At 43.4% G+C, this 58,807-nt stretch overlaps 1 protein-coding gene and 2 pseudogenes across 1 annotated transcript; 2 read left to right on the forward strand and 1 right to left on the reverse strand.

Annotated features, from left to right (window-relative positions):
* Window positions 1–12,010: 12,010 nt before the first annotated feature.
* Window positions 12,011–13,852, forward strand: LOC123064421 (E3 ubiquitin-protein ligase SINA-like 3). Its single transcript, XM_044487910.1, has 5 exons — window positions 12,011–12,671; window positions 12,957–12,961; window positions 13,111–13,183; window positions 13,641–13,671; window positions 13,740–13,852. Exons 1-5 carry the CDS (start codon window positions 12,084–12,086, stop codon window positions 13,850–13,852), a joined length of 810 nt encoding a protein of 269 aa, XP_044343845.1. The 5' UTR covers window positions 12,011–12,083.
* Window positions 13,853–24,425: 10,573 nt separating this feature from the next.
* On the reverse strand, window positions 24,426–46,711 carry LOC123067179 (disease resistance protein RGA5-like; annotated as a pseudogene).
* LOC123068308 (probable LRR receptor-like serine/threonine-protein kinase At3g47570) lies at window positions 30,350–34,772 on the forward strand (annotated as a pseudogene).
* Window positions 46,712–58,807: the final 12,096 nt, after the last annotated feature.

The raw sequence follows: 58,807 nt of genomic DNA on the forward strand, positions 1-58,807 counted from the left end.
TTTTGGGAGAACTTTTAACATGAGGCATGGTAAAACAATAGGTGGTTTCAAAACAAAGGAATAGCCCCAAAACCCATAGTGTTTCTTTTTAATAGAAGATAAATTCCAAAAATTTATTTGAGATGGGTAAAAATCAGAAGGAAGGTTTTTTTAATAACCAAACACCAAGGTTGAGGAAGATACTAGAATAAAAAACCTTGTCATGGAAAGAAAAAAAATTTAGAGAAGGAGGGGTTTTTGGAAAAAATTTAAATGGCCTCCTTCAAATCAAACAAAGGATTTGCTAAAAACAAAATTTAAAAATTTGGAGTGTCACATTAAAACGGGCTGAATCATATTGGACGGCCCAGATGACGCTACTGGGCCTGACTCGGATAGGACGTAACGGGCCCTGGGTTAGCGGGCTGTAAATGGGCTATATGCGAACAGGCCGTTAACAGGCTTTCTGTGGGCCGGCCCGCCACCTTTTGACCAAGTCAAACGGGCCGGCCTTTTCACAGGAATGGGCCTTTGTTGGGTCGTGCCACGTGTCGTCGTATCATAGGCGCCTTCGGTCCAATGAGCGGATGACATCTGTCCCAACGGTGAGCCGACACGTGTTTCCTCCAGCCAATGATGATTTTACACGTGGAAAATCCCCATTGGTCGGGGCTGTTAACGGGTTATCGGATCCAAAACCCGACCCGATAGCTTAACGGCGTTCCGTTACGGTGGATGCCACGTGTCGGTCACCCTTGACGAAAGCAGTTCTGTGACGCGCGATTTATCGTCATGGAAGTGGACACTTCCGTGATGATAATTTTGGTAATGTCATGGAACACTTCTACGACAGCATAGGTATGACTATCTTGATTCTTTCATAAATTTGTCATGGATGTACATGCATGACAAAAAACGTGACCTACTGTGACAAACACGTATCATCACGGAAGTGTATTTTTTTGTAGTGCTTCTTCAGCTTCTTCCCGCATTGCCGGCGCAGCTTCTTTGCCCATTGTTGTATCATCGTATTCAGGGAACCCATGGCCAGGATAGCTATCGTCGTCCTCTTCTTGTTCATTGTCTTCCATCATTACCCCTCTTTCTCCGTGCTTGGTCCAAACATTATAGTGGGGCATGAAACCGGACTCAAATAGGTGGACGTGAATGGTTCTTGACGTAGAGTAATTGTGACCATTCTTACAGCCAGCATTGGTCATCATACATCCATTGTCGGATCATCTTCATTACACAACACCGAATAGATCGAATTAATACAATTTCATACATAAAGTTCATATACAACACTTAATTAAATGCAACATACAAATAACTCTCTAGCTAAAAAATTTAAATGCAACAACAAATGTGATCAAGATCGCAACTAAGGTAACAATTAATCCAACAGCATAATGATACCTAGCCACACTATCAATGGCATATTTTCTAATCTTTCTAATCTTCAAGCGCATTTTCTCCATCTTGATCTTGTGACCATCGACGACATCGGCAACATGCAACTCCAATTCCATCTTCCCCCATCAATTCTTTTCAATTTTTCTTTCAAATACTCGTTTTCTCTTTCAACTAAATTTAACCTCTCAACAATAGGGTCGGTTGGAATTTCCGGTTCACATAGCTCCTAGATAAAAATATCTATGTCAACTTGATGGGCATAATTTGTCATAAACATGAAATGCAACAACTAGTTTTAAAAAAGAATATACCACATCCGAATCATAACAAGGACGAGGGCCGCCGGGGATGGATATCAAAACCATGGCACTATGTATATAACAAACAACGTACGAATAAGATAATTATACAAGTAACTATATGTCCAAATCACACAAACATTAATTTGGTAATGTAAAACATTCATGAACAAGAGCCTCACCTCATGGTGGTGCCGGCGACGGGACGGTGCCGGCGACGGGACGGTTACGACGGAGATTTAGAAGGCACTAAGTAAACCACACCTACATATGCAAACTAAGTGTTATTTTTGACCTCAAATTGCATATAAATCAAATACTAGCACATACAATTCCTCCCAAATTACTGAAATCACAAATTAATCACTATACAAAGCATTGCAAGAGCTAATATAGCAATGAGAGATGAAAGGACAAAGTTGCTAACCTTTGTGATCATTTGAATGGATGGGGGCCTTCAAATCTTGACAAATTTTGGGCAAAATGTGTGATGAGCTCGAGGAAGAGAAGGGAAGAACACAGGAGGAGAGGGGAAATGGGAAGAATAGAGCGAGCTCGGGTGGACGAAGGGTTTATGTACGACGACCTTTAGTACCGGTTCGTGCCACGAACCAGTACTAAAGGTGCTGGAGGGGCCCCAGACTGACAACATCCTACCACCACTCTCTTTAGTACCAGTTCGTGGCACGAACCGGTGCTAAAGGTTCGCCACGAACCGGTACTAATGAGAGCGGCCAGCTAGCCGTTGGAACCGGCACTAATGGACACATTAGTGCCGACTCAAAATCAAACCGGCACTAATGTGCTTCACATTTTACCCTTTTTCTACTAGTGGGGGTTCTGATTTTTTTTTCAATTTGTTTTTTGTTTTTAGTTTCTATTTTGAATTACTTATATCTTTTAGGATATTTGATGTTTTTGAGTGATTCTTTTTGCATTAGATTAAAAAATTTGTCTAGTTTCTGTTTGTGCCATTAGTTTTCAAATTTGAGTGATTTAAATATGAATTTTCTCAAATTTGCTTCAAAACCTAGATTGTGAATAATTTTAGTTTAAAAATAGTTTTAAATTTAATTCTTTTTGCTCCTAGTCACATGTTACATTGTTATCACATTAAGATTTATTTAGTTATTTTTAGAATAATTTAAATTAGGATTTTAATTGAAACATTACTGTTTTTCTTATATAGCTGTTTTAGTCCTTTAATTGTTGTTTTCAATTATTTTTAGTTAGTTCATTCTGTAGATATTAACATGTTGTACTATGCTTCTGTTACACAATAGTAGATACATTTTTATAATTAATTAATATTAATTTTGCTACTGTTTTCTATTAATATTTGTTTAACCTTTAATAATAATTGATAGAATTAGTTTTGCTATATTAAAAAGTAATTCTTTTTGCAACTTTAATAGAACGTGACTCTGGCTTGGTTAATCTTAGTTGTGACTCTGGTTTGGATGGTGCTAGCAGATGTAGTCGATGGTAGGATTGGATGGACACCATCCCGGACTAAAGGGGTTGTGTAATTTTCAAACTCTACACCCCCCCCCCCTCGTATCGGCATTTCAGTTTTGAAATAAAAACAAAAGAAAATGATAAAAACTGCAAAAATTTAAATCTTTTGAGATGTAGTTATGTTACTACATCTACTAGTTAGGAAAATTAAAAAACATAAATTTTGACATGTTTTGCAAAAAAAGTGTTATGAAAAAGTAAAACGGCTATAACTTTTGCATACGATGTCGAAAGAAAACGTATAATATATCAAAATGTTCAGCACAAAAACCTGGTTCCGATTTCGATGGCCATAGGCCGTTTTACAAATTTTTAGAATTCTCAAATTCTGAAAGGAAAAAAGTTATCCTCAAATTTAAGTTTTTTTGAGTTTTTGGTCAAACTCTAGTCAAACTATGGTCAAACTATGTATTCAAGAAATATTAGTGTTAATAAATAATTATTGTTTTTTAGAATAATAGTTTCAAACTCAAACAGTGATTCATGCTCAAGTTCAACTCCTAAGAGTTAATAGGATTGACAGCTTACTATTGTCAGGAAAACAATAAGTGCAGACTTGGAAACTAGGGGGAATAAAACTCGGAAGTTAAGCGTGCTTAGGCTGGGGTAGTCAGAGGATGGGTGACCAGCTGGGAAGTTAGACTTGAAATGAGTGGATGAGTGGTCCATACTTGAGCAGTTATGAGGGGTGATTAGAGATTAAATTGTCAAATAATTCAGAAATAAAAAATCAAAAAAATCAATTTTTTTCAAAAAAAATCAGAAAAAACAAATTTCAAAAAAAAATCCTTTAGTCCCGTTGGTGTTACCAACCGGGACCAAAGGTGGAGCTCCAGACAACGGCCACGTGGAGCTCCTTTAGTCCCAGTTCATAAGCAAACCAGGACTAAAGGTTTTGCGCTTTAGTTCCGAGTCCCGACCCTTCAGTCCCGGTTCCATAACCGGGACTAAAGGCCCGTTTTCTACTAGTGTTCCTTCGTTCAAGTTTATTGTTCTCCTCATATTTTGGGTCAAACTAGGACGACAATTCAGTTTTTTTTGGCATATAATTGATGTTTTGGTAGTCAAAACTATAGCTAAAGTTTGATCCAAAATATGAGTGAAATTACTAAACCCAAGCAAAGGAATCAACTAGCAAGGTGAAAAGTAATTTCAGAGTCACCAGTTGGTACGTCTACAACAAACCTTTATGCCTATCTAGTTGAGCAATTAGCGTCAGCTTCCTAAGATACGTGAACCTCTGTGCCTATCAAGTTGTGTGTGAACCATGAACCATCGATCAACCACATGATCCTGTGCCGAAAACAGTGAGAACGCTAATTTCTACAATTATTTTCCATGGTACCCGGTACATTGACTTGACACCCTTTTCACGAGAGGAAAACATCAAGCTTTGTGGCATCGACCATTAGCTCTCCTTGTAGAGTGAGAATGGACAAAGCTGAGCCAAAGCTAGATCGGAATGGTGGCGACAACGTGAGATGATTCCTTTCCTATGCTCTCATTGGAGGCTAGAAAAGGTGTGTACGGTTAAAAGCTAAAGTTTCACGTGATACTAGCACCTAGTGCTCTGTACTCCATACTGTCGAAAACCCTAAGAAATTGCATTTGCGTGTGAGATCTGAATCTGAACTCAATTGAAGTACTAGTGTGAGTCATTAACAAGTATATATATTGTTTCTCTCACTTCCACACCTGGGTTTTTTCCATTATTCATTTCACTACTGTTTCGGTACACCCCCCACCCCACCCCTAAACACATCAATGGTCGAGAACTCTGTCCGTATACCTTCATATTAAAGAACATAATGGATATTAATAAATAATTTAGTCAAGTCTAACCATATTGAAACCCACATGATCCATTTGAATCCTTACGCGTCGTACACTTAATACATATGTATTCGTATGTATCTGTATGTGCGTCATAACCCACTACTCCTGCTCGCCACATCCTTCTCGGCTAATCCATCGGCACGGCACGCGCTTGGACAATATATCCTTATCCACTCTGCCTACAACTCATCCATGCAAGAATTGCCTTATACAGGAAGAGATCTTCCCTAGTACAATTAGGGTATGATTTCAATATATGTGCTTCTGATTTCTCCTATGCGGAACCTTGAGCAGCTAGCTAGATTGAATGTCCCACCGATGTGCATGGGATTTTCACCATGAAAAGATGAAAAGAACTTGGGCCAGATTGCTTGCAGTTTGTAAACTGAAAGCACAAAGTTGAGCAAGAGCTCTATTGGGGTGGTCGTGGTGACAACGTTGGATGATTCCTTTCCTCTCCTCTCTTCTCCTTGGAGGCTGGAAAAGGTGAAAAGCTGAAGTTCACATGATACCTTGTACTATCTAACGATAGATCGGTGCATCCAAGAAACTGCTTAGATCCATTGATGACTTGACGCGCATCCCAGTCATTAACAAGTGTATGTTTGTTTTCACACACGCATGAGAAGGCCCAATTTAAAGTTGTCTTTTTTCACCTTAAAAATTCCATCTAGTACCATGCTGGAAAAGGTATGTATGGTGAAAAGCCAAAGTTGCATGTGGTATATATTATATAGGTCTTGTTTGTTTGGGTTGTAGCTTCAGGAGTAAAATGCATCAGTGCACCCTAAACTTGCTGGTTAGGACCAAAACACCCCTCAACCTCTGAAACAGGACTAATAGAGTCCTAATACTTGTTCATACGGTGCTCCGTACCGGAACCTTTCTTCCGAGCATCGACGATGTTATAGCTGTTCACGCCAGTCCTAGGCGACGGAGATGCAAAAGATTAGTAAGTAGGTGCCCTTGACTTCTCCTACAACTAACTGTAAATCTATTGGTGGTTATATGAGCGGGTGAATATCTCCTGTGCGACACATTTGACGCGAATTGGAAATCATGCAATGGCGTTCATGAAAATAGCTCACATGCAACACTTTAGATGGCAACAATAGCTCCTATGCGACAAGGCCCTCTTTGACTCTAAACCGCAAGAGAGAAGGGGTTAGCTCAGGTGTGTTGGGACCACCACTTTTCCACCTCAGCGTTGGAGCCGGAACTAATCCACATGCGTGCGGGTCCCACAACTTATCCACTTCAGCGTAAGCCATTACAAGGGCACCCGATCCAGCCCACAGCCCGTGTTCGTGCATGTGCCATTGCATTGCCTGACCCCCTCCTCTTTCCTTCCCCCACCCTGTTCTTCTTCTTCTCCGGCGACGAAGCGCGGCAACACCGGTCGGCGAGAGATGTCTAGCTTCAGTTTGGCCTCCCGCCCATCATGGCCGTAGTATGGTCCAGTGCCGCTGATAAGATGCCCCAACTGCCCGCGCAAGGGGCCTCTGAAGCAGCTGACATGTGTGAAGGAAGACCATGGAAACCGTGCAGTTCCCGACGACTCTGGAAGAGATGCATGTGTTGAGCCGCGTCAAACCTGATCTTTAGATGGAGGGGACGTCTCATACCGCCACCAGTCCCGGAAGACATGTTGCAGCAGCGATAGCTCATCCTTGATGAACGAAGACATGTGGTATGTGGACACATAATTAGATAAAAAAATATTAGTGCCTAGATTTATTGGAGGTCTAAGCCAAGTTGGAGCCTAGGTAGATGTGAGAGAAAACGTATGATAAATTACTCTTCTTCTCTATCAGTTTAGACGTAATTTGAAATGAAATGGTTCATGCATGAAATTCAATACATTTAGAACGGTGCCTAATGAAATGGTTCATGCATGAAATTCAATACGCAGAAAGGTGGTGGTGACAACGTACGACAGATTATTCCTTTCCTTGGAGGCTGGAAAAAGGTATGTGGTAAAACAAACCGAAGTTCGCATGAGAAGGTACTATCCAATCTACTATGGATAGATCTATAGATGCAACCAAGAAACTGCTCCAATATTTCACACAACATGGGCTACGCAGTGTCACGCGCACCAAGCATGTAGGTGCCTGCTTTTTCGACAAAGGTGCCTGCTACCTTCCATTATCTATTGTGTTAGCTTTTGAGTCGTCGCTCCGCTGTGTCTACTAATTTAGACTTTAGAGAGATAGAGAGAGCTACATGCAACAAGGCAACACCCAAAAGGCTCACGGGGTGCCATATATGCAGTTGGCAATTGGATCAAACACACAACACAAACACATACGAGGATATAAACTCATGCATACATAATACAGGTGGTTGAAGGAGACACATGCCAATTGGCGCTGCATAAAACTTGCAGCATTTTCTTTATTTTTTTTCCTTTAAATTTTCGACAGGACTCATATAGCGAGCCGTCGGATCTGATACAAACGGAAAGAGAAAAACAAATTCAAATTTGGACGTTGGACCGAGCGCGAGCTGGTTACCGGCGGTGCCATCCACAGCCACTCGGTCCTCCTCCATAGTAATGCCGCCATGCATAATCACTTTGAGCTCGTGCCATCCCACGAAGTGATCAACCCGGACGCATGCTTGCACACCACATGGAAAGAAATGAAGCAGCCAAATCGTGTACACGCACACGCTGCATGGTGCTTACTCTCTGCGTCCATAAATATTTATCAAAGAAATGGATGTAAATAGATGTATCTAGAACTAAAATACGTCTAAATGCATCTACTTCTTCGATAAGTATTTTCGGACTGAGGAGTAGAAAATAAAAAACCGATAATCAAGAAAGTCGTATGCAAGAAATACTTTGCCCATCACGTGCCTTCCTGTGTGTCACCGACCGGTAAACCTATGGAGGTCTCTTTGAATCCATCCGGAGACACAGACGTTGTTGGTGCTGGTGGTGCTGCTTCAGAAGTTGCCCTCTTTTCTTCTTGTTCTTCTTCTTTTTGTTTTGCAAGGCGTAGGTAGCGCTCGGCGACGAGAAGCTTGGCGAAGCGGTCAAGTTCTTCATCATTTGTGGGGCCGTTCTTGCTTGTCTGGTAAGTCCCAAGGTACAAGTCCACCTTACCCGAGTTGCTCTCCAGCAGCTTCTGAGCGATGTCCACCAGGCTATCAGTGTTCTCCGTAGTCGCATTGTCCATTGGCAACATGTCGGGCTCCTTGAATAACAAACACTGCAATTAATTAATTGAGTTTTTTGTGGAACAATTATTTGAGTTTTTTTACCCCCAAAATGATAGGAAAAGATCCTACTGTGCTTAATAAATTTTTGTGCACAAGGAAGATCAAAGTATGTATGGACTCAAACGCGTACCTGAGCCTGGATGCGGAGGTACTTAGCGGCTTGGTTATGGTTCAAGAGCATGCGGACCTGCAAGTCCACCGACTCGGAGCTGGCGTGGGAGTACATGTCGATGAGTGGACTGTGTTTGTTGCTCAGGTTGAAGAGCCAATCAAAAGCGCCCCACTTGGCACAGTCCGCGGCGGTGTACGCCCCCTTTTCCTTGACAGATGACCCGGTTCCGATGGAGATGACGAGGAAGTTGTTGTAATTCACATCGGAGTGGTGGAAGTGCGGATTCCGGAGTAGCACCTCCCTGGTGACCCTCATTATGGCAGCCATGGTGGGGTTGTTGGCGGCCACGGCGCCATCGGCGAGGTGGAAGTTCGACCGACGTATCCCACTGGGACGGTCGTTGTCGAAGTAGTGCGTGGGGAAGTAGGTCGGCGCGGCCGAGGTGCCGATGCAGACGTCAGACAAGAGCGGTTTGGTCTCTTTCTTCCTTTTCTGCGGGTCCGTCAAGTGATCCTCGAAGGAGGAGAAGATGACAGGTGCCAGCCTGTAGACGTCGAACGTAGGCACCACGAGCCAGCTGAGGGTGTTGGCGAGGGTGTGCTTCTCCGTGAATTCCTCGATCTTTTGGTGCAGGAACACGCCGTCATACCTGGGCCCCTTCAAGGCGTGTATAATTTCGCCGGCCAAGCCCATTTTCCTTAGAAAGTAACTGTAATTAAATAGCACACCACATCACGATATAGAAAGTAACTGTAATAATAATAATAATAAAACTGCTGGAAAAATAGAATTAGTTAGCTAGCTGGGAAGATGCGTACACCTACTTTTTTGGCGGGAAGATACTAGGCCCGTTTTTAATGTAGAAATCCTGGATCTCCTTAGGGCTGTACTTTGGCCGTCCATGATCGCCTGGCGTTGCCAACATTGTGACGATGAGGCCGCCCGTGCTCGTGCCCGCCATCACATCAAAGTAGTCCGCTATTTGGGCATCTTTCCCGTCAATGTCCTGAACAGATCAACAAAGAGATCAAATGATTTTTTTTAGGACATGTATAATGGTACTATCTTAGGAGTGCCACATAAAATAAATGCTGAGGTGAAAAAAAGAGAATTTATAAGAAAATACTTGTCTTATCTTATTTAAGAGATGATCTCTTAGCCCAACACGTCTCACCATGTTTTTAGAAATAACTAGTTATGATCGATAAAGCTAAGAGATAAGCCATTGTAGACATGCTTTTATTGTCTTCTCTATAAGTTACATGCAAAAATTAAGATAAATCTGTTCTATCAACCATTGTACATGCCCTTCCTCTTGGTCCAGCTTGAAAAGACACATGACCCACAATGTGAGGTAGGTACTAGTGGTCTACTTACTTGAGCTTCTCCTCGAGGCTGCTGAGGACGACTGCCGGGATCAGCCCGCGTATCCCGCCACCATCGATGCTCAGCATGGTTATGAGATTCCCGAACCTTGGTGGCGGGAGCCGTGGTATCAGCTTAGACGGTGCTGGCTTCGATGACCCACCATCATCGTGTCCGTGCTCATACCCGCAATCACATCGAAGTAGTCCAACATCGGGGCAGAGACTGCTGCTGTTGCCCATGACCGTCGTACACTAGCTAACCTGAGTCAATTAATGGAGAAGGGATAGGAGCAAGATCGGTTAGTTAGGGGTAGGTCTAATAGGTGTTGTTGGACCCTATATCTCTATAGATATATATAGGCAAATGTGTCTAGTTTGCCTGGAGAGAAGCTACCTACCATGCCCTACACTGGGAGCGACGGCCGTGTCATATTAAATGGTTAATGGGACACACAGTGGCATAGAAGTTGTGCTTTTCACCTTAAAAAAACATGTTGCTAGGTGGGATGCATCCTGCACTTTTTAAACCCATCTTGTGGTGGTGTTATGCTTACAACGTGCGTGTACTAAATTAAATTAGTGCCACCGTACGTACGTAGTGGATTAACAGATGGATAGATACAGAGATAGATAGATAGATAGATAGATAGATAGATCGATCGATGCATCCGAGAAACTGCTCCACGTACGGTAGCTCTTTTTCAAATTACATGATTCGAACATGATAGAGAAATGCACGTGTGCAGGTACAATACAGAAAAATGTCTGGATTATATGTGCTCAAAACTAACACAATATATTTTTCTAAGTGACAATTTAGAACGCAAGAAATAGGAAAGCTAGGGCTACATTCTACAAGAGTTAGGAATTGGAACATTCTCACTATAAGATTGCGCATAATCTGTGCTCATTTCCACAATCGATGACAACAGCGATATCAGGTTGGATCAGTGACTGGGCATCTCATGTGGGCAGATGGACGAACTTTTTGATGAACTGGTTGGTGTATGTGATTCTGTATGGTATTAGAGTTAAGAAAACTTGAGTTCAAGAGCTGCTCAATCGTAGTATTTAATAATAATAAAAATGCAATGCATCGATCATACGTCTATAACACCTTATGAAAACTAGATAAACCTCTTTTTTTTAAAAGGAGGTTAAACCCTGGTTGTCCATGCTGATCATCAGTTCTGATTTTTGAATTAGCCCATTGGTGCATGAAACTTCAGAATTTGTCTAAAAGAAACCCTGGCTGGCTTAGAACGAGGCACGAATCAATGTGCTAGTGGTGGCTTGTGAACCCACGAAGATGGATGTTCCATTAAGCTAGACTACATAAACTAGGGTCGGTTAGCATGCAACATGCAAACCAGCTAGTAGCACACTTTCGAAGCTACAACGAACCTACTTATTTGAGCAGCTAGCTAGCGTGGACGTCCTACTAACATGCATGTGCTTTTCACCATGAAAAGAACATGGGCTGCTTGCAGTTTATAAACTGAAAGCACAAAGTTGAGACAGAGGTCGATCCGGGTGGTGGCGACAGCGTTAGATTATTCCTTTCATCTCTTCTCCTGGAGGTTGGAAAAGGTGAAAAGCTGAAGTTCACATGATACCTTGTCCTATATATAATGATAGATCTATGCATCCAAGAAAATGCTTCGATCCATTGACTTGACGCGCATCCGAGTCATTAACAAGTGTATGTTTGTTTCATACACATATGGGCATGGGCAAAGTTGTCCCTTTTCACCTTAAAAGACCATATGTTATCTACTATGCTGGAAAAGGTACGTACGATGAATAGGCAAAGTTTCAAATGATATATACCCAATAGTATCTACATGCAAAAACAGTTTATTGAGACAACATGGATCGGTGTAGCTATGGTCGCTGAAATTTCCTTTTTTGTACAGAATTAATTAGGACACAAACATTTTGATCTGAGACTGAAACTGTTTGCAACACTGTACACCATTTTCTAGCCCACGGCTGTTCCCTAGAAGCATATGGATCAAGGGCAGATGATTTATACCCCTTTACTAGCATTATGTTTGGTCTGGCCCCCTTTGGAGTTGTATCTCGGTCATACTATAAGTTCACAACTTCAAATTTACAGACTCATGAATAGTTGCGTAATTTTGTGTGGTACTGACTTATCATGTTGATATTCTGTTAAAAAGTTTTTCTCACATGAGGACCCGGCTAATTCTTCCTTTTCCATAGTGTTCTGTGGGGCATTTCCTATGCTCGTATTGCCGTCCGAAGCTTGTGCGCAACAAGTGTCACTTGTGCTCTGCCGAAACTACCTTCAAGCGCTGTCTAGGGATGGAATGTCTCATGGAATCGGTCACGGTCGCTTGCTCCAATGCCAATTATGGATGCGCCCAGAAGCTAACTTACTACCAGAAAGAAGAGCATGAGAAGGCATGCCCGAGCGCCCCATGTTTCTGTGCGGCGTCCAGCTGCAGCTTTGCAGGGCCAACAGACGCCATCCTTGAACATTGTGCCTCCCAGCACAAGTGGCCGTGTACAACCATCAAGTACTCCGAAGATGTTGAGCTCTGCCTCGAACCAGGTCTACATTTTCTTTGTACCAAAGACAGGGAAATTTTCCTGCTCAACGTGGCACTAGAGCCATGCGGGCATGCCATCTCTGTTGTCTGCATCCAACCTAAAGCTATAAACTCCAAGTTCAAGTGTAGGATGTCCTATGGTTCCTTTTTGAACGACTATTATCAGAGATCAGTTTACAAAATACGAAGCTCATCCTTGTCTGATGGGCTACCAAAGGGATACAACTTAATTCTGCCCAAGGATGAGATAACTGATGATGGAAAGGGTACCTTGCTTACGTTCTCCATTGATGATCCTAATCCTAAAGTAAAGGTGTGTGAGCCCATATGTCTGAAACCAGTACGCGATGTATGATTGAAGTGGTAAAGGTTCAGCGTGGACGTTCACGGCCTTCACTGTTTGGGTCTCATGACTTGTACTCCCTCCGTCCTAAATATAAGTCTTTTTAGAGATTCCAATTGGGACTACATACGGAGCAAAATGAGTGAATGTACACATGTCTATATACATCTGTATGTAGTTCTTATTGAAATGAAATGGAGAAAGTATATGCTAAGAGACTTTATGATCTCAGACTCTGCTTCGTAGTTGTTTCGATGAAGTGCACTATGTTTAGGATTCCAGTTCATGTAAGGAATGTTCTACTGATTTGGGAGGCGCCGGGTCAAATGTTTGATGCTATGAAAATTGTGACACTGCCTTGAAATTGTGTCTGAAGTACTAAATGATCATTTGGTTCTGCTGACTGATGCAATCTTTGTTGTTTGCTGCTTTTAAGTCGTGTCATGGACCAAAACTGCTCAGGGTTTCAAATGCTCTTTCTAACAAGTGAAATGGGTTACGTTGATCGTGTAAGTGTACCTAGCCATAGATTTCAAATGCTCTTTGTTGGATACGTGCTCATCTTTTTGGTTAGTGTTGAAAGATAAAACTTGTCAATTTTTTGAACCAAATTTTAGGTTAAGTCCATAGAAACATAAAACATAAACACAATTTGATTGGAATATTTTTAATAACTTTCTAACAGATTCTTCGCCTGCAAAAAGGCTCAAATTAAGAAAAGAAAAAAAATAATATCCAAAATGATGCCTGCTTTCTTTAGCACGTACTCCGAGGTCTGGTCAGCAGTCCCTTCTCACTTGAGAAATTTGGATATTTGACACTGAACATCTGGCTTTGCAACATTGCCACTATTATGACAGACTAAGCAAAATTACCACCCAGACCCAGATGGTGAACACCTTGATTAATATGCCATTTTCCCTCTTTTACTGATTTCCTTGTCCTTTTTTTCCATTCCATTTAAAGACATCGGAAAGGACCAAACTGCATATAAGAGGGGACTGCACATCCGCTCGACGTCGCTAAGAGCACCACCTGCACGTACTCCGAGGTCTGGTCAGCAGTCACCTAGTTATTTGTCGATTTCGACCAAGCCGCACATCTGCTCGACGTTGCTAAGAGCACCACCTGCTGGTGCGGCATGCCCGGCCGCTGCCACCTATTCTTTACGCGTTTGAGGAGGAACTGCTGTCGGTCAGCAGGAGTTCCTCTGAACTACTGGCTGACGCACGGACACTATGGTGCTATGTGGTAGCTATTTCTCTACACAGATTCATTTTTGGAGAGTGAAAGAGCAATATAATTGTGTTGGATTCGTATCATAGCACCACAAAAGAGCTTTCTACCGGTTCCGCTACCTAGCGGCGAGGAACCAGCCGTCATTCGTCTTTTTGGCGACTTGCATTCAAAGAGCTTCTGTTGGCTTAACCATGCAAACATTGCTCTTCTGCCAAGAAAGATGGGGCTGAGGTGAGGAGATTTTGGACTACCACCCTATAAGTCTCATACACACCACTGTGAAAATCATTGCCAAAGTGTGTTCCAGTCTGCTAGCTCCTTTCATGAACAACATCGATTCCAATGCCCAAAGTGCATTCATAAAGAAGAGAAGTATCCGCGTTAACATCATGTACGTCAGAAACTTTGCCTGTTGCCTCCATGGAAATAAAAAGCTAACCTTGCTTTTCATGCTGGACATTTGCAAGGCTTTTGATTCAATTAGATGGGACTACAAGCTTTGGCCGATGCTCTCGTTCTCCAAGGAAAAAAGCTCCTCGCATCGCAAGGCATCCGGCGGCGTGTGGGGGAAGGAGCGCGACACCAACGGCCTCACTATTGATCAGGGACAAGATGCGTGCGGCAACAATGGCATGGCCCCTCTTGTGTGGGGAGGAGGGGTGGAGAAAAAGAGGAGAGAGGGAATGGTGCTTGCGGGAGGTGGAAGACGCGCAAGGGATAAGGTAAAAGAAGACGTAGGTGGTGGGGCGGGCCTTAAGCCGGTCACCCGGCGTAAATTGTTTACTTATGTTTTATTGCTCCGTAAGAGTGCATGGACACCTTACTGTTTGCTTGCTTGCCACTTTTTGTGCACTTTTCATAATCCACTGTGATGTTTCCTTTTTTGAAGGATAATCTTTATAAAATGGATTTCCTTTTAGATTATAACACTCTCTGTATAAATAATAATATTATAGTGCTCACAATGTTGCAGTCGTTGTTGCGTTGATATCCATTATGGTCCCATGCATGGCCAATGAGATTGGGTTCCATGCATGGACCTACTAAATATGTACGTAGAAATCACGATGGTAGATGTTAGGTTAATTGACTCAACTACTATATTGTAAACATGAAAATTCTTGGATCCGTTGCAACACACAGGTACACACCTATTTAAATTAGAAAAAAGTAAAGGCAACTGAATCTTGAACATGCACCATATTTATCATGTCATCTTGAAATCAATCCGAAGTTCTAAATAGCGAAGAACACAATAAGAGGTAGATGAAACAAATGACACGCTCGGACGAATCTTATAATACAGAATGTTCATCTATCGTCGAACGTATCTATTTTGCTTATGATCAGGCACCCTCCACGAATCAAAGCCTCAAGGTTAGGTCGATCGTCTCGCCGGCTTTCTCACTCAGCTACGGCTCTGCGGCGTCTTCGGGCACATGTAGTAGACCCATGAAGTCTATCTCCACCGGACAAGGACCTCCACGGCAATATTCCTCCCAGAAGGTAAGGTCGGGTGCAAGCACAAGTAGCCACAACCCCAAAAGAGTAGAGTCAGGCACGGAGGAGGCTGGTTGGGGTAGGCTTACCGGCATGTTCCGGTGGCGATTGTTGCGGCAGCACTACGAGTACATGTGGCCACCAAGGGCTTGGTGTGTGACCCACCTCCTACGGCAAAAAGGCCATGTGTAGCCCTCACGCGATGGCCGCGGCGGCTGTTGTTGCCATGGGTTTGCTGCACCACAGTTGGAGGCCATCTCCTGCGAGAAGGGTTTTGGCATGCGCGTATCTAGCTTGAGATTATATATGTGTGGCTCACAACGGTCAAAAGCAATGACAGTGTGATATATGTACAATTGAGAATTCAGGCCTGGCTTACACTGATGAGAATGGTAAGTAATTGGTCGAAAGTGAAATGTGTGCGGTTAAAGAAAGAAACAAGTGATGTGCATGCACTCCCAAGATCCAGGCATGCCTGGGTCCCACAATGTATACATCAAGACACATATTATGAAAATAAGAATTTAAATAACAAACGATATTAAGAAAGAAACAAGAGTCTTGTTGTGCATGTGCACCCAAGGCACGTGACACAAAGTTTTGCTAATGGCTTGATGAGTGCCAGTAGGGTGACTCGCTTGTCTTGTGCACGTGCAAATCACGCCTCACCTGATCTAAGCCTATCCTTCTTCATATTCTCAGCAAGAGCTCATGGCAACTGTATAAAAGTCATGTGATATATGTAAAATATCTATAGCACATCAAGAATTTTCATTGGATACGATGTTATCATTTGGTGGTGATGAAGTCAGTTACCAGATATTTTATTCACATTAGAAAATTACATAAAATGATTTGAATCATCTCAACATGAATGATAGATAGTAGCTATTACTAGAGTACAAGCGACTCTTCTGTTGTTGGTGCCCTAGCTCTCATCCTCATCGCCCCCCCCCCCCCCCCCCCGCCGCCGCCATCGGCTGACGTAGCCGGAGCGAGGCCCCGTGCGGCGGCGGGCCATCTCGCGCCTCCTCATCCCTCGAACATTCGCAAATCTTGCTTTTCGTGCTAGACATTCGCAAGGCCTTTGATTTAGTTATATAGGATTACATCTTCGATCTCCTGTAGAGAAGGGGCATCCCAAGTCGGTTCAGGGCCTAAATCGCTGGCTTGTTAGGACCTTGAGAGAGAAATGCAAGGTTAATTGGGAAATTGTCTTCCGGCCCACCCACCTTGGGGGTCTCGGTGTGATCCATCTAAAAAATGCGAGGGCGATGCAGTTACGTTGGCCATGGCTTGAATGGACTGACCCAAGCAAATTGTGGTTTGGCATGGGCAAACTTTGTGATGCCGTGGACACGAAGCTCTTCTACACCTATACCTGATTCACCATCGAGAATGGGGACAAGGCACCATTATGGGATGCGTGATGGTTCGGTGGGACAAGGCCGAGAGACATTGCCCCCTTTGTCTACCAGGCCGATCGAGTTAACTAGAGATTTTCCATGGAACATTTATTTGAGTACCAGCTTTGGAACATTCTCTTGCATGTCCTTTTTTTTGCGGGGACATGTTCTTAGAAGTGAAATAAGTTAATTGAACAAAGTGAAATTTGTTCTCACAAATAACTGAAACTTTTTTCTTAATGACAAATCGGTTTTTTTAGTTACCAACATTGATTTATTGAAATGCATGAAATCAGTTTATTGAAATATGTGAAATTACTATTCCGAAATGAGAGAACGTAGTTTTTGAATTAATTGAAATATGTTTTCTGAAAGAGTTCAAACTAGTTTTTGGAAAATTATTGAGATAATTTATTGAAAGGGTGAAATTAATTTTAAAAATATGTGAAGTTAGTTTATTGAAATCTACTTTTCGAAAGAACTGAAATCAGTTTATTGAAAAGAGTGAAATTAGCCTTTTGAAATTATTGAGATATATGTTTTCTGAAAGAATTGAAACAACTTCTAGAAATGGATGAAATTAGTTCTTTTTTAAATATTGAAATGCGTGACGGTTGGATGGGACAAGGCTGAAAGATATTGCCCACTTTGTCTACCAGGCCGATCGAATTAACTAGAGATTTTCCATGGAACATTTATTCGAGTACCAGCTTTGGAACATTCTCTTGCATGTCCTTTTTTTGCGGGGACATGTCCTTAAAAGTGAAATAAAGTTATTAAACAAAGTGAAATTTTTGTTCTTACAAAATAACTGAAACTGTTTTCTTAAAGACAAATCAGTTTTTTTCAGTTACCAAAATTGATTTATTGAAATGCGTGAAACCAGTTTATTGAAATATGTGAAATTACTATTCCGAAATGAGAGAATGTAGTTTTTTAATTAATTGAAATATGTTTTCTGAAGGAGTTCAAACTAGTTTTTCGAAAATTATTGAGATCAATTTATTGAAAGAGTGAAATTAATTTTAAAAAATATGTGAAGTTAGTTTATTGAAATCTATTTCTTTAAAGAACTGAAATCAGTTTATTGAAAAGGGTGAAATTAGCCTTTTGAAATTATTGAGATATATGTTTTCTGAAAGAAATGAAACAACTTATAGAAATATATGAAATTAGTTTTTTTTTGGAAAATATTTAAATGCATGATGGTTGGATGGGACAAGGCTGAAAGACATTGCCCCCTTTGTCTACCAGGCCGATCGAGTTAACTAGAGATTTTCTATGGAACCTTTATTCGAGTACCAGCTTTGGAACATTCTCTTGCATGTCCTTTTTTTTGCGGGGACATGTCTTCAAAAGTGAAAAAAGTTTATTGAACAAAGTGAAATTTTTGTTCTTACAAAAGAACTGAAACTGTTTTCTTAAAGACAAATCAGTTTTTTTAATTACCAAAATTGATTTATTGAAATGCGTGAAATTAGTTTATTGAAATATGTGAAATTACTATGCCGAAATGAGAGAACGTAGTTTTTGAATTAATTGAAATATGTTTTCTGAAAGAGTTCAAACTAGTTTTCTGAAAAAATTTGAGATCAATTTATTGAAAGAGTGAAATTAATTTTAAAATATGTGTGAATTTAGTTTATTGAAATCTATTTTTTGAAAGAACTGAAATCAGTTTATTGAAAAGAGTGAAATTAGCCTTTTGAAATTATTGAGATATATGTTTTCTGAGAGAATTGAAACAACTTATAGAAATGGATGAAATTAGTTTCTTTTTGAAAATATTGAAATACGTGATGGTTGGATGGTACAAGGCTGAAAGACATTGTCCCCTTTGTCTACCAGGCCGATCGAGTTAACTAGAGATTTTCCATGGAACATTTATTCAACTACGAGCTTTGGAACATTCTCTTGCATGTCCTTTTTTTTGCGGGGACATGTCCTTAAAAGTGAAATAAGTTTATTGAACAAAGTGAAAATTGTTCTTACAAATAACTAAAACTGTCTTCTTAAAGACAAATCGGTTTTTTAATTACTAAAACTGATTCATTGAAATGCATGAAATTAGTTTATTGAAATATGTGAAATTACTATTCCGAAATGAAAGAACGTAGTTTTTGAATTAATTGAAATATGTTTTCTGAAAGAGTTCAAACTAGTTTTTTGAAAATTATTGAGATCAATTTATTGAAAGAGTGAAATTAGTTTTAAAAAAATGTGTGAAGTTAGTTTATTGAAATCTATTTTCCGAACGAACTGAAATCAGTTTATTGAAAAGAGTGAAATTAGCCTTTTGAAATTATTGAGATATATGTTTTCTGAAAGAATTGAAACATCTTATAGAAATGGATGAAATTAGGTTTTTTTTTGAAAATATTGAAATACGTGATGGTTGGATGGTACAAGGCTGAAAGACATTGTCCCCTTTGTCTACCAGGCCGATCGAGTTAACTAGAGATTTTCCATGGAACATTTATTCAACTACGAGCTTTGGAACATTCTCTTGCATGTCTTTTTTTTTGTGCGGACATGTCCTTGAAAGTGAAATAAGTTTTTTGAACAAAGTGAAATTTGTTCTTACAAATAACTGAAACTGTTTTCTTAAAGACAAATCGGTTTTTTTAATTACCAAAATTAATTTATTGAAATGCGTGAAATTAGTTTATTGAAATATGTGAAATTTACTATTCCAAAATGAGAGAACGTAGTTTTTGAATTAATTGAAATATGTTTTCTGCAAGAGTTCAAACTAGTTTTTTGAAAATTATTGAGATCAATTTATTGGAAGAGTGAAATTAATTTTAAAAAATTTGTGAAGTTAGTCTATTGAAATCTATTTTTCGAAAGAACCGAAATCAGTTTATTGAAAAGAGTGAAATTAGCCTTTTGAAATTATTGAGATATATGTTTTCTGAAAGAATTGGAACAACTTATAGAAATGGATGAAATTAGCCTTTTTTTGAAAATATTGAAATGCGTGATGGTTGGATGGGACAAGGCTGAAAGACATTGCCCCCTTTGTCTACCAGGCCGGTCGAGTTAACTAGAGATTTTTCACGGAACATTTATTCGAGTACCAGCTTTGGAACATTTTCTTGTATGTCCAGATTAATGATGAATGTTGAGGATGCCGGTCCTTGGAAGTGCATGGCAAGTGGTATCTACTCGGCCAAGTCGGCGAGAAGGTAGAGTTCCATGGTGCCACACTCACTTAGTCCTTAAAAGTGAAATAAGTTTATTGAACAAAGTGAATTGCGTTCTTACAAATAATTAAATCTGTTTTGTCAAAGAAAAAACCGTTTATGGAGTTACCGAAATTAATTTATTGAAGTGCGTGAAATTAGTTTATTGGAATATGTGAAATTAATTTTCCGAAATGAGTGATCGTAGTTTTAGAATCAATTAAAATATGTTTTTTAGACAGAGTTGAACCAGTTTTTTAAAATTATTTGAGATCAATTTATTGAAAGAGTGAAATTAATTTTTTTAAATGTGTGAACTTAGTTTATATAAATCTATTTTCCGAAAGAACCGAAATCAGCTTATTGAAAAGAGTGAAATTAGCCTTTTGAAATTATTGAGACGTGTTTTCTGAAAAAATTGAAACAACTTATAGAAATGGATGAAATTAGTTTTTTGATATAATTGAAATCTGTTTTTCCGAAAGATCTGAAATTAGTTTTTAAAATTATTGAAATACTGTCAAAAAAACCTTTTCCCGGAAGCTGAAAAAAAAATTATTTTCCCGTATCCGAAGAAGAGATCGTGGAACGAATTCTTTTGGGATGACGACCACGACGGGCGTCCAGCTCCAGCACAGGTTCCGCACCATCATCGATCCATCGCTGTTGCCGCCCAAGAAGAGGGCCGCAGCGGCGTCTCCATCTCCAACGACGATGACGACGGGCATGCAGCTCCAGCTAGCCGCCGGGTGCAGCCTCCCCACCAGCATCCAGATCCAGGAGTCGCCGTTGCGGCCCAAGAAGAGGCCGACGAGCACCACCACCAGCGCCTCCACCTCCTCATCTCTTCTGCTGAAGGCTTCTCCAATGAAGAAGAGACGGATGGATTACTACGCCGTCGACGCCGGCGCGGCGAGCTGCGCTCGCATGGCGGCCTCTCTGCAGCAGTCCGGACCGGCGGCGGCGTGCGGCGCCATGGCCTCGAAGCGCGCCCGGAAGGCCAGCTCCAGATACAGCGCGGACGTGTGGACACAGTGATCGAGCAGACTTTCCGGCTTCAGCAGCTGCTTGATGGCTTGGAGCCGGCGGACAGATTACAAGGTTGCAGCCTCACCGTCAACGTCGTAGTTTCTGGAACTGAATATTGTCTGCTCTGTTTCTGCGGTTAATGTCGGTCGTCCACAGTACTGAATATTGTCTGGTAGTATATTGACTGTATTTCTCCACCCAACTTGTGTAATCAATTTGTGACTTAATAACTAGCAATCCGCACCCCAATACGTGCGGATTTCTACATGTATAAATTTGTCTGAAATGAAGTGAAATATGTTCAGATCGCTGTACCGGAAATTGACTGAATATGTTCAGATCCGAATTAAGCTTTCAGGTACAGGTGGTGAACATCTAAACTACATATACTACCTTTGTATCATAATATAATATACGACAATGCTATTTTCCTGCCGACTGGTGGTTTGCAACAGGCACGTACAATCTGGCGACCGCTCGATCCGCTCATCCCGCGCAACAATCGCTCGATCCAATTTTTTTTCCAGTCTCCCGCGCAACAATCGCTCGATGTGGTTTTTTTCAGTCTAGCGCGTGGAAAAGAAAAAAAAGGGGCGCTAAGAATCAAACCTAGAACCTGTTGGTTGAGGTCATAGCACGCTACCAATTGAGCTAACTCTCTCTTCTGGTTTTACACAAAGATTACATGTTTTTATACCTTATTAAATGAGTGGAAATGAAAAACAACTCGATCCGTTTCTCTCAGGCGACAAAACCGGGAACTTGTGTGTAAATAGCATGGTATTTGACGCATGTGGACCTAGTAAATTATGACGCAAAGACCGTGATAACTTATGGGTAAATAGCACGATTATGCATCGTAGATTTGATAATTTACATACAAATACCATTGGTAATTTTGACCCGGAAAAAAATATTGAAACATATCCCGATAACTTCTGTCTAAACAACAGGATAATGTACACATCAATTTTGTGTAAATAACATAGTAATTTATGCACGATCTGACAATATAACAAACAACCGTGGTCACACAATAGAGCCGGTAACTTTTGACTGGGGAAAAATTTAGTGGAAAAACAAACTCCGATAACTTTATATGATAGTAATATACGCACAGTAGAGCCGATAACTCACATACAAACACTATGGTAATTCTTTTAACCCCAGAATGAAAGTTGTTGAAAACAATACCCCCGGTAACTTTTGCGCAAACATCATGATAATATAAGAAAAACAAAGATGATAACTCGCGTACAAGCATCATGGTAACCTTTTTACCCAAAAAATGTTAAATAATCTAGTCCGGTAACTTGTATGTAAATAACATGATAATATAGACACAACAAAGTTGATAACTCACTTACAAACACTCTGGTAACCATTTGACCCGAGGAAAAATATTGAAAAACAACCCCTGATAAATTCTCTGTAAATAGAATGGTAGTATACACACAACAAAGCTGATAATCCACGTACGAACACCGTGGTAACTCCTTTGACCCCAGGATAAAGTTGTTGGAAATCATACCCCGGTAATTTCTGTGCAAATAACATGATAATATACACACAACATAGCTAATAACTTTGACTTTGAAAATTTTCTCTTTGGAAAACATTACTCCGGTAACTGTTGTGTAAATGACATGATAATTTATGCACTGCAGCCCTGATAATTTAGATACAAATATGACGGTAATATTTCAACGCGAGGGGTGCTTGAAACGTACCCTGATAATTACTATGTAAATAGTATGATAATTTATGTACCGTTGTCATGATAACTTATATACAAACACCACGATAACGTTGACCTAGAAAAAAGTTTTTAAAAACATCTCTTGATAACTTTTGTGTAAATATCATGATTTTTACAGACTGCAAAGTATAATAATTTTGTACAACACCCAGCCATATCTCTAACCCAAGAAAAAATATTAATAATATTCCCCGGTAACTTATGTATAAAAAGCTTGATAAGTTACGTACCAAATGGTTGATAACTTTTGTACCCTCGCAAAAAATAAACTTATGTACCCTGGCATGCTTTTTACAACGAAGTTACCATGATATGTCAACAATTTTTACTATGTTAAAATTACCATGATGTTGTAAATATTAACAGAGCAGCCGGGCCATCTATATAGGATAAAAAATATAAAAGGAAAGAAAGAAAAATTATTCGTTTCCAGGTCATGTTAAGTAGCAGTACAAATACTATCTAACCTTAATCTAATCACTAGCTCAATCTAGACCAGATGGTTGCGAACTACTGTGGTCTACCAAGAGGTGGTGGGTTCGATTCCAACTTTTGCCAATTCTTTTTATTGCGCTAGAAGGAAAAAAAACATGCGGTGGATCGATTCCCACATCGAGAGAAGCACGTGGGTGGAATCGTCCGGATCTGTCGCTAACGACCAGTCGACTGGTCGTTAGCACAGTCCTATAATATAAGATGTTTTTTGACACTGTCGTAGTGAAGTAGCGAAAATGCAAGGAAGCAACACCGACAAACCTGAGATACCAGCATAATGACTGGTTTCGCCTTTTAGCTAACTATATATTCTCTCAACTATCAACTACGTCCAACTAGATGCTTAATGATTGCTAGTGAAGTCATGACTTTCCTTTTAGGGTAAAGGAATTTCACATCCATAATAACATTGAATAGAAAAATAAACCAAAACACAGTAAGTGAAATTCTCATTAATATAGAAACCACTCTCACTCTAAGGTATACAAGTCATCTCATTTAGTATAAGGGATGATAGTATAGATTGCGAGCAGTTTTAGCATGCTCCCTGTTACCCTCTCATTTCATATGAGAGGTAAGAGTATATAATAGATCTGAGCCATTGATCGCACTAATCAGTGGTCTGATTAACTCTTACCTTCTTACCTCATATGTAAAAAGAGGGGGTAAGAGGGAGGATGTTAAGATTGGCCATAGATTGCACACTTGTGGGGGAAAGGTTGCCATAAAAGATATAACTACAGAAAGGAAAATATACGCAAAACTATGGAAAACACTAGAATTTCTCCCCCAAGCTTGGAACAAGCTAGGAGATTACCAGATACTGAGATCTGAAGCTTCAATAACCATAGTGGCTCTGCTTAATAAGGTGGCACCATCGGTCCATTACATTACTGCATTGGAAACTACCTGAAGAGAGTGACCCTGCGAAGCAGGCAAGTGACTAGTAAAACATAGTACATATTACATCGAAGTGCAAAAGAGAGAAATGCAAGGAAGCAACGCTGACGAATGAGATACAGAGCTATGCTACCAGCATAATGCTTTTTAGCTTTTTTTGTGCCTTGGTTACGGGCTGTGGCACCAGGACCCTCTGCTCCTGTGAAGCTTGTGATGTTTCCATGATACACTTGTGGTTTCAATGATACACGACTTGGAAGAGCATCGGGTCATCATCTGTGCGCTGCACATGCTTCGTCGCTGAGCACCCCTGCGACTTTTGGAACGTGCAACGGTAGTAACCTCTGCAAAAGGACAATACAATAGGAAACCAGGGGGGAAAATGGGAGTTTCAGCTTTGTTGAGAAGAAGCCTTTGCTAACCTCAGGTGCTTGGCGTCAAGGATATCGTTCTGGCCGTACTTCGTCCAGCTGAAACCGTCATTGGAGAGGTGCCCATAGAACAGTGAATTGTCAACACACTCAATGTTAGCTGTAGGACGACCTGAGCACATATCAATGGCCTTCCTTAACGCTGACACTGCAGCCCTTGTACTGGATTTATCAGCACCATATCCCGCGATAGTTACAAGGATTTCCTTGAGGCCTAATAGGTGCTCGATGCCCATTGAGTCTTACCTGGACCTTTTCCAGACTGGGCCAATGCCTCAAAAGTCAGTTGTGATATCCTGATGCAGGACAGCCTGAAACACTTGAGAACAGGGAATCCCATTCCGCACATGACTACCTTCTCTTTAGCTTCACGAGTTCCTTCGATGTGCAATTTGAGGTGGTTAACAGTATGCAAATGTGCAAGAAATCCTATATCATCCTCCAACACCTCAACTATTAGATCAAGATCAAAGAGGTTATGGAGCTCTCTAATCCACTTAGGAACCCTCGAAAACAAGCACAACATATTAAGCCTCCGAACAAGGTAAGGAGAAGCAAATTGCGAACTCAACACAGATATACTGGTGATGTTAGAATCCGTGTGCAGATCTCTGAGGTTGCAAAGTTTTTCAAGGGAACGACTCAAAACACACTGTTTTCTTTCCATGTTAAGCCATGCACTAGTCATGTTAGAGTCCTCTTGCCATTCTTGCTACCCACCAAAAGTAGCATATTATAGAATTTATGTGCTCACATAGACCTCTTGGGAGTTCAAAACAAGCCATTGCATAAAACAGGAATGGCTTGAACTACATACTAGATTATGACCTCCTCTACTCAACAAGATAACATCTTTTCAAGCCATCCTGGTACCTTTTTCCAAATTCGGTCTTTTAAGTACTTAAAAGTTCCATTTTTTGATCTCCCCACTTCTAACGGCATACCAAGATATTTACCACTCAAAATTTTGAAATTGTGAACAATTTCTTAATTTACCTAAAAAATTAAAACATGATCTTTTTATAATTTCAAACAAAATTTTGTATCCAGGAACATTTTTTGGAGTTGTGAACAAGTTTATTTTAAATAAATAACAGTTTTCAAAATTTCAAACATTATTTAAATTTTTTGAACAACTTTGTAAAGAAAATAACTTAAAATTTAAATTGAAAATAAAAATAAAAAACGAAAACTTTTAAAAGAAAAAAACTAAAACTTTAAAAGAAACATGAAAAAGTAAAAAGTGAACCCAAAAAACCAAAACAGAAACAGAGAAAAACTGTTCAGGGAGCCTTCTGGAAGTTTCATAAAACCGGACAGGAACCTGCTAGAAGATTCGCAAAACCGAACAAAACATACTGCCTCCATTCCACTATTTAGTGACTATAAATTTTTCTGAAAATCAAACTTTGTCAACTTTAACCAAACGTACAGAGAAAACTATCTAGCTCTACAATATCAAACATGTACATTCTGAAAATATAACTCATGATATATCCAAAGATGTGCAGTTGGTATTCTAGATGTACCTATTTTCTCTATAAATATGGTCAAAGTTTGTAATGTTTGATTTTTAAAATAATCTATAGATACTACATTATACTCCCTCCGTTTCTAAATATTTGTCTTTGTAGAGATTTCAAATGGACTACTACATACGGATGTATAAAGACATATTTTAGAGTGTACATTCATTCATTTTGCTCCGTATGTAGTTATTTGTTGAAATCTCTATAAAGACAAATATTTAAAAACAAAGTGAGTATCACGTAACTGGACCCGCCCAGTACACTCGACCAGTATGCGTTTGCTCCACATTATGACGCAGCCAGCATCAAATCGGGATTTCCCTCCTATACGGCGCCTTCAGCGCTAGTTCTTTTTTTTTATTGAGAAACTTTTTTTTTGAGACAATTTTATTGAGAAACTACAGCGCTAGTTCGTGACTTGGCTCTCGCGCGAAGGTCTCGGTGGGCCGGCCCAGTGTACACACGCACCACATACTCCAATATGCCCCTAAAAGAGCATAATCCAGCATGCGAAAATAAAAAGAATAAAATTAAAACAATTCTCGGATTTGAAAATAAATTCGTGAAGTAAAAAAACTTCATTAATTTTTAAAAAACTCAGGATTTCTAAAAAGTTCACTGCATTTTTAAAAAAATTGCGGATTATAAATAGTTTCTCAATTTTGAAGAAAATATTCCTGAATTTTAAAATTGTTCATTGGTTTTGAAAACAAGTTGACGATTTTTTTTAAAGTTAATATATTTCAAGAAAAGTTCAGAAATCAAAACTTCATGAATTTCTGTAGGAAAAAGTTCATAATTTAAAAAAGATGTTCACAATGATTTTGAGAAACAAATCATAGGTTTAATAAAAGTATTCGGTTTTGAAAAAGAAATAACGAATTTGGATAAAGTTCCTAGATTTCCGAAAAAAGTTCATCATTTATATATAAAACTTTCATAGATTTGGAAAAAAAACTCACGGATTTTGAAAACAAAGTTTAATAGAATAGTTATAAAAAAATCATGAATTTGAAAATACTTCATGACATTTGAAAAAACTTCACTTGAAAGTTAGCAAAAAATGGACCAAATGTTTTTTGATTGCAAAAAAGTTGGTGAAAATTGGAAAAGTATTGCGAAGTTTGAAAAAGATTCACAAATTTGAAAATAAAACGAATTTTTCAAAATGACATACATTTACGAAAGTAAGAAAGAAACTAGAAATAAGGAAATAAAATTGTATAAGAAAATAAAAAGAAAATGTAAGACCAAGTGAAAACCAAAGAAAAAACCGGCCAAACAAAGTCGAAAGAACATGAAAACTAGAATCTTTGTTGTTAGAGTTACGTTTGATACACAACAAAGAAGTAAAATAAAAAAGAAAAAACTTATACATGGCAAAAGAGGTCTCGCAGGTGGTTATCGCGTCTGGTGGTTAACCTTGTGGTTCGCAGTTTGAGTCTTGGATATGCCCATTTTTTGTTTTTGAAAAAAAGGAAAAATGTAAATGGGCCGAGCTCAATGTGAAGCGGGGTGTGCGTTGGTTTGCACAATAGCCTTAGCCGGTGCTAAAGGCGCCGAATAGGAATTGGTGTGGATTTTGGAGTTTGGGGCTTCTGTTGGAGTATTCCCAAGCTGTTTGAATTTTTTTCTCCTTGTCGCGAGTGTTTGCGTTAATAAAAATGCCCTTTAACTTGGTAGTTGGTGTGTTTGTCAAGGAGAGCAAGTGGCTAACTTTTGGTGCGGTGAGTTCAACACCTTATTTTGTGATGTTATGCGGTATGTTCTGGTTTCTTCAACTCTCTTGGACCGGTGGTGATGGATTGCAATTTTGTACCATGTGGGGGTGATGCTCCAACCAATATATTTTTAAGCGATTTTCTATATCTTGTTGCAAGCTGCGAGCGGCTATTGTGGTCTTTAAAGTCTGGTATGGCAAGCACGTGTAGGTGTCTTTTTTGTCTTTTTGTTGTTGTTGTTGTTGTTGTTGTTGTTGTTGTTGTTGTTAGAGCATCTTCGACAAGTGGTGTACAATCGGAGATGAAGAAGGCCAGTACGATCTTCTGAATAATTTTACATTTTATCGGTCATTCTGTGTCAGTTGTCTTCCTGTTGTACCACTGATTGTTCCTTTATATATTTACCAGATCTAATATGCCCTTTGGTAAAAAAAAAATCTTTCTAATATCTTCTCATTCCTTGCACCGGAAAAAACGGGGACTTATCCTGTACTGTGGTATCTCAAATCCTAGAACCATCAGTCGGAATAATAACATCTTGAGAGATAGGGACGCTTTTCTCCTCCCCCCTTGGCCCCCGCGTCGCTCCCGCAGGGGCAACTCGGGCGGCGCTAACCCTAGTCGCCGCCGCCGGCCCCTTCCCCCTTCTCCTCTCCCTCGCCACCACCGGAGGGGGTCGCCGGAAAGCCGCACGTCCGCCGGGGAGGGTGGTGGCGAGGATCTGTCCGCCTGTTTCGCGCAGGGGATCTGGAGCCGGGGTGGCGGCCTCGGGTGGTGGTGCGTCGTCGTCTTCAGCCCGCGGCGTCGCTGGTGCTGGCCGCCCCCTTGGCCACGCGGGTGGCAAGGCGGCGGGTGGTGGTGGCTGTGGGGCGCGGTGGCCGCGGGGCGCCCGCCCCGGATCTGACGCCTTCGCCCCCAATCCGTTTCGGCCTCTGTCAGATCTGGCTTCCGGCTGGCCCTGGTCGCCGGCGCCGCGTCTGTGGTAGGGGTGGGGGAGATGGGGGACCTGGAGAAATCCACGGCTGGCTATGCCGGCCACGACGACAGCGACGCCTGAGGGCGCCGTCTCCTACCTGTAGGCACCGTCAAGGTGCCCCCTTTCCCCCTTCTGCCTCTCTCCCCTGCTCGTGCACCGGGGTGAAAACCCAAATCCCCCTGGATTGGGCGGCAGCTACGCTCGCGGCGTCGCCACCTTCATGGAGGTGCCACCTTCGGTTGAGCATGGGGAGGTGGCAAGTTCGAGCTGGTTGGTGGGCGTCCGGTGGCGACATGGTTGGCGTTGGCGGGGTCTTGGTGGTTCTTCTCCAAGTCAGTGGCTTCCCAACATTGTCTGCTCTGTCACTAGCAGCCTCACCATGCTTTTTGCTTCTCCTTGAGTGTTGGTTCCCCCTGCTCCATGTTTGCCTTTCTGGAGCTCGGCGACGCGAGTTAGTGGTGCCCTGGTCAGGCTCTCCGGGCGGCAATGGCGTCGGTTGTACATCTTTGCTCTAGGGAGAGCGTTTGCATCGCCCGACGGATCGGCGCCTCGTGCCAGGCGAGGGGCTAGGGAGCCCCTTCGGAGTTGCAGGATGTTGTCAACGGTGCGGTTGGAGTCAATGGGGCTGTCAGCGTTCCCTTACATGCTAGTTGGATCTCCGCAAGGCTTGCTGGTGTTCGGGATGGATTGAACTCGGTGGAGGGCTTCTCTATCTTCAAGCCGGTCTTGTTCTTTAGTTTTCTTCATCTTTGCTTGTAGATGGTAAGAAGCCTATTAGCTGCTAGCACAGCACTATGTATCCTTTTAGCTGTTTCTTTGTTCTTCTTTGTAAGTTGGCGGTTGCTGTAATCCTGGCCGGTTGATGGCTTTGTTAATTCAAAACCGGGCTCGACTTGAGCCTTCGTTCTAAAAAAATAATAATAACATCTTGAACTGTTCACGAAGGAGTTTCGAGCAGAAACTTTGTTGTCAAATCCCTTTTTTAGGTAGTATAGAAAAAAAACATATTGCTACAAAAGCGGAAATGATAAATTCCAAATATTCGGGATTTGACCATGGCAAATTGAACGTTTTCGATGACAAGTTTAGTGACACGAGGATTAAAAGAACAAGGATTCAACTAGTATTTCTTTCGAAAAGGAGGAATACCCTCGGCCTCTGCATCAAAGCGATGCATACAACCATTTTTATTATATTATTGGACAGAACCCAACGAAATAAATACATGTATCAATTCGTAGCCACCTTTCTAGTAACCACTGTCGCTACCCTACAATGTTGATGACGTGCCCTGGCCGCGTATGAACACACGGGGAATCTTTCCGGCCGCCTCTCCTTCAAGCAGTGGCCACCACCACCATTCCCACCATGTGAGGTGTCGCCAGTGACTATCGTGCTTGACGAGGACGCCACTGCTAACCAACAGCACACGGTCGACGACCTGCTGACCCTCTTGACCAGACAAGGTGTAATGTCATGTCATGTCATGGTGGAGGGAGCGTGGAAATTCCTCAAGACCTCCATCGGTGGATCGATCGCGCTTATTTAATGGCCTTCGCTCAAGTTGCATACCAGGCAAATTAAGAGGCGCAGGAAGGCAAGCTTTTCTTTTCTCACAGCAGGAAGCAACAAGGTATGCAATCCTCCATAACTCAGCTTTGTATCTATGTATGTCACTTAGCCATATGAGCTCTTATTTAGCAGTTGTTTGGAACAAGCCAAATTCTCTGGCTGTTAGTTAGCTGTGCTGCTTGGATATAAGAATCAGTTAAGGGCACTACATGTTCAATTTGCCATCAAATTATAGTACGTATTATGTCTAAGGAAAATACACGGGAGTTCCACGCCTCTATACAAATATTAAATATATAATATATCAAAAAATTAAAAAAAACTGAAATTTGGGGATATCAAGCCTGGGTTCCCAATCTACTCCCGTATGCAGTTTCATGAGAAAATACCAGGAAACGTATCCGTGGCAAAGGAAATACTGTCCCACCCGTTTTTTCTATGCATAGGATTTTTTTGTCTTTTTTGCCGCGAATACGTTTCCTGGTATTTTTTCATGAAATTCCACACAAGAGTAGATCGGACACCCAAGTTTAATATCGCAAAATCCCAGTTTTTTTTCTTCAAATTTCTCAGTATTTTTTTAACTTCATGTTCACATAGGGGGGTTAATTTCCGTTTTCGATGGCAACTAGTAGTATTTAATTTGTTCATGGCTTTCTTTTGCACCAAATTATTAAAGTGTGTGTGTCTTTGTGTGTTAGAAAGAACCTTCAAGATGACAGGAAAAGCTTACGTTTCTTCTTTGCTCTGCTTCGCAGCGGCATCGATCGATGTTCCCCGTCTTTCTGTTGCTTCTTTTGCTTCTCCGGTCGGCATCGGCAACAACATTCAGCCACCGGACTGATGTGGATGCCTTGTTGGCATTCAAGGCAAGCATAAACAACCAGCGGGGTGGTGTTCTAGATGCATGGAACACAAGTAATACTACCACTACATTCTGCCACTGGCCTGGTGTGGTTTGCAGCCAGCACAGCAGGGTCACGGCGCTTAACCTCACTTCCCAGGGCCTTGGTGGCATAATCACGCCTTCCATTGGGAACCTCACATTCTTGAAAACTCTAGACCTCAGCCTCAACAATTTGGATGGTGAAATACCTCCATCAATTGCTCGTCTCTCTCATCTGCGATATCTTGACTTGTCCAACAACTCACTTCATGGTAATATACACCCTGGCTTGAACAATTGCACCAGTCCTGAAAACATCAACCTTGGAGCAAACCACTTCACCGGAGAAATTTCCCCTTGGCTTGGGCTTGGAGGATTGTCCAGTCTCAAGGTTATACGACTATGGAACAACAACTTCACTGGAACCATCCCGCCATCACTTACCAACCTCTCAGCACTGCAAAATATCGATTTCACCACAAACCAATTACAAGGTGACATCCCTGAGGGCCTTGGTAGGATCACTAGTCTCAACATGATTCAACTGGGTCAAAACCGCCTCTCAGGCATCATCCCTGCAACTTTCTTTAACCTTTCCTCTCTAACCGGTTTCAATGTGGCGGTCAATGAGTTGCATGGTAAACTTCCCTCAAACTTGGGGGATCGCCTCCCAAATCTCAAGTACCTATTACTCGGCTTGAACCACTTCACAGGAAACCTTCCGGCTTCTCTTGTCAATGCAACTGAGATTTATACCTTAGAACTGTCATCCAACAACTTCACCGGTTGATTGCCTCGAGAGATTGGAATGCTCTGCCCGGACACCCTCAGTCTAGAAGTGAATCAGCTAACGGCAGCTACTGCTAAGGACTGGGAGTTCATGACCTTGTTGACAAACTGCACACGTCTCGGTACACTTGACCTTTATTTCAACAATTTAGGTGGCGTGCTGCCAAGCTCTGTTGCCAACCTATCAGCACAACTCCGAGAGCTAGATGTTGGATACAATCAGATTTCTGGAAAGATACCATTTGGCATAAGCCATCTTGTTGGGTTAAATCAACTGGACCTCTCAAATAATCGTTTTACCGGTTCCTTGCCCGACGACATCGGGAGGCTAAATCTGCTCCAGGCTTTGTATTTCGAAAACAATCTATTCACAGGTTACTTGCCATCCTCCCTCGGGAACTTGACACGGCTAGTAATTCTTCCTGCAACCGGCAACCAGTTTGAGGGGCCGCTTCCAACAAGCCTAGGTAGCCTCCAGGAGATGACTATAGCAGACTTTTCACACAATAGGTTCACAGGTCCATTGCCTAAGGAGATCTTTAACCTGTCGTCTCTGTCAAATTTGCTAGACTTGTCTGACAATTACTTTTTTGGTCCTCTTCCACCACAAGTCGGCAGCCTGACAAACCTTGCATACCTATATGTATCGAGGAACAACTTATCAGGTCCCCTACCCAATGAACTTAGCAACTGCCAAAGCCTGACAGAACTCAGATTGGACCATAACTCCTTCAACAGTAGCATTCCCTCATCTATCAGCAAAATGCAAGGTCTGATGTTGCTAAATCTTACAAAGAACACACTCTCTGGTGTGATTCCTCAAGAGTTAGGGCTAATGGGTGGCACTGGAGAGTTGTATCTCGGACACACAACCTTTCTGGCCATATCCCTGAAAGTTTGGAGAACATGACATCATTATACCGGTTAGACCTGTCATTCAACCATCTAGGTGGCAGAGTTCCATCACGGGGCGTGTTCAGTAATGCATCTGGGTTTTTGTTTGGTGGTAATTTGGGGCTTTGTGGTGGAATATTGGAGTTACATTTGCCCCCATGCCCGGCAGAACCCATGGGACATGGTTTGAGGAAACACCATTTCATCACTACAGTAGTTATCCCAATTATTGCTGGCATAGCTCTGTGTGTGAGTTTCGCACTTGTTTTCTTCACAATGAGAAAGAGATCGAAAGCTCGATTGACAGCCGTACAAGGATTTCAACTGATGGATGACCGTTATCCAAGAGTTACTTATGCTGAACTAGTCCATGGAACAAGTGGCTTTGCTTCAGACAATCTATTGGGTGGAGGAAGGTATGGATCAGTGTACAAGTGCTGTTTGCTGCTAAGAAATATGATGACCACAGTAGCTGTAAAGGTTTTTGATCTTCAACAGGTTGGCTCTTCAAAAATCTTTATAGCTGAGTGTGAGGCACTTAGTAAGATTCGCCATCGTAATCTGATCAGCTTCATAACTTGTTGTTCGAGCTCTGACACGAACCAAAACGACTTCAAATCCATTGTGTTCGAGTTCATGCCTAATGGGAGCCTAGACGGGTGGATACACATGGATGTGCATGCATCACATCAACTCCAAGGCATGACATTGATGCAGAGATTGAATATCGCAGTGGATGTTGCTGATGCGCTTGACTATTTGCACAACAGCTGCGAACCACCAGTAATTCACTGTGACTTGAAGCCGAGCAACATTCTTCTCGACAAGGATCTAGTTGCTCACGTCGGGGACTTGGGCCTCGCAAAGATTCTTGCTGAACCAGCCGCGGAGCAACTGATTAGTTCACAGAGCTCGGTTGGGATACGAGGAACAATTGGATACGTCGCTCCAGGTATAGCTTGACTTCTCTCTAACGTTAAACAACAATTTTGCATGCAACTTAGCTCACGGAATTCCCTTTTTTCTTTCTTTCAAACAAACGCAGAATACGGCCAAGGTGGTCAAGTTTCTTCATGCGGAGACGCATACAGCTTTGGAATTGTCATCCTCGAGTTGTTTACAGGGATGGCACCTACTCATGACATGTTCGGAGACGGGTTGACCTTGCAGAAGCATGTAGAGGATGCAATTCCAGGGATGCTAATGCAGATTGCTGATCCAGTCCTGCTGTCCATTGAAGAAGCTAACGCGAACACAGTGGAACATGTCAGCAATGCCATATTCTCCGTCATGAAGGTTGCGCTATCATGCAGCAAGCATAATCCGACAGAGAGAATGCGCATCAGAGACGCGGCTGCTGCGATTCACAGGATAAGGGATGCTCATGCACATTAAGGTATACTAGATGACATAACGAGGAAGCCAATAAATATAAGATATAACTGCACATAAACGCAGGTCCTTTTTTGCTGAAACAAGTGTGTCACTCACGCGCTTAATTGGCTTTGTAGTGTTTATTATGTATTCCAGTCTAGGTGTGGTTTAGCCTCTAGCTGGCCCTGTTTGGTTAGCATGCTGATCTGTCCTTTGCAGTTGTGCTTGTCTAGGTGTGGCTCTCGTGGCGTGGCTTGTATGTGGGGAATAGTTTTGTACGGTGAACTAGTAGTCCCATATCCATATGTATTGGTCATTGTTGGCCCTGGCTTTTCTAAAGCCAGGAAATTAATGGTGGGTTACCTTTCATGTAAAAGGCAACATGTGTAAATTACAGGCAATTTTGCTGTAAATTACAGAAGTTTGCCTCTTGCCTGGCCAGAAATAAAAAAGTTCTAACAATCACAAGATAAGACCTGACAGTAAAACCGATCTCGGCGACTTGCAGCAAGTAAAGTTGATCAACATAAACAGGCAGTTGAAAGATGCAGAGTGGACGATGCCCTAAGATGAGCTCATTCTCAAACTCTCAACTAACATCAACTCGGGAAAACGATGGCCGTACCTGCTTCAGCTTGCGCGCTGCTGCAAACCTGGCAATTAAGTCAGCAGAAAATGGAGCTGAGGACTCTGAGCTCTGCCTTTTCTTTTATTTATATTATAGAGGAAAGGAAGACTTGCTGGTAGTAGTTGAGCCCTCTTGCAGCCATACGCCTGCTTTCTTCCGACCTGTTACACGAATGAATTCTTTCACTGAAAACCTCTTGTAGTATTTGCAAGAAAACCTGCAGCTCGGATGGGATGCAAAACATGCTATTCTAAAAGATGTGCTACCATGGTGAAAAACAACCAGTTCTTACCCAGATACTACTCCCTCCGTCCCAAAATGTTTTACGTTTTTTGACTCTAGTGTAGTGCCAAAAAGCGTCTTATATTATGGGACGGACGGAGTACTTCAGCCTGGGGATTTCAGACAAGTACTCCCTCCGCCCGGAATGTCATTGAAATAGTTGTATCTAGATGTATTTTAGTTCTAGATACATCTATTTTCATCCATTCCGATGACAAGTATTTCCGGACGGAGGAAGTATCAGCAATGAACTCTGCCAGTGCCAGTGCCAGTGCCAGTGCCTGGCAAGAAAGAAGACAGCACTTGCCTGTGGTTTCAGACAAGTGCAGTGCAGGGGATGGATGGGGAAAGCGCCGGCCACAGCAGCATCCACAGGCTGGCAAACGAGGGCAGGCGGCGGTGGGGGCTTCCATCCCTAACTTGACCTCGGAGGGCTGCCGCGGCCGACGAGACGGCGTGTGGCGCGGGGCTCGGCTCTGCCCGGAGGCGGCGTCCCCGACGGAGAGGACGGAGCGGTCAGGCGCCGTGGCGAGGAGGCCAACGACGGCGCCTCCGCGCGTCGTCCAGATCTCGCCCATCCGCCCTGCACTGCACTGCACTGCACGCGACAGCGGGGCCGGCGACGAACCTCACAAGCGGGCTCCATAACTGCATCTCTGAACAAGTGTCTAAGGGCATCTCCAGCCGTTGGCCCCCCAGGGGGCGTCTAAAAGCGCCGCCAGGGGTGAGCTAGCGCAAAAAATGGCCCTGGAGCGAGTCGGTCCCCAGCCGTCGGCCCCAAGGGCCGTCCCCGGGCGCGTATTTAAAAAAAAACCGTTCGGCGAAGTTATAATAAAAACTAGTTATATTTCGGCCAACAATGGCAAGTTTCGGCGAAATTCGTCCAAACATTACATTAACCTAATCTAAAGTAAAAGAAAGTGGCTGAAGTCGTCGCCGCCATCGTCGTCGTCGGCCTTCTCCTCCTTGACGCGGGTGCCCCCGTTGGACCCCTGCCCGGCGTCGCCTTGGCGAACAGGCGGCGGCGCGTCGTCGTCGTCGTCGCTGTCGCATAAGACAACGACCCCGCCTTCCTCGCGGCCGCGTCGGCGCTCCTCGAAGCGGCGTAGGGTGGCGCACTGGCGCTCCTTCTCCTTCTCCCGGCGCGCCTTCTCCAACGCGATGGAGTCCTGGCGCGCCCATTCGAGGGACGCGTCGTCGTCGTCGAACTCCGCGTTCAGCGGCGCCAGCCCCGGCTCCGTCTTCACCGGCGCCAGCCCCGGCTCCATCTTTGGCTTGACGAAGCGCGGAGGAGCCGACGAGGACGAGGCGCGCCGACCGCCCTCGTTGATGACGATGTCGGCGCTGCGAGTGCGCCGGCCGAGCGGCGTCTCCGCCGTGGGCTCGGCCTTGACGCCGAGCAGCACCGGAGAGCCGGAGGAATGGGAAGAAGAGCGCGACGAGGAGGAAGAAGAAGAAGCGCCGAACCTCCTTGGCGCCCACGGCCCGACGCGTCGATGCTGCGCCGGGGCGGCCACCCTCGCTGGGGGGTACGCCAACGGCGGGTCGTTGCCGCCCTCGAGGTACGTGAGCACGCCCTCGAGTGTGCGGCCGGGGACGCCCCACCAGAGGTGGCGCCCCTCGCTGTTCTGCCAGCCGCCGACCACCGGAGCGCCGTTGGTGGACGCCAAGTGCTGCTGCTGGCGGCACTGGAAATACGCCGCCCAGGCCGCGTGGTTGTCGGCGGCGTACTGGGGGAGGGAGCGTTGGGCGTCGGTGAGGGACGCGCGCACGATGTCGACCTCCTCGGCGAAGTACCTCGGCTTCGCCACGGCGTCGGGCAACGGGGGAATGGGCACTCCCCCGGCGCTGAGCCTCCACCCCGTTGGCCCGGCGCGCATGTCCGGCGGCGCCGGGATGTTCGCCTGGAACAGGAGCCAGGACTCCTGTTCGCGGAGCGAACGGCGGCCGAAGCCGTTGGCCGCCGCCTCGTCTCCGGGGAAGCGCTCTGCCATGGCGACGGCGGGGCTGGGCGGGCTCGGGAGAGGTAGAGGGAGGGGCTGGGCGGCGGCGCTCGGGAGAGGCAGGGAGAGGGAGGGGCTGGACGGCGGCGAGGGGGGGAGGGCTGGTGTGGGCACAGGCGAGTGGAGGCCGCCGGCTTTTATAGCCGGGCCGCGCCCGTGTGTACGCGTGCGAGGGAGAGGAGGCGTCGGCGCGCCGTCCCGTGAAGCGCCGCCCGTGAGGAATCAATGGCAAGGCTGGCCGGCGGCAGCCTTGCCATTGATTCCCTGCGGGAACCGAGGCCGTTGGGGGAAGACGAGGCGCCGAGTCGCTGACGCGGCGGGCCCGCGTCTTTTTCGCGCCAAAACAGTTCGCCCCGGCGCCCCCGTGCGCCTCCCAGCGCACCGGATTCGGGCTGGGTCCGCCGGCACTGTTTTCGGCCCAAGCCGGCGAAAATCGGGCTCCTGGGGGCGCGACTGGGCCGTTTTTTCGGCGCCGGCGCGAAAAAATCGCCTGGGGAGGCCTTCCTGGAGCGCGGCTGGAGATGCCCTAAGCACTGGTGTACAAGTTCAGTTATCCAGCGGCCATGGTGAACTTAACCCCCATTCGCTCGACGGTCGAGATTGTTACCGTTAAGCTGCCGTCTAGTTACATTTTTTCTTCTTCTTCTTTCTTTCATTAAAGACACACAAAAGGCATCATATAACTGATTAATATTAGGGAAATGTTTGGGGCCGGGGCGCCGGCCGAACGCTCGGCCGGTCGCTCCCAAATCGTCTGCGCACTCGCTTCACGCATCACGCGTCTCCACCGATGCCGCATACATGGGGAGACGTGGCTGTGGGGCCACCCACCGCTGGCATCCACACCTGCCTTATCCCCTCGCGGCCACCCACCACTCGCCCACACCTGCCTTATTCCCTCGATCTCCTTCTTCTCTCGTCCACCAACAAGACACAGACTCCATTTTTGCGCCAAAAACTCAGAGTTAAGCACCACCCCACCTCACACACTTGCCATGGCCGTACATAGTTGTGTTTTGATTCCATCCAGCTCTCAGCCACCCCGTTCCTCGTGGCCGGCGAGCAATCTCCTCAGCTCTTCTTTTCCCATCTAGTTTGATGCTGGGACAACGGGTGCCCACAAATGTTGTGACCGTAGTCAGCGTTCGCTGGAACTAGCCCGTAGATTTGCTACCATCGACAGTCATCAATTTTTTCGCTCGACCCCAACATCGACGTTTAGCTACGAACTGGCCAGCACCTTGCTGGAACCAGTGTCGTCATTTGCTACAACTGGCTAGGCGGCGTGCTGGAAGCAGTGTTCATCGGTGCTGGAACAGGATGAGCCCCTCGCCGTCGACGATTTTTTTGCTGGAACCTGCTAGTTTGTTTGCTACAATCTTTTTCTTTGAAGTTTGCTGATGTGACTTTCTTTGTTGCATTTGGTGTTAATTTTAGCTGGAACGGACTTTTTTTTGCTTCAACTGACAATTAGAAGTTTTTGCTACTGAGATTTTTTGCTGGATCAGTCGCTTTTGTTTTGTTACAACTGGTATTTTTTTAGCTGGAACCGACTAAATGTTTTGCTTCAACTAAACATTTTGGTTTTGCTACAAACTTTTTGCTGGAACACGACGATGCTAGTGATGGTGCGGCGAGCCGGAGCTGATGGTGGGAGAGTTCTTGTTACAACCATGGCTGCGGTGCACTGGAACCGGTCAACAGCTGAAGCTTCCACACAACGAGGCGTCCATGAGAAGAGGGACAGCAAGCTGGCAGCGGCGCTAGTGCTGCAGGGGCCGACGACGCTGACGACTGCCAGATCTAGCGAAGGAGCAGCCCGACAGAGGAGGCGTGGTGCGGGGCGGCGAGGTGCGGAGTCGCGGTGGCAATTTGGACTGGTGGGGCGGGGGTACTGCAACCGTGAACCTAACTTGCTGGAACCGGCGAGAAGATTTGCTAGAACCAGCAACCAAAAATGCTACTACTGGAGTTCATCCTCAGGGCGTTGCTACGACCACATCCTGTTTTTGCTACCACCGGCGTTTTCTTTTGCTACATGCATGCACGGCGGTGTTGGTTGACAGTGGCAATGTCTTTTTGTTTTGCTGCAGCCGTCTTAGAGTTTTGCTGGAACCAGTGTACAATTTTGCTGGAACGAGCTTTTTCTTTTTTCGACGGTGACCATGGCGACCACGGGGCGTGAGCTGACTTGCTGCAACCGGCAAACCATAAGCTGCCACTTTTGAGCTGATTTGTTACGATGCGGAATCAAATGCTACTACCGGCAAACAGAAAAGCTAGAACCGGCGATTCAGAAGATCCATTGACAGAAGAAAATGTTTCAACCGGCAAACTAAAAAGCTGGAACCAGCAGAATCAATTGCTACTACGGGCAAAACAGAAAGGATGGTGCTAGCTAAAACTGGTGAGTCAGTGCTGCGATGGATGTGCCCATGCCGGCGTGGACGCGTGACCGGCGAGACGGCGTGCTGGGACTGGGAGTCTCTTTTTGCTGCAACTAGCAGGGAGCGGGGCTTCCATGGGGAGCCGTAGTACCCAAGATGGCTGGCCAGATGTAGAAGCTAGGACCGGTGGCAAGCAGCGGAGGGCAGCGCTGCGAGGCGTCGGGTGCGAGCAGCCGGCGGCTGTGCCCTTGCCGGAGCCGCGTACGGGGGTGGAGTTGCGTGCTGATGAGGCGGGGGGATTTTTTCCATGCGCACGGGATGAGCTGCACCCTGCAAGTTGTGAAAGAAGATAAGAATCTGACGGTCGTTGCTAATCTAATCGGAGGGCTGCTAGGCGACCGGCCCAAATTTGGGCCGGCGCACCGGCGCAGAGTGCTGCCCTTAATATTAACTGAAAAAAGATTTACTTTTTGGTACTCCCTTCGTCCCATAATATAAGAACGTTTTTGACACTAGTTCTTATTTGCTACACATGGAGTACTTATGAATGAATGCTTCTTACTTTTTGGTACAAGCAACAAATGTCGTTCATTCATAAAAAATATTCATATAATTTGTAACAAACAGATGATGAAAAATGTGGTGCGAAAATAATCATGATTTATGGTAAATAATCATGATTTATGGTGCCCTTGCCATATCAGTATTATGGCAAAGCAAATGACAGTGAACGATAACATCTAGTCATCTAAAAGGACCGTGAATTTGTAAATGACTTTCTTTTTTGAAATGTTCACAAATTTGAAGAAATTTTCAAGAAATATTTTTTTTAAGTTTGGCTCTTTTAAAATGTATGGGAAACATAGAAATGAGTTCTAATAAACATTTATTATTTTTAAGAAAATAAAACACATAAACAAAATTTGGGGGCATGACTATGTCTCACTTACTGCACGACCGTAGCTGCCATCACCTCAAGAGCCACCTAAATGGGACAACCCATCAATCACTCAGCACGCTAACTTTGCTTACCAGTCGCTCGCTAGCAGTCACATAGGTCCATTTTTTGTTCCATTTTTTTAGTTTGTATTCTTTTACTTTTGATTATATTTTGGGAAAAAAAATAAAGATCGTTTTACTTGATTTTTTTTAAAAGTTCATGCAGATTAAGAACATTCGAATGGTGTAAAAATGCTCGCACAACTTAAAAAATGTCCATATCATTCAACAAATGGTTTCTTGCATTTAAAATAATGTTCACGCATTTCAAAAATATGTTCACGACATTTTAATAAACGTCTATATACTGTAAAAAATGTTCATGTAATTCTTCAAAAATTCCATATCATTCACAAGAAATGTTCATGCATTTAAAATAAATGTTCATGGCATCTTCAAAAAATATTTATCAAATATTGAAAATATGTTCAAATCATTTAAAAAATGTTTCATAATACTCCCTCTTTCCCAAAATTCTTGTCTTAGATTTGTCTAAATACGGATGTATCAAGTCATGTTTTAGTATTAGATACATCCGTATCTAGACAAAACTAAGACAAGATTTTTGGGACGGAGGGAGTATTAATAAAGGTCATGATATTTTTTAAATTGCCATACCTTTCAAAAATATGTTCATGTCATTTAAAAAAATGTTCATAAGCCTATAAGAAAATGGTTGCTTGTTTTTGAAAAAGATTCATGGTATTTTAAAACAAAGTTCAAAACATGTGTTTTAAAATTTTCATTGTGTATGAACAAAGTTTCAGTCTGCATTTTGCAAAAAGGTCAACATCTATAAATTTCCCAACATATATACAAAAAAGGTTCATCTATATATTGAAAAGGTTCAACATTTATTTCATAAAAAGAAGAAGAAAGAAGCAAAACCATGAAAGAAAGCAGATGATAACCAACAAAGAAAACACATGGAATACCCTTAAAAACACATAGGTATTTTTTTAAACTAAACTAAACTGATAAAGAAAATTCTGAAGAAAAAAAACACGCAAAAGATTCTAAAAGCAGTCCATACAACCTTCTGAAAACCGCTCTAATGGACCACCCGAGCTCGCACCAAGCGCCGCCCATCTATCCACTGGCCCAACCCACACCTACTCCGTCCTCCTCCCTTCTAGGATGGGCAAGGTTATGCCTAGCTTAACGCGAGACCTAGTGCAGCCTCGCGTCAAGGAACACACTACCAGGCCCGCCGGTAGCAAGATCGAACGTAGTCTTCGATAATTTCTTTCATGTTTTCGTTTGATCATTCATTCTTTTCCCTGTATTTTTATTTGTATATATATTTGAAATATTCCAAATATATACTTTTTTAAAACTTCATTTTACATATATTTTTAAAAAATGCGAATTTGAATAATGTTAACACAGTGTTAAAAATTGTTTCGGTAATTTTATAAAATTTTGATAGTACTGAAAAAAAGCTAGTGACATCTTTATAAAAACTTAGTCAACTTGTTTTTTAAAATCATGTATTAGAAAAAAAAAACTCAGACATGTTTTTAAAAAATGTTAAGTATGTGTAAAACATTATTCACGATGTATACGAAAAATATACATAGTGTATGAACAAAGTAGACATAAAGACACATATTGGAAAAAATATTAATCATTTATTTCAAATTGTTAACCATGATCAAATAACCTTTGAGACGTGTTCAAAAAAAATGTACAATATGAATGGAAAATAGGCATCAAAAATATATATTTGCAAAAATGATAGTCATGTATTTCGAATTTTTTATTTACATTAAAAAATGTTAGTCGTGTATTTAAAAAGTGTCCAACATGTATAAAAAATGTTTCAGAAGTATATAGAAAATGTGTATTGGATGTAAAACAATACACATCAGAACATAAATTGGACAAGAAATGTTAATCATGTATTTAGAAAATTTCAACCGAGTACAAAATACTTATTTTAGCTTTATAAAAAATGTATACATTTACTTAAAATATTCATGTGGTGGAAAAAGGAAAAAAAAGAAAACCATAAATAAAAACAAATATAAACAAGTAAAAAATGGAAATTGAGGAAACCATTAAAGAAAACATATTGAAAAAGAAAGAATAGAAACATACCATTCAAAGTGAAGAGAAGCAATGAAAATTACAAAGAGAATCAGAGGAAAAAAAATGAAAACCATAATAAAGAGAAAATACAACGAATGAATGAAAATAAAAATATCAATGGTAACAAAAAGACCATAAATAAAACACATAAAATGAAAAAAAAGTAAAAACCATAAGGAAAGGAATAAAAAGGAAAGAAACATAAAACCGATAAAAAACAGATCATTTCAACCAATGAATAGAAGAAAGAAAAAACACAACTCTATAGCCAGCGAGTGAGCTTCTTTTCTTCTGGCCCAAAAAACACATCTACATAGAAAACCTTATGGCGAGATGTAATTTAAGACAGTAAAGCTAAACCTAAATCGAGCCCTCTCACGACCTGGCAGCTTTCGGCCGATCTGAGAGCACCTAGGAGCTCTCTCGCACATTAACGATTCTGGTTATCAGATTTGTGGCCCAATCGATGTCGTTCATGGGCTGGTCCTGGGCCGGATGCCCTAGGGGCCGCTATTCCAGAAACCAAATTGGAGCCTTCTCGTTCGCCCATCTAAAGTTAACATACGATCCCCAATTGACGGTCATGTATGTGAGATATGTCGGCCATCTGATTTTGTGACATACTCCGTATATGGCAGAGTTGCTTGGTTCAGACTGAAAAAAGTGATATTAGCACATATTGTTGATTTGTAAATATGTTTTGAAAGTGATTTGGTAAAATGTGAAATGTGATTTCTGAAATTCATATGTGAAACCGATTAATTCTAATATGTGAAACCGCGTATTTCTAAAATTAATTCCGGTAAATTGAAATGCATTTTTTGATTTGTGTTTCACATAAATATGAGTTCTGAAATGCATGTTCTGGAATTGAAACAGGTCAGCCTCCCACATGCAGCACATGCAGCCAGGAAAGAAAATTGTTAGTTTCAGGTGAGTTCAGAAGAAGCCTTTGGTAACCTTGGGTGCTTGGCGCCACGGATATCTTTCTGGCCGTACTTCCTCCAGCTGAAGCCATCGGGTAGGTGCCCAAGGGACAGCCAACTGTCAATACACTTAATGTTAGCTGTAGGACGACTTGAGCGCATATCAATGGCCTTCCTTAACGCTGACAGTGCAGCTCTTGTACTGCAGGATCCCTCGTCACCACATCCCCCAATAATTACAAGGATTTCCTTGAGGCCTAATAGGTGCTCGATGCCCGTAGGTGCAGCACCGTACGGCGAATTGATTCTTACCTCGAGCTTTTCAAGATTGGGCATTGTCCCTGCCTCAAAAGTCAGTTGTGACATCCTGACGCAGAATAGCCAGAAATGCTTGAGAACAGGGAATCCCTTTCTACAAATGACTACCTTCTCTTCAGTTTCAGGTTTCCCTTCGATGTGCAATTTAAGGCGGTTAAGAGATTGCAACTGCGCAAGGATTACAATATCATCTTCCAACACCTCAATTGTGAGATCAAGGTCAAAGAGGTTATGGAGCTCTCCAATCGCGTTAGGAACCTTCGGAAACGGACACAGCATATGAAGCCTCTGAAGAAATAGCGAACTCAATGCATAACTAATTTTGATGTTAGAATCCATGTGCAGATATCTGAGGTCGCAAAGTTTTTCAAGCGAACATGTCAAAACATCCAAACGCTGTCTTCTTTCCATCTCATGCAATTCATCCATTTTGGAAAGACCACCACATATTCGAAGATCCCTCAAATTGATGAGATCTCCGAGGTCTCTGATGTTGTCTATAGAATTCAAGCCCACATCAAATTCATGCAGCGTACATAAAGATCTCATGTTGCCAATTCCATTGGGCAAATTTGTCCAACTAGGGACAATCAGGTGCTGCAACCGGCCCAAATGAACAACATCTGACGGAACTTGAATTTTACCATCTGCTTTAATTTTCAAATACCTCAGTTGGAACAAATGAGATATTCCAGTGAGGTCAGGTATCTCCTGCCGAAATTCAAGACTTAAAACTCGGAGATGTTTGAATTTTGAGAGAGGAGGTGCATATGCAGAGTTACCAAATCTCGCAAGCGCTCTTACTTGTGAGAGCTGGGTGGTTTCCAATATCGTGCCATCTATTATGCCATCCAGATAGAGGGAGAGTCGGCGGACCTTGTCAGACAAACCTATCATGTCTTGGATGTCATCTGTTGCAGTGATGAAATTTTCTTCTCTGCACTTGTGTATAATAAGGTCAAGCATCATATCATGCAATCTGCAAGATAACACTTCATTATTATGATCGGTATCAACTGGCTGAATGATGCCTCTGTTAAAAAGCTCGTTAAAATAGCCCTCTGCAACGTCCTCTGGATATTTCCCATGTGCTTTACCTACAAAGCCTTGGGCTACCCATTGCCTGACCAAATCATTTTTCCAGATTATATAGTCCTCTGGATACATACCCAAATATAGCATGCATGTCTTCAAATAATGAGGAAGATTTATGTAACTAAGGCTCAGTATTTGCCTCATTCCTTCCAATGTTGGATTCACCTCAAAATTGGGGCCCAGAGAATTCATTACATGCACCCACTGTTCCTTCAATTTGTTTCGCTCACTAGCCAAAAGGCTAGATATAGTCACAATTGTAAGAGGCAAGCCACCACATCTTTTTAAAATTTGAGCTGAAACTTCTTGCAGATACACAGGGCAAGCATGATCTGAACCAAACACTCTTTTGAAAAATAGCTTCCTTGAATCTTTGTTGCTTACTGACTTCATCTTATAAACATAGTCATGTTGATTGTAGCAGCAAGCTCTAGCCACAAAATTAATTCTGGTAGTTGTTATTATCATGCTACCGTACATATATATTTTCAGGAAGAGCACATCTAATAACATTCCACGTAGTTTCATCCCAAATGTCATCAATTACAATCCCCCGGGGTGGGCTCGTCGGAGCTGCAGCCGAATGAAGGGATATTCGACCCGACCACCGGCGAGGGAGCTCAGGGCACGCGCAGCTCTAGATCTGATTTGGGGGATTGATTGCCTTTCCCCTCGTCTCTCGTCGTTGGTGCTCCGGATCTGATCTGGAGATGACTGCTGACTGTGTGTGCACCCGATTCTCAACTGTAAAGCAAGCGTAGGACCCCATGATTGTTTTCCTAGAAAAGTCATCATGCCGCATATCCTCCACAAGAAAATTCAAAATAAAACTAAAGATAATCATTCCAATTACTGTTCATGAGGGTGTAAGGACACCCAGGAGCTAAAAAAAATAATCTCTCTATCCGGAGGTGGCGAGCGCGGTTCGGAGCAAGATTATTGCAATCTACTCACCATCAGACGACAATAAGATATTAATCTTCACCGGTCGCAGGCTCTTTTTTGCTTTTTCTCTAGCCTTTTGCTCAATATCTGGGTTGTAATATGTTGGAACTTCTTTTTTTTTCCTATAAGAACCTTGTGTTGATGCTGGTTTACGATATAAAGCCGTGCACTTTTTGTGCCTTTTCTTAAGAAGTGATATAGGGTTAAGTGAGATAAATAACTTCTTAAATATATTTTAGGATTGTGATAAATACCAAACATTCGTATCCATACAATAGGTTCGAACGATCCCCACCTTCACGAGGCCGAGTGAGCGTAGCGCGCAAGGCCGAGCCGTCGCGCCGAGGCAATCGCAAGGCCCATCTCAGGGCCCCTCACGTGACCCAGTCCCACAACCATCACGCGCCACCACTAAACCCCAACTTTCTTACCTCCACAGCAAGAAAATATAACAAACACTCTCCATCAATCCTCCTCTTCCTCTTTCTCTCGCCCCGATGACGAACTCAACCATTCATCTCCTTCCCCTACCCCCGCCCCCCACCCCAACCCGATCCAGCAATTGCTTCACAAGTCATGCAATACACTGAAGTTACCATCGGATCTCCACTTGATCTACCATCAGGGACACCAGAACTTACCAAGCGTCCAGAATCCAGCAATTGCTTCACAAATCATGCAGAAACGCTTGGGGAACTCAAGCTACCACCAGATCTCAACTTGATCTACCACCAGGGACACTAGAACTGTTGGAAATATGCCCTAGAGGCAATAATAAAAGTATATTATTATATTTCCTTGTTCATGATAATTATTTTTTATTCATGCTATAATTGTATTATTAGGAAATCGTAATACACGTGTGAATACATAGACCACAATATGTCCCTAGTGAGCCTCTAGTTGACTAGCTCGTTGATCAACAGATAGTCATGGTTTCCTGACTATGGACATTGGATGTCGTTGATAACGGGATCACATCATTAGGAGAATGATATGATGGACAAGACCCAATCCTAAGCATAGCACAAGATCGTGTAGTTCGTTTTGCTAGAGCTTTTCCAATGTCAAGTATCTCTTCCTTAGACCATGAGATCATGTAACTCCCGGATACCGTAGGAGTGCTTTGGGTGTACCAAACGTCACAACGTAACTGGGTGACTATAAAGGTGCATTACAGGTATCTCCGAAAGTGTCTGTTGGGTTGACACGGATCGAGACTGGGATTTGTCACTCCGTATGACGGAGAGGTATCACTGGGCCCACTCGATAGTGCATCATCATAATGAGCTCAAAGTGACCAAGTGTTTGGTCACGGGATCATGCATTACGGCACAAGTAAAGTGACTTGCCGGTAACGAGATTGAACGAGGTATTGGGATACCGACGATCGAATCTCGGGCAAGTAAAATACCGATTGACAAAGGGAATTGTATACGGGGTTGTTTGAATCCTCGACATCGTGGTTCATCCGATGAAATCATCGAGGAGCATGTGGGAGCCAACATGGGTATCCAGATCCCGCTGTTGGTTATTTCCTGAGAGACGTCTCGGTCATGTTTGCATGTCTCCCGAACCCGTAGGGTCTACACACTTAAGGTTCGGTGACGCTAGGGTTGTATGAATATGAGTATGCAGCAAACCGAATGTTGTTCGGAGTCCTGGATGAGATCCCGGACGTCACGAGGAGTTCCGGAATGGTCCGGAGGTAAAGATTTATATATGGGAAGTCTTATTTTGGTCGCCGGAAAAGTTTCGCGCGTTATCGGTATTGTACCGGGAGTGCCGAAAGGGGTCCGGGGGTCCACCAGGGGGTCCACCAGCCCCGGGGGGGGCACATGGGCTGTAGGGGGTGCGCCTTGGCCTATATGGGCCAAGGGCACCAGCCCCAAGAGGCCCATGCGCCTAGAGATAAAGAAGAGGGGAGAGTCCAAAGAGGGGAAGGCACCTCCGAGGTGCCTTGGGGAGGATGGACTCCTCCCCCCCACTTGGCCGCACCCCTTCCTTGGAGGAAGGGGCAAGGCTGCGCCCTCCCCCTCTCTCTTGCACCTATATAAAGGGAGGGGAGGGAGGGGCAGCCGCACCGATAAGGCTTGGCGCCTCCCTCCTCCCTGCAACACCTCCTCCTCCTCACGTAGTTGCTTAGCGAAGCCCTGCCAGAGTTCTGCTGCATCCACCACCACGCCGTCGTGCTGCTGGATCATCATCAACCTCTCCTTCCCCCTTGCTGGATCAAGAAGGAGGAGACGTCATCCGCTCCGTACGTGTGTTGAACGCGGAGGTGCTGTCCATTCAGCACTAGGTCATCGGTGATCTGAATCACGGCGAGTACGACTCCATCATCCCCATTCCATTGAACGCTTCCGCACGTGATCTACAAGTGGTATGTAGATGCAATCACTCTCCCATAACTCGTTGCTAGATGAACTCATAGATGGATCTTGGTGAAACCGTAGGAAAATTTTTAATTTTCTGCAACGTTCCCCAACAGTGGTATCAAAGCTAGGTCTACGCGTAGTTCTCTATTGCACGAGTAGAACACAATTTGTTGTGGGCGTAGATGTTGTCAACTTTCTTGCCGCTACTAGTCTTATCTTGCTTCAGCGGTATTGTGGGATGAAGCGGCCCGGACCGACCTTACACGTACGCTTACGTGAGACTGGTTCCACCGACTAACATGCACTAGTTGCATAAGGTGGCTAGCGGGTGTCTGTCTCTCCCACTTTAGTTGGAGCGAATTCGATGAAAAGGGTCCTTATGAAGGGTAAATAGAAGTTGACAAATCACGTTGTGGCTTCCACGTAGGTAAGAAAACGTTCTTGCTAGAACCCTATTGCAGCCACGTAAAACTTGCAACAACAATTAGAGGATGTCTAACTTGTTTTTGCAGCAAGTGTTTTGTGATATGATATGGCCAAAGTTGTGATGAATGATGAATGATATATGTGATGCATGAGATCATGTTCTTGTAATAGGAATCACGACTTGCATGTCGATGAGTATGACAACCGGCAGGAGCCATAGGAGTTGTCTTTATTTTTTGTATGACCTGCGTGTCATTGAAGAACGCCATGTAAATTACTTTACTTTATTGCTAAACGCGTTAGCCATAGAAGTAGAAGTAGTCGTTGGCGTGACAACTTCATGAAGACACGATGATGGAGATCATGATGATGGAGATCATGGTGTCATGCCGGTGACAGGATGATCATGGAGCCCCGAAGATGGAGATCAAAGGAGCTATATGATATTGGCCATATCATGTCACTACTATATAATTGCATGTGATGTTTATTATGTTTGTGTATCTTGTTTACTTAGAACGACGGTAGTAAATAAGATGATCCCTCATAAAAATTTCAAGAAAGTGTTCTTCCTAACTGTGCACCGTTGCTAAAGTTCGTCGTTTCGAAGCACCACGTGATGATCGGGTGTGATAGATCCTTACGTTCACATACAACGGGTGTAAGTCAGTTTTACACATGCAATACACTTAGGTTAACTTGACGAGCCTAGCATGTACAGACATGGCCTCGGAACACAAGAGACCGAAAGGTCGAACATGAGTCGTATGGTAGATACGATCAACATGGAGATGTTCACCGATGATGACTAGTCCGTCTCACGTGATGATCGGACACGGCCTAGTCAACTCGGATCATGTAACACTTAGATGACTAGAGGGATGTCAAATCTGAGTGGGAGTTCATTAAATAATTTGATTAGATGAACTTTATTATCATGAACAATAGTCTAAAATCTTTGCAAAATGTCTTGTAGATCAAATGGCCAACGCTAATGTCACCATGAACTTCAACGCGTTCCTAGAGAAAACCAAGCTGAAAGATGATGGCAGCAACTATTCGGACTGGGTCCGGAACCTGAGGATCATCCTCATAGCTGCCAAGAAACAATATGTCCTAGAAGCACCGCTAGGTGATGCACCCATCCCAGAGAACCAAGACGTTATGAATGCTTGGCAGTCACGTGCTGATGATTACTCCCTCGTTCAATGCGGCATGCTTTACAACTTAGAACCGGGGCTCCAAAAGCGTTTTGAGCGACACGGAGCATATGAGATGTTCGAGGAGCTGAAACTAGTTTTCCAAGCTCATGCCTGGGTCGAGAGATATGAAGTCTCCGACAAGTTCTACAGTTGTAAGATGGAGAAAAATAGTTCTGTCAGTGAGCACATACTCAAAATGTCTGGGTTGCACAACCGCCTGTCCCAGCTGGACATTAACCTCCCGGACGAGGCGGTCATTGACAGAATCCTTCAGTCGCTCCCACCGAGCTACAAGAGCTTTGTGATGAACTACAATATGCAGGGGATGGTGAAAACTATTCCTGAAGTATTTTCAATGCTGAAGTCAGCAGAGGTAGAAATCAAGAAGGAACATCAAGTGTTGATGGTCAATAAAACCACTAAGTTTAAGAAGGGCAAGGGGAAGAAGAACTTCAAGAAGGACGGCAAGGATGTTGCCACGCCCGGTAAGCCAGTTGCCGGGAAGAAGTCAAAGAATGGACCCAAGCCTGAGACTGAGTGCTTTTATTGTAAAGGGAAGGGTCACTGGAAGCGGAACTGCCCCAAATACATAGCAAACAAGAAGGCCGGCAACACTAAAGGTATATTTGATATACATGTAATTGATGTGTACCTTACCAGTACTCGTAGTAACTCCTGGGTATTTGATACCGGTGTCGTTGCTCATATATGTAACTCACAGCAGGAGATGCGGAATAAACGGAGATTGGCGAAGGACGAGGTGATGATGCGCGTCGGGAATGGTTCCAAGGTCGATGTGATCACCGTCGGCACGCTACCTCTACATTTACCTACGGGGTTAGTTTTAAACCTCAATAATTGTTATTTAGTGCCAAGTTTGAGCATGAACATTGTATCGGGATCTCGTTTAATACGAGATGGCTACTCATTTAAATCCGAGAATAATGGTTGTTCTATTTATATGAGAGAAATGTTTTATGGTCATGCTCCGATGGTCAATGGTTTATTCTTAATGAATCTGGAATGTAATGTTACACATGTTCATAGTGTGAATACCAAAAGATGTAAAGTTGATAATGATAGTCCCACATACTTGTGGCACTGCCGCCTTGGTCACATTGGTGTCAAGCGCATGAAGAAGCTCCATGCTGATGGACTTTTAGAGTCTCTCGATTATGAATCATTTGACACATGTGAACCATGCCTCATGGGCAAGATGACCAAGACTCCGTTCTCCGGAACAATGGAGCGAGCAACCAACTTATTGGAAATCATACATACCGATGTGTGCGGTCCAATGAGTGTTGAGGCTCGCGGAGGATATTGTTATGTTCTCACTCTCACTGATGACTTGAGTAGATATGGGTATGTCTACTTGATGAAACACAAGTCTGAGACCTTTGAAAAGTTCAAGGAATTTCAGAATGAAGTAGAGAATCAACGTGAAGGAAAGATAAAATTCTTGCGATCAGATCGTGGAGGAGAATATTTAAGTCACGGATTTGGTACACACTTAAGGAAATGTGGAATCGTTTCACAACTCACGCCGCCTGGAACACCTCAGCGTAACGGTGTGTCCGAACGTCGTAATCGCACTCTATTGGATATGGTGCGATCTATGATGTCTCTTACTGATTTACCGCTATCATTTTGGGGATACGCTCTAGAGACAGCTACATTCACTTTAAATAGGGCACCGTCTAAATCCGTTGAGACGACACCGTATGAATTATGGTTTGGGAAGAAACCTAAGCTGTCGTTTCTAAAAGTTTAGGGATGCGATGCTTATGTCAAGAAACTTCAACCTGAAAAGCTCGAACCCAAGTCGGAAAAATGCGTCTTCATAGGATACCCTAAGGAAACCATTGGGTATACCTTCTACCTTAGATCCGAAGGCAAGATCTTTGTTGCCAAGAACGGATCCTTTCTGGAAAAAGAGTTTCTCTCGAAAGGAGTAAGTGGGAGGAAAGTAGAACTCGATGAAGTACTACCTCTTGAACCGGAAAGTAGTGCAGCTCAGGAAAATGTTCCTGTGGTGCCTACACCGACTGGAGAGGAAATTAATGATGATGATCAAGGTACTTCGGATCAAGTTGCTACTGAACTTTGTAGGTCCACTAGGACACGTTCCGCACCAAAGTGGTACGGCAACGCTGTCCTGGAAATCATGTTGTTAGACAACGATGAACCTTCGAACTATGAAGAAGCGATGGCGGGCCCAGATTCCAACAAATGGCTTGAAGCCATGCAATCCGAGATAGGATCCATGTATGAAAACAAAGTATGTACTTTGACAGACTTGCCCGATGATCGGCGAGCGATAGAAAACAAATGGATCTTTAAGAAGAAGACGGACGCGGATGGTAATGTTACCATCTATAAAGCTCGACTTGTCGCTAAGGGCTATCGACAAGTTTAAGGAATTGACTACGATGAGACTTTCTCTCCCGTAGCGAAGCTTAAGTCCGTCCGAATCATGTTAGCAATTGTCGCATACTATGATTATGAGATATGGCAGATGGACGTCAAAACGGCATTCCTTAACGGTTATCTTAAGGAAGAGATGTATATGATGCAGCCGGAAGGTTTTGTCAATCCTAAGAATGCTAACAAGGTATGCAAGCTCCAACGATCCATTTATGGGCTGGTGCAAGTATCTCGGAGTTGGAACATTCGCTTTGATGAGATGATCAAATCATTTGGGTTTATGCAGACTTATGGAGAAGCCTGCGTTTACAAGAAAGTGAGTGGAAGCTCTGTAGCATTTCTCATATTATATGTAGATGACATACTTTTGATGGGAAATGATATAGAACTTTTGGACAGCACTAAGGCCTACTTGAATAAGAGTTTTTCAATGAAGGACCTTGGAGAAGCTGCTTACATATTAGGCATCAAAATCTATAGGGATAGATCAAGACGCCTCATATGTCTTTCACAAAGCACATACCTTGATAAGATTTTGAAGAAGTTCAAAATGGATCAGTCCAAGAAAGGGTTCTTGCCTGTTTTGCAAGGTGTGAAATTGAGGTCAGCTCAATGCCCGACCACGGCAAAAGATAAAGAAGAGATAAGTGTCATACCCTATGCCTCAGCCATAGGATCTATTATATATGCCATGCTGTGTATCAAACCTGATGTAAACCTTGCCGTAAGTTTGGTAGGAAGGTACCAAAGTAATCCCGGCAAGGAACACTAGACAGCGGTCAAGAATATCCTGAAGTACCTGAAAAGGACAAAGGACATGTTTCTCGTTTATGGAGGTGACGAAGAGCTCGTCGTAAAGGGTTACGTCGATGCTAGCTTCGACACAGATCTGGATGACTCAAAGTCACAAACCGGATACATGTATATGTTGAATGGTGGAGCAGTAAGCTGGTGCAGCTGCAAGCAGAGCGTCGTGGCGGGATCTACATGTGAAGCGGAGTACATGGCAGCCTCGGAGGCAGTGCATGAAGCAATTTGGGTGAAGGAGTTCATCACCGACCTAGGAGTCATACCCAGTGCGTCGGAGCCAATCAAACTCTTCTGTGACAACACTGGAGCTATTGCACTTGCCAAGGAGCCCAGGTTTCACAAGAAGACCAGGCACATCAAGCGTCGCTTCAACTCCATTCGTGAAAATGTTCAAGATGGGGACATAGAAATTTGCAAAGTGCATATGGATCTGAATATCGCAGATCCATTGACTAAACCTCTTCGGTGGGCAAAACATGATCAACACCAGAACTCTATGGGTGTTCGATTCATCACAATGTAACTAGATTATTGACTCTAGTGCAAGTCGGAGACTGTTGGAAATATGCCCTAGAGGCAATAATAAAAGTATTATTATTATATTTCCTTGTTCATGATAATTGTCTTTTATTCATGCTATAATTGTATTATCAGGAAATCGTAATACACGTGTGAATACATAGACCACAATATGTCCCTAGTGAGCCTCTAGTTGACTAGCTCGTTGATCAACAGATAGTCATGGTTTCCTGACTATGGACATTGGATGTCGTTGATAACGGGATCACATTATTAGGAGAATGATGTGATGGACAAGACCCAATCCTAAGCATAGCACAAGGTCGTGTAGTTCGTTTTGCTAGAGCTTTTCCAATGTCAAGTACCTCTTCCTCAGACCATGAGATCGTGTAACTCCCGGATACCGTAGGAGTGCTTTGGGTGTACCAAACGTCACAACGTAACTGGGTGACTATAAAGTTGCATTACAGGTATCTCCGAAAGTGTCTGTTGGGTTGACACGGATCGAGACTGGGATTTGTCACTCCGTATGACGGAGAGGTATCACTGGGCCCACTCGGTAGTGCATCATCATAATGAGCTCAAAGTGACCAAGTGTTTGGTCACGGGATCATGCATTACGGCACAAGTAAAGTGACTTGCTGGTAACGAGATTGAACGAGGTATTGGGACACCGACGATCGAATCTCGGGCAAGTAAAATACTGATTGACAAAGGGAATTGTATACGGGGTTGTTTGAATCCTCGACATCGTGGTTCATCCGATGAAATCATCGAGGAGCATGTGGGAGCCAACATGGGTATCCAGATCCCGCTGTTGGTTATTGCCTGAGAGACGTCTCGGTCATGTCTGCATGTCTCCCGAACCCGTAGGGTCTACACACTTAAGGTTCGGTGACGCTAGGGTTGTATGAATATGAGTATGCAGCAAACCGAATGTTGTTCGGAGTCCCGGATGAGATCCCGGACGCCACGAGGAGTTCCGAAATGGTCCGGAGGTAAAGATTTATATATGGGAAGTCTTATTTTGGTCGCCGGAAAAGTTTCGCGCGTTATTGGTATTGTACCGGGAGTGCCGAAAGGGGTCCGAGGGTCCACCAGGGGGTCCACCAGCCCCGGGGGGGCCACATGGCTGTAGGGGGTGCGCCTTGGCCTATATGGGCCAAGGGCACCAGCCCCAAGAGGCCCATGCGCCTAGAGATAAAGAAGAGGGGAGAGTCCAAAGAGGGGAAGGCACCTCCGAGGTGCCTTGGGGAGGATGGACTCCTCCCCCCCCCACTTGGCCGCACCCCTTCCTTGGATGAAGGGGCAAGGCTGCGCCCTCCCCCTCTCTCTTGCACCTATATAAAGGGAGGGGAGGGAGGGGCAGCCGCACCGATAAGGCTTGGCGCCTCCCTCCTCCCTGCAACACCTCCTCCTCCTCCCGTAGTTGCTTAGCGAAGCCCTGCCAGAGTTCTGCTGCATCCACCACCACACCGTCGTGCTGCTGGATCATCATCAACCTCTCCTTCCCCTTGCTGGATCAAGAAGGAGGAGACGTCATCCGCTCCATACGTGTGTTGAACGCGGAGGTGCTGTCCGTTCAGCACTAGGTCATCGGTGATCTGAATCACGGCGAGTACGACTCCATCATCCCCGTTCCATTGAACGCTTCCGCACGCGATCTACAAGTGGTATGTAGATGCAATCACTCTCCCATGACTCATTGCTAGATGAACTCATAGATGGATCTTGGTGAAACCGTAGGAAATTTTTTAATTTTCTGCAATGTTCCCCAACAAGAACTTACCAAGCGTCCAGAATCCAGCAAGAATCCAGGTGGTTTAGGTACATCTAAGCATTCCCTACTGTATCTGAATTTCAATTCAGTTCAAACCAAAAGGCCCCAATCAAAAAAGGAAGAAAAAAGGACAATTTTCCTATTTTATCATACTGTATACATAGAAGCTACCAGCATGGTAGAAAAGAGTTACCAGGGGAAGTAACAATGTGTAAAATACATGAGTTATCAGTACATATGCAGGAATTTTTCTTGAAAAAAGGCAGCTCCTTTTCAACTTATTTCACAAAAACAGTGAAATTAGGCTACAAAACACCTGTTGTATGTAAAAAAGAGAAGTCACAACACGGAAATCCAATTCGGTGCCCAGGCTCATCTGCTCCCGCTCAGAAAAAAATTCAAAACAAATACTAAAAAGTTGAAAAAAAATCCAATTTTTTTGTGTGGTAGATAAATTGATGCGTGAGATCCGCTCCAAATTTCAACTCATTTGGACATTTGAGAAGCTCTCGGCAAAAAAGACAAATCAAATCAGAACAGTGCATGAATAGTAAACTTTTTAAGCATATTATCTCATGAGCTTGCTCCAGCATAGGACGGCTTTCAACCATCTTGTAATCGTGAAACTGCTCTATAATATACATTTCGCTCCCAGCATCGGTGGCCCCGCTCCCACAAGTCCTTGGCGACACGCACATGTAAATATGCGTCGACCAACTTATCTCCTATCACGCTAAGAACTGCTCCGAGGAACACGACGCTGGCTTCCTTGAACGCCTTCTCCTGTTCGGGAGCAATCATTCGCGAAGGGACACTGATGACCCAGAACACGTTCATAGCCGTGAGTCATAAGGTGGTCTTTGTCTGCCAACGCTTAAAATATATGTACTGGTAAACTTATCTGGTTTCAGTGCTGCGGCAAAGCCACCAGCCGAAAAATTCCTACATAAAATAGGTTTTGGATTGTTGAATAAATAAGCAATTTTTTGACTAATTTAATCCAAGAATATATCACTAGCATGACACCGACAGAATTAACAACATGCTGATATTAGATCACAAAAGCACATACTATGCTAACAGTAGATACATCTACGCATAACGCTAGTATGGCTAAGACAGTAATAAACAGGAGCGGGATAAACGGGTTATACCCTCCGATGGGCCAGGCAGAAACCGCAGCGGTCCGCGGCGTCCTCAGCGGTCGTCTTGTCGGCTTCAACTTTCTCGGCGGCGGCACGTTCGGCGTCGGTGGACATGGTGATGATGAGGGTGACGCGGATGTAGAGGAAGTAGACGAACAGCAAGCAGTCGCGTAGTCACTTCCCAAAAACCTATTCGCCCCTCTCCTGTACAGGATCCGGAGAGGCGGGATTTTCGAGACCTGCTCTCCCGTCGACCGTGTATGCGGTGGACGGGATGGAGTCACCGGCGGCAACAGCAGCAAAGGAACGACAGTGGGCGTGCGCGTGGAGTAGATGCGATCTGATCGTGGCGGCTAGGGTTAGGAGACATCGCACACTTATATAGACGCAGCCGCCACGTCCTGATTGGCAAAAATAAGCGCATAGGTTTGAGCTTGGCTCGGCACATTCCCGCAACCCGCGGCGTGGCATGCCGTGGCAGGCGGTGGATGAGAAGTGCGCGAGGGCTTCTTCTCTTCTCAAACTTCAATAGCATGTAGAAGAGAAACCCTTATAAGGAGGTCCAACTCCTCTCCAACTTCCGGGGTGGGACTAAACTTCCCACTAGATCTAGTGCCAATAAACCCACGTGGGCCCTTAGAAATTTTCAGAAATTGTTAGATGAGCCTAAAGCCCACCTCATATTTCAGCAAAAACAAGGTTTGAATTAAATATTATTTCAAGCCTTTTGCTTGGGTATCCAAAGATCTTTCACGACAACAGGGTAAACAAAAGGTGAAGGTTGAACAGTTTGATTGTCATAAATGGTTTCCCATTCTGAAACAAGGGGGAGCTCCAAATCGAAGCACTCCCATCGAATATTTGGTTTCCCATTCTGAAAACCATGGTAGCTGAGATCAAGAGAGGTCGTACCTTGAGTATTGCGGTCCAAAAGACAGATTTAGTTGTCGCTAGGTGGTTTGACGGATCTGGATGCAATTTATGTTTCTTTTGGTGTTCTTTGTACTGCCTCGACAATTGATAAATAGATGAAAAAAGTTGTTCCGGCAAAAAAAAGCGCAGTGATAATTTAGTTTTGACTAGGAAAAAAATGCAAGTTTTCCGACTGACACGGGCAATGTGTTGCAGTACAAGTTATATGAATTTTGATTTTGCTAACCACATGTCCCATGCGGTTGTTGCAGTACAAGTTGCACAATGTGCGTCGCACGAACTCAGTACTAGTTGCACCATAAAAGTTGCATATATACCCCGCGTGTGCCGACGGACGATATGTCAAACATGAGAATAAATGTGATTTCCTCGAGAAGGAGGAAAGCAAATAATTACAGCTGCCAGCTTTTAGCAGCTTCAAGCGCATTGCCACTAGTAGAAAAAGGGTCAAATGTGAAGCACATTAGTGCCGGTTTGATTTTGAGCCGACACTAATGTGTCCATTAGTGCCGGTTTCAACGGCTAGCCGGCCGTTCTCATTAGTACCGGTTCGTGGAGAACCTGTAGCACCGGTTTGTGCCACGAACCAGTACTAAAGAGAGCGGTGGCAGGATGTTGTCAGTCTGGGGCCCCTCCAGCACCTTTAGTACCGGTTCGTGCAACGAACCGGTACTAAAGGTCGACGTACATAAACCATTTGTCCACCCGAGCTCGCTCTATTCTTCCCCTTTTCCCTCTCCTCCTCTGTTCTTCCCCTCTCTTCCTCGATCTGATCACACATTTTGCCTAAAATTTGTCAAGATTTGAAGGCCCCCATCCATTCAAATGATCACAAAGGTTAGCAACTTTGTCCTTTCATCTCTTATTGCTAGATTAGCTCTTGCAATGCTTTGTATAGTGATTAATTTGTGAGTTTAGTAATTTGGGAGGAATTATATGTGCTAGTATTTGATTTATATGCAATTTGAGGTTAAAAATAACACTTAGTTTGCATATGTAGGTGTGGTTTACTTAGTGCCTTCTAAATCTCCGTCGTAACCACCGTCGATCGCCCGCACCGTCCCGTCGCCGGCACCACCTTGTGGTGAGGCTCTTGTTCATGAATATTTTACATTACCAAATTGATGTTTGCGTGATTTGGATATATACTTACT

Source organism: Triticum aestivum, chromosome 3B (genome assembly GCF_018294505.1).
Source record: "Triticum aestivum cultivar Chinese Spring chromosome 3B, IWGSC CS RefSeq v2.1, whole genome shotgun sequence".
NCBI classification, from domain to species: domain Eukaryota; kingdom Viridiplantae; phylum Streptophyta; class Magnoliopsida; order Poales; family Poaceae; genus Triticum; species Triticum aestivum.

What these genes read in the sequence shown, in the direction of transcription:
- LOC123064421 (XM_044487910.1), top strand. Translation starts at nt 12,084, where the DNA reads ATGGAATGTCTCATGGAATCGGTCACGGTCGCTTGCTCCAATGCCAAT. An exon ending in AAATGGGTTACGTTGATCGT is followed by an intron (nt 13,184 to 13,640) that starts GTAAGTGTACCT and finishes TTCCATTTAAAG; the next exon opens with ACATCGGAAAGGACCAAACT. An exon ending in GACCAAACTGCATATAAGAG is followed by an intron (nt 13,672 to 13,739) that starts GGGACTGCACAT and finishes CTGGTCAGCAGT; the next exon opens with CACCTAGTTATTTGTCGATT.